Source organism: Zingiber officinale, chromosome 4B (genome assembly GCF_018446385.1).
Source record: "Zingiber officinale cultivar Zhangliang chromosome 4B, Zo_v1.1, whole genome shotgun sequence".
Taxonomy (NCBI): domain Eukaryota; kingdom Viridiplantae; phylum Streptophyta; class Magnoliopsida; order Zingiberales; family Zingiberaceae; genus Zingiber; species Zingiber officinale.
This window is the reverse complement of record NC_055993.1, coordinates 68,900,561-68,972,649: the sequence shown is the minus strand read 5'-3', so window position 1 is coordinate 68,972,649 and position 72,089 is coordinate 68,900,561. Positions and strand designations below refer to the sequence as shown.

Genomic DNA, 72,089 nt, shown 5'->3' with positions numbered 1-72,089 from the left:
CAACTGGCCATGAACTTTGCTCTAGTATTGATCGATCAGATGTATGACCAGTTGATCTTGTACTAGGAGTTCATTTGGTGTGAAGGGTAGTTGAAGAAATGCTCAAGGCTTGTGGTGAAATTGGTTGAGTAGGTATAGGGGCCAACATTGTCTTGATGGGCCTGATATCTAGGGTGGTTGCACGAGACATAGGTATAAGAACACCTAGCCTCATCATAGCAATTGTAAAATCAGAGTGACTATGTTTTTGAGATCTAGGCTCTTTGCCTCAAGTAAAAGAGATCTCAGCCAAAGCAAAAGGATCCCATTTGGCGATGGGTTGCTCAGATATATCCAGGTTTGTAGCCTTTATTTGGGGCCTTTTTTGCTTAAATATGAGAGGGGAATCTAAATTTGTAGTGTTGGAGGAAGAACTATAGGAAAGTTTAGCTGGAGGGAGTAGGCCAACAAAGGTAGAGGTATGTCCAAGCTGACACTCCGGTAGTAGGTTCTCACCTATTCAGTTTAAAGCTTCTTTTGTTAGCCGCGTGTTTTTGAAGAGGAAGGTGGGAGTAATGGCCTCCGCTATAAAAATAAGTGAGAAAATAGAAATCTTTATAAAAGGTGACTAGGAGATAACAAATGACTAAGAAAAGATAGATTTTTTCTTACCACAGATGGCACTTAGCTCAAGATTATCCGGAGTGAGCCCAAAAACATATAATAAACCTTATATAGTCAATTCTGGCAAGCTAGACTTTAAACCTCTCAGTTGATCTAGAGCTTGGTCAAGGGTTGGGTCTATACAAAGGTTATTCAAGTTAGAAATAGGGGGAAGATTTGGCTGCCATGTTGTTGGGCAGGACAAAAAACTCGGAAGGTGTATGAAAAAATATTTTTCTTTTCATTCCTCCTGGGCTAGAATTCTATTGAACAAAATCACCTTAGGGTGAGCCTAAAAGCAAAATAGACCATCCTCTAATTGTCGAGGGAAGAAATAATAGTGGAACAAATGAGGAGAAAGAGGAACAATGAACAAGTGAAAAATAATAACAACACCACTTAAGATGCGAAGAGATTGAGGATAAGTTGATAAAGCAGAATGCTAAAATATTAGCTAACGTCAATGAAGAAAGGATGTAGGGGGAATCTAGCTATGACTTGTTCTCTAATGACAACAATACTCTCCGGTGGAGGAAGATGAGGGAGGTCTTGGCCAGTAGGAATAACCATGTAAGATGGAAGCCTGTAGTTCATGGTAAGGTCGAAGGCATCATCAATAATAAAGTTGGAGGAGCATTGAGTGTACCATGCATGTGCTTCAGCCATGGTAAATAAGAAGATGAGGAGAATGGAAAGTGTGAAAATATTGAGGAAGAAGAAGAAGAGGGAAAAACCTTAGGTTTTTCTCTTTTTCACAAAGTTTTTATACGGATTCTTTGAAAATTCTTTTTGAGTTAAATCATGGGATCATAATAGTGAAAAAGCGGGGGTCACCTGTGAACTATTGGATAGTTAGAAAAAGCAATGAGTAAATGAAAAATTGTATATCTAGGATGAAGTACGCGCACATGTCACCAATAAAAAACTTGCAACGGTAGCTAATTTGGCAGGTAGTCATCTCAAAGTGTCGGTGAAGTTTTTGAGGTGAGCATGGTTTTTTATGCAACTCTTTTAAAAGCATGGTCAGCCCCAAGCTTGAACAAGCCTTTATGACTTGACCGGGGGAATAATAAGTTAAATTGTACGAGATTGATTGTTTACCCAGACAAAGTTGTACCGAGCGAGTTCAATTTTGATTGGTTTGGAGTAAACAATATTTGCTGCAGTTCATCCTATCCTAAAGCTTAAGGTACGGACAAGTGTAAGCTGATGCAAAAATAAACTTGAACAAGTTTTAATTATGGTCTGTCATAAAGATTAGTATCCTTAGGTGAATAAGTGTTAGGCACTATAGTTCATCCTGCCTAGATGGTCGGCCCTAAGCATTGTTGTCTTGCCTCATTCGGATTATTCCCCAAATGGATTCAGATTATCCTTAATATAGTACACATGTGTTAAATAAAACCATTAATGGTTACACAATCAAATTTTAAAGAAAAGATATCTAATAGGTTCAACTAAAACTTACACTAGGACATACGACAGAAATTATTATCTAATTCATTGAAGAAGATAAACTAAGAAGAACAAGATGGATCACAATAGGTTTGGAAATAGATCGGGAGGAGCACTACGGGTTATCTTTTTATGATCCAAAAAACTGGTGGGAGGATTAGAGGTTAGATATCCACCGTCTTTTAATTACTCCATTGCTCCTACCACTCCAAGAAAGAGGGCTTTAATAATGGAGCCAACAATGGGGGTGTTAAAGTCCTATGTTCGAAATATAGCTTTTTTTCTTTGTTTCAAATTGCTCATCCTCTCCCGCTTGCTAGGCTATCCACTATGGCCGAACTGTTATTGATTCAATTTGAGCAATCATCAGATCTGATAGCAGGGAATCCCACTCCACATTTTGAGCCATTAGTTTAGATTCTTTGGTAGCTAGTTTAGCAGCGTATGAATCCTTCAATTCTTGTAATTGGGCAAACAGTTGTACATTCTTTGTCATTTATTTGACGAGCTTCATCTTTATTTCTACTCGGAGACTCATTTTTATTAAAGTTGAGCTTCAAAAGTATCCAAGGTATCTTTCCACTGGGTTTCCTTCTCAAGCTCAGTTTTAGCCAGCTTTTGAGCTTTATGTAGTTGGGTATCTAGCTCCTTTATCTTCTCAGAGGTAAGCATGGGAACTACCTCGGTAGCTCGTTACTTTAGCGACTTGTTTTCCCGAGATAGGTAGTATAATTGTTGAGCAACACTCATACTAATTGCCTAACACTGAAAATGGGTGAAACATAGTTATGAACATCCAAAATGAGTGAAAGATAGACAATTAAAATTATATTACCTTACTTTGCTCATACAAGAACTTGTCTACTAACTCTATAGGAGTAAGCTCTCTGAGCTGATTTTCTGTATCCTCCTAGGCACTTATTAAATGATCTTCTAATAATATCGGTGTTAGTTAGAGCCCTAGAGCCAATCATTTGATGATTGTATGGACTCATGTATATCATATTCTTGTATATTAATAAAGGCATTTGTTTGGTTATTATACTTATTTATATTAGTGCCAAATAGACTAAGTATAATAGCGTCCTTGAGTAGAAGGTTCATACCTATATCAATCGATTAGTTGAATCGATAGTGAGATGATATAGGGAACACTACTCTAAATCATTCCTAGTCGAGTATTAGCATTCAGGGACAATGTTAATACAATAAGACTAGCATGTAGGTCAGCTCGATGACTTGATCTCACAAGTCATGGATATAGAGATATCAAGTTGACACATGGATATGCATTAGAGAATGTATACTGAATGACCCGCCATGAGAAAGTATCATGGATCGTTATATGAGTGTCATATACTTTCTCATGTGGCTATTAGTATGACTATTAGTCATTAGACCTGAAGTCACCATGGATCCCTACATAAGGAGTTATGTACTTTAGTTTCGTCAAACGTCACTCGTAACTGGGTGGACTATAAAGGCGATTACTGGGTATATAACGAATTATGTAGAGGGATGTGAGTGATGTAGATGGAATCTATCCCTCCCATATGACGGGAGCGACATCGGTATTCTTGATAGAGTGAGACCACTAAGTGCATGGCCATGCCCAAATGAGTCAACATTAGATGTTGAGCTCATTTGATCGAGTGAGTCTACTTGGAGTTCAAGATTTAGATTGATTAGAGGATGACACGGTCTATGCCTCATATTGATCAATCTAGATGTCTAGGATAGAAGGACACTTGTCATTATTTTGTGAGTAGTCACAATTGGTAGTCACAAGGTGATGTCGGATCTTGACATTCTTGTAACTTGGGTAGTAATGATGTGTTGCTAGATACCGCTCATTACTTATGCTCCTAAATGGGATTAGGGCATTGCCAACGTTACAAGAACCTATAGGGTCACACACTTAGGACAATTAGGTGGAGATTAGGTTCATATGATGAACCAAGAGAATTAGATTCATTTGATGAATCAAATTGGATTAAGAGTAATCCTAATTGGGCTAACTTGAGTTCGACTCAAGTTGATTCATGTGTTAAATGAGTCTAATTTAGATTTTGACTCATTGAATCAATTTAATTTAATGAATTAGATTCATTATATTAAGTTGGCTCGAATCAAATGGTTGGATTAGATCCACCATGGTAGAGATTGAGTCAAGTTTGACTTGACTTGAGAAGGAAGACCAAAGGTCAATTTTGACTTGACCTTTTGCCACCTCATTGGTGAGTTGGCATTAGGTGGACCAATAATGATGTTCCACATCATCATGGGTGCCACCTCATGGAAGTTACAAAGCCACTCTCTTAATGGTTTCATATTAATTGCAATTAATGCAATTAATGTGATTTTATGGTTTCATATTAATTGCAATTAATTCAATTCATGTCACTTGTGTGCATCTTCTTCCTTCTCCCTCTCAAGCTCTCCCTCTCCCTCTCCTCCCTTGGCCGAACCACATAGGTGCTAGCACACCTTGGTTTTTGGTCATCTCCATCTAGTGTGTCCGTGTGGATACTTCTAGAGGACCGGCGCTTGACGGTCTTGAGATCCGGCATCATTTGGACGAGAGGGAACGCGAAGGGCATCGCATCAAAGGTATAAAGTGTTTTCTTTTGTAGATCTACTGTAGATCGTAAAGTTTTTCAAACTCGTACTCGTATTTTCGTTCGGTTTTACCTTGCACGAGATCCGTGGCTTGGGCGATTCAGGGTTTCCGCGACGCGAAAAGCGGTTTTCGCGGCCCGAAGAACCCAACAGTGGTATCAGAGCCACGTGCAAGGCTTGTACGAGTTTGTTTTTATTTTTATGAAAAATAAAACCTTCTGTGATTTTCTGTAAAAATTAGTTTTTTTTTATGATTTTATGGGTAATTTTTCTGTAGAAGCGAAGCACAAGTGTCTCGGCACTTGTAGGCTTCGGCTACCGGAAAGATCTTTCAAAACCGGCTTCGTTTTGCCCCAAATCCATTTGGGACAGCGGGCTTGGGTGCCATTAGATCGCAAAGGAGAAACTCACGATGGTTAGATCGTGGGTAGGGGTACTCCCCCTAACCCCGCAAGGGGATTTGCTCCGCGATCGCACCCCAAATCGCTAAAAACGAACCCGCCAGGAAGATTTTTCCGAAACGGCAATGTCTCGACCCAAATCATTTTGGGACAGCGGGTTTAGGCGCTGTTGGATCGCAAAGGAACCCTCGCGATGGTTAGATCGCGGGTAGGGGCGATGCCCCTGGGCCCCGCAAGGGGATCCGTTCCGCGATTGCGCCCGAAACCGCTAAACGGGACCGCCGGGAAATTTTATTCGTAAAAATTGTAAAAATTAATTTTAAAATTATATAAAATTATGAAAAATATATAATTTTGAATTATATATTAATTTGTGATAGTCATGGCCCAAAGCCCAATATGATTGGTTGTGTTGTAATTCATAATACGGCCTGCGTGCCGTTGTGTGTTTGCTAGTGTTGTATTATATTCGCGACCTGCGCGTCGTGCCTTATCTTATTTTCTTGTTGTAAATTAGATCTAGACTCAAATGTAACTCGAGTTTCAAATTGTAATGTACAAATTGGAGCGGTGGAGGGTCCACACGAGACGGAGTTCCGAGGCGGGCACGAGCAACACAAGGTGGTCAAAGGGAGTAGCTTGAAGAAGTTGTTGACCCTAGGTTGACCAATTGATCTTCTCATTGGCTTGAGAAGATCGTAGTAGGGCCATGACTAAATCACAAATAGATTAATTAATTGCTTGTGTATGTGATGCATATTTAATAAGTAGTTAATTAATTAGTGCCTTATGATTAGATTAGATCTAAGTCGTGTACATGATGCACCCTTGCGATTAGATTAGATCTAAGTCGTGCACAAGATGCATCCCTTCTCGATTAAATTAGATATCAATCGACTCAACTCTAATGCCTAACGGTGCCGTGATACCTATCACTACCTCGATCATATGTATTGTTGAATCTGCCAAAGCAGAGCAATACATATTATCTTGGTAGGATATGGAGGGACAATCTTGGTCCCGTCTATCAACGCATGGGTGAATACAAACTCAATTAGATTGAGTATTCATAGTTACTCGGTTGGATCGAGTCAACTATAGGCATTCTTCCAATAGTTGGAAAGATAGATCAATATCACATCTATATTAACTCTCGGGCGTATTAGCCAAAGCTAACTCGAGTTTTAATATAAATGCGGATATTGATTCTATAAACAAGAGTTGCATAGAGATGTAATTGGTAATCGTTACCTACCGATCATACTAAGCCTTGGGCGTATTAGCCAAAGCTAACTCAAGGGTTAGTATGATGTGGATCTTGTCCCACAAGAATTATAGAATTCAGTGGGAGCATCATTTAATTAAAAGGCCTAATTAAATGATTTTTAAATAATATGATATTTATTTCTGCAAATTTTTCTTGTAGATAACCATGACGTCGAACACGAATTCCTTCTCCTTGCGATCCGTCCTTGAGAAGGACAAGCTCAACGGAGCGAATTTCCTGGAGTACAGGAACTTGAGAATAGTTCTCACCTAGGAGCGTAAGCTGGAGCAGCCCATTCCGAGGCTCCTCCTGCTAATGCCCCATGAGGCAAAGATGCTTACAAGAAGCATCAAGACGACGCATTAGATGTGTCCTGTCTAATGCTCACGACCATGAACTCGAGCTTGAAGCAACATGAGTTGATGGGCGCTTTGATATGGTTGAGCATCTTCGCCAACTATATCGGGGACAAGCGAGGCATTAGAGATTTGAGATCTCTAAGGCACTGTTTCAGTGCAAGATGTCAGACGGGGCTCCTGTAGGTCCTTATGTACTCAAGATGATTGGGTACATAGAGAACCTACAAAGACTGGGGTACCCAACCTGCAGTCCTTGCCAGATAGCTATAGTCAATTCGTTCTCAACTATAACATGAACGAGATTGACAAGCCACTGCCCGAGCTACTTAGTATGTTACGAACTGCTGAGATTAACCTTAAGAAGGTTAAGCCCATTCTGATGGTCCAGAAGCACAAGGGCAAGGGCAAGCCCAAAGGTAAGGGAAAGTCCCAAACCAAGGGCAAAGGCAAGGCACTGAAGCCTAAAGGAGGGGTCGCCAAGGATGCTACCTGCTTCCACTGCGGTCAGACCGGGCACTGGAAGAGGAACTACAAGGTATACTTGGAGGATCTTAAGAAGAAGCGAAGTGAGACTTCCACTTCAGGTATATATGTTATAGAAGTCAATCTATCTATTTCTACATCATGGGTATTAGATACTGGATGTGCTTCTCACATTTGTACTGATGTGCAGGCGATGAGAAATAGCAGAGCATTGGCAAAGGGCGAGGTGGACCTACGAGTAGGCAATGGAGCACTGCTGTTGCTGTAGGAACTTATCAGCTATCTCTGCCCTCTGGGCTTGTACTAGATTTAGATGATTGTTGTTATGTGCCTGCTCTTACTAAGAACATAGTTTCAGTTTCTTGTTTAGACAAGAAAGGATACTCTTTTATAATAAAAGACAAATGTTGTTCTGTTTATTTGAAAGATATGTTCTATTGTAGTGCACCACTAATAAACGGACTCTATATTCTAGATCTTGAGAGCCCTATCTATAACATTAGTACCAAGAGGTTCAAGTCAAATGACATGAACCAAACATACCTCTGGCACTGTCGCTTAGGTCATATAAATGACAAACGCTTATCCCAGCTCCATAAGGATGGTTTGCTGGACTCATTTGATTTAGAATCATATGAGATATGCGAGTCATGCCTACGAGGCAAGATGACCAAGATGCCCTTTAGTGGGCATAGTGAGAGAGCAACTGATTTGTTAGGACTCATACATAGTGATGTATGTGGCCCTTTCAATGTTGCTGCTAGAGGCGGTTATAGGTACTTCATCACATTTACTGATGATTTCAGTAGATACGGTTATGTGTACTTGATGACACATAAGTCTGAATCCTTTGAAAAGTTCAAAGAATTCAAGAATGAAGTGTAGAACCATCTTGGCAAGAGTATTAAGGTACTTCGATCAGATCGAGGTGGTGAATACTTAAGCCATGAGTTTCGTGACTACTTAGCTGAGTGTGGGATTTTATCTCAACTCACTCCTCCTGGAACACCACAGTGGAATGGTGTATCCGAAAGGAGGAATCGTACCTTATTAGATATGGTGCGATCTATGATGAGTCACATAGATCTTCCGACATATCTATGGGGATATGCTCTAGACACGGCAGCTTTCATACTCAACCGAGTTCCATCAAAGGCCGTGATAAAGACACCATATAGGATATGGACTGGGAGAGATGCCCAGGTGTCTTTCATGAGGATTTGGGGTTGTGAGGCTTACGTTCGACGTCAAGTCTCAGACAAGTTAGGACCCAAATCCGACAAGTGCTATTTCATCGGATATCCCAAGGAAACTAAGGGATATTACTTCTACATTCAGCACAAGGTAGTTGTGGCAAAGACTGGGGTCTTTCTAGAAAGGGACTTTGTTTCTAGAAAGACTAGTGGGAGCACGTTCGATCTTGAAGAAGTTCATGATGCGAACAATAGCACTGATGCCTCGATGGAAATTGAACTGGAACCACAAAGTGTTGTGGATGATGTTGTTCTACAAGGAGTTGAGGAACAACAACCAGTTCAAGTAGACATACCTCTTCGCAGGTCTGATAGGGTACGTCATCAGCCTGAGAGATACTCATTTCTCTTGTCTGACCATGATAATATTGTGCTCATAGAGGATGAGCCTACCACCTATCAGGAAGCTGTGATGAGACCAGATTTCGAGAAATGGCTAGAAGCCATGAGATCCGAAATGGAATCCATGTACACCAACCAAGTATGGACTTTGGTTGATCCACCTGAAGGGGTAAAACCCATTGGGTGCAAGTGGGTCTTTAAGAGAAAGACTGACATGGATGGACTTTTCTATAAGGGTCTCTTGGTAGCTAAAGGTTTCAAACAGATTCATGGTATTGACTATGATGAAACCTTTTCTCCAGTGGCGATGTTTAAGTCCATTCGGATCATGCTTGCTATTGCAGCCTACCATGACTATGAGATATGGCAGATGGATGTCAAAACCGCGTTTCTGAATGGAAACCTACTCGAGGATGTGTACATGACACAACCTGAGGGTTTTGTAGATCCACAGCATACTAGTAGAGTATGCAAGCTGCATAGGTCCATTTATGGACTAAAGCAAGCTTCTCGGAGCTGAAATCTTCGATTCAATGATGCGATCAAACAGTTTGGTTTCATCAAGAACGAAGATGAGCCTTGTGTCTACAAGAAGGTTGTAGGGGACATAGTTGTCTTCCTCATACTGTATGTGGATGACATACTACTCATTGGGAAGGACATCCCTATGCTTCAGTCTGTCAAGACATGGCTAGGGAGTTGCTTCTCAATGAAGGACTTAAGTGAGGCATCTCGCATTCTTGGGATACAGATCTATAGAGATAGATCTAAGAGATTGCTTGGCCTAAGTCAGAGTACATATATTGACAAGGTACTCCTTCGGTTTGCCATGCAGAACTCCAAGAAGGAATTTCTGCCGATGTCACATGGCGTGAGTCTTTCGAAGACTCAAGGTCCCTCTTCTAGAGAGGAGAGAGACCGCATGGATCAGATCCCTTATGCCTCAGCCATAGGATCGATCATGTACGCCATGCTGTGTACTCGACCTGATGTCTCGTATGCTTTGAGCATGACGAGCAGATACCAGTCAGATCCAGGTGAAAGTCACTGGATAGCGGTCAAGAATATTCTTAAGTACTTACGAAGGACTAAAGAATATTTCTTGATATATGGAGGCAATGATGAGCTAACTGTAAAGGGTTACAGTGATGCCAGCTTTCAGACCGATCAGGATGATTACCGATCGCAGTCAGGGTTCGTATTTTGCATTAATGGTGGTGTTGTCAGCTGGAAGAGTTCGAAGCAGGATACAGTAGCTGATTCGAGTATATTGCTGCATCAGAGGCAGCAAAGGAGGCAGTTTGGATCCGCAAGTTCATCACTGAACTTGGGGTGGTTCCTAACATCGCTGACCCAGTTGAGCTCTATTGTGACAACAATGGAGCTATAGCGCAGGCGAAGGAACCTCGCTCACACCAGCGGACCAAGCACATACTACGGCGCTTCCATCTCATTCGAGAGATTATCGATAGAGGAGATGTGAAGATTTGCAGAGTACCTACAGAGGCTAACATCGCAGATCCCTTGACCAAGGCTTTGGCACAGAGGAAGCATGATGGTCACACTAGGTCTTTAGGCCTTAGAGCCTATACTGATTGGCACTAGTGCTAGTGGGAGATTGTTAGTTAGAGCCCTAGAGCCAATCATTTGATGATTGTATGGACTCATGTATATCATATTCTTGTATATTAATAAAGGCATTTGTTTGGTTATTATACTTATTTATATTAGTGCCAAATAGACTAAGTATAATAGCGTCCTTGAGTAGAAGGTTCATACCTATATCAATCGATTAGTTGAATCGATAGTGAGATGATATAGGGAACACTACTCTAAATCATTCCTAGTCGAGTATTAGCATTCAGGGACAATGTTAATACAATAAGACTAGCATGTAGGTCAGCTCGATGACTTGATCTCACAAGTCATGGATATAGAGATATCAAGTTGACACATGGGTATGTATTAGAGAATGTATACTGAATGACCCGCCATGAGAAAGTATCATGGATCGTTATATGAGTGTCATATACTTTCTCATGTGGCTATTAGTATGACTATTAGTCCTTAGACCTGAAGTCACCATGGATCCCTACATAAGGAGTTATGTACTTTAGTTTCGTCAAACGTCACCCGTAATTGGGTGGACTATAAAGGCGATTACTGGGTATATAACGAATTATGTAGAGGGATGTGAGTGATGTAGATGGGATCTATCCCTCCTATATGACGGGAGCGACATCGGTATTCTTGATAGAGTGAGACCACTAAGTGCATGGCCATGCCCAAATGAGTCAACATTAGATGTTGAGCTCATTTGATCGAGTGAGTCTACTTGGAGTTCAAGATTTAGATTGATTAGAGGATGACACGGTCTATGCCTCATATTGATCAATCTAGATGTCTAGGATAGAAGGACACTTGTCATTATTTTGTGAGTAGTCACAATTGGTAGTCACAAGGTGATGTCGGATCTTGACATTCTTGTAACTTGGGTAGTAATGATGTGTTGCTAGATACCGCTCATTACTTATGCTCCTAAATGGGATTAGGGCATTGCCAACGTTACAAGAACCTATAGGGTCACACACTTAGGACAATTAGGTGGAGATTAGGTTCATATGATGAACCAAGAGGATTAGATTCATTTGATGAATCAAATTGGATTAAGAGTAATCCTAATTGGGCTAACTTGAGTTCGACTCAAGTTGATTCATGTGTTAAATGAGTCTAGTTTAGATTTTGACTCATTGAATCAATTTAATTTAATGAATTAGATTCATTATATTAAGTTGGCTCGAATCAAATGGTTGGATTAGATCCACCATGGTAGAGATTGAGTCAAGTTTGACTTGACTTGAGAAGGAAGACCAAAGATCAATTTTGACTTGACCTTTTGCCACCTCATTGGTGAGTTGGCATTAGGTGGACCAATAATGATGTTCCACATCATCATGGGTGCCACCTCATGGAAGTTACAAAGCCACTCTCTTAATGGTTTCATATTAATTGCAATTAATGCAATTAATGTGATTTTTGAAAGTGGCCGGCCACTTGGTTTTTGTGTGAAAAATTCATTTTTCATTCACTTGTGTGCATCTTCTTCCTTCTCCCTCTCAAGCTCTCCCTCTCCCTCTCCTCCCTTGGCCGAACCACATAGGTGCTAGCACACCTTGGTTTTTGGTCATCTCCATCTAGTGTGTCCGTGTGGATACTTCTAGAGGACCGGCGCTTGACGGTCTTGAGATCCGGCATCATTTGGACGAGCGGGAACGCGAAGGGCATCGCATCAAAGGTATAAAGTGTTTTCTTTTATAGATCTACTGTAGATCGTAAAGTTTTTCAAACTCGTACTCGTATTTTCGTTCGGTTTTACCTTGCACGAGATCCGTGGCTTGGGCGATTCGGGGTTTCCGCGACGCGAAAAGCGGTTTTCGCGGTCCGAAGAACCCAACAATCGGAAGGGTAGGAGAAGGGGTGGATGTTGAAGAGATCAGAGGTTGGGTAGAGGGTTAAGAAAAAATGATTGATGATTGATGAGGTCACTCTGGGGCATCAATGGTGGTCTTTGTATAAGGAGATGCAGAGAAACTGGGGTCTAAAGAACTACCCGATAAAGAAAGGTCCTTTCGAGTTCGAATGGAACCAGGGGTAGAGAGAACCGGATAAAGGGCGGAAAGGGTTTACTCAAGAGATTGCTCTTGTGTATCCTCTAGGCAAAATCTTCCTGGGCAGAAGATAAGGGTAGAGAAGTTGTCTCTGTGGGGACTGCTAGCCTCTTGGGAGGAGGGGCAAGGGTAATCTTTCTCCCTTTGCATTTTTTCTTTGGGGAGGCACCCTTCTCCACTGGATAATCCTCCAGCATTGGAAGCACATCAGGGGAAATTATCTCCAAAAGCGATAATCACGATGAGCTCAGTTGCATGACTTTCAAAAGCTTCATCAGAGGAGACGGTCAAAGGTAAGCCTCGTTCGGCTAATAATTCTTGCTCCTTGGCATGAATCTTTGCTATTTTCAGGTTGATTGCTTTATCAACTAGAGCCTTCAAAATAGCATCCACTACATGAAACAAAAAACACCTTAGTTAGTAATAATGTAAGAATTGAATTACCAAAACTTACCAAAGGAGCTAGATAGTTTCTTGGGGATAGGGCTTAATCCAAATAGATATAGGAGGTCTTCGTGTAGCCACCTATAAATTCTAAAATGTTGATTATTTACTTTAGGAAGATAAGAAACAAAAATGGGATTCTGTTTGAATTGGCCGAGGTAAGGAAGAGGAGGAAAAGAGGATTGTCAATCGATAGGCCAGGTAGACGGCTCTGGCATTTCCATGAAAAAGAAATGAGATTTCCATCTTTTGTTCGAAGATGGCATGCCCTCGAAAAAGATAGCCTTTGGTCAGGACTGGAAAAGAAAGGCACTGAGTTTTGATTTCTTGGGATAGGAGAAGAGAAAAAGCTTATGGGGTGTTGGGGGAATGTTGAATAGGTGAAACAACATGAACATCTTGTACATATACCAAAAGGCATTCGAGATGAACTATTGTAAGGTGATTTGGAAGTATCGACTTACTTCCGATAAAAAAGGATGGACAGGAAAGCGTAAAGCTTCCACTAACTAGTCAAAAAAGAAGGTGATATGATTAGGGGGAGGAAGGTGAGGCCGATCGTCGAGATAGGGCAGGATGATGGTATACCCTTTAGGGATTTCATACTTAGATCGGATGTAAGCCCCATTAGAATCATCAAAGGTGGAACAGGTAGAGGTATACCACGGGTGAATGATTCTTGAGCTATAAGAAGAATTTATGGGAGGAGAACAACTTACTAGATCACTTAAGGCGTAGGAGGAGAAGAAATGGCGGAGAAAGGTTCGCCGGAAAAAAACTAAAGAAGATGAAGTACAAGTGCTAAGAGTATCGACTGCTTAGGATTTTTTATAAAAATTAGTTTAACTGTGGTCACTTGATTAAAACGGCATGCACTTTGGAGGACCATTGTTCTACAAGGAAGGCGTATCATCAATTTGTGCAAATTAGCGTGCACTAGAACTTATTTCGAAAAACAGAAAGGGAAGAAACATGGCATCAACCCATGAATGGGCATTTATGATGGAAGTGGCAACCATATTATTTCTCTGACCATGAACCTCTCCATGCATCCTCAGTAATCTCATTTGAGAAAAACTGGTTGTGGAAGTCTCCAAGGTACAAAAGGAAGGAAGCGTGAAAAGGTTGAGCAGGCAAAATTAAGACTTGAGTCCAGTCAATCAGCACACCTCCTTCGACTAGACTTAAAGGGGAGGCTAGTGATACGGGTTATGATGGATGTACCAAGAAGGTGATGTGGAGATTAAAGTCAAGATGACATGGCAGTCCTACTCCCAAAGGAGTAACATCTCCTCCTTTGGCCAGGATCAGCTGCCTAGTGTTAAAGTTCTTAGGTTGACCATACCGAGGTTTAAGTTGATCAGGGAAAGAGGTTCATCCCTTAGACTGAGCAAATCAGGGAAGTTTTGTCCTAAGGGTGGCCAGACCTTGAGGCGGCCAAGATTAAGGTCAGCCAGTCTTACGCATTGGCCGGAATGACTGACTCGCTCTATAACAACCCGACTATAGTGGGTAGCACGCAAGTGTATCTGCCCAATCTTAAAGTTGGGCGAACATGTATGCTCTGATCGTATAAGTACCCAGCCGAGAAATGACACAGTGTGGATGCATCTCTCTTAGTAACCCCTTAAAGGCTTGGGCGGATAAAGGGACGACCGGATTTGCAACACTTATCCTCATATTATCACCTAGGCAGGATTTCAGCAAAACATATGGTATCAAAAGGAATTCTAGGAAGCATGAGGTACTGTATTATTCCTAGAGTGGATTTCCAACATGACTAAGACATTATATCATTCTTAAGCAAATGTCTTGAAGCTATGGAAAATATAACAGAGCAACTTAAGGAATGACTGTGATATATTCAACAGGTATTCCAATCAAGTGGTTGGCTTAAGGCGGCTGAGATATATTTAGCAAGTATTCCAATCAAGCGACCTGCTTAAGGATCGACCGAGATATATTCAGCAGGTATTCCAATCATGCGGTCGGCTTAAGGATCGACCAAGATATATTCAACAGATATTCTAATCAAGCAGCCAACTTAAGGACTGGCCGAGATATACTTATCAAATAACATCAGCCCAACAAGTTAGATGGCTTAAAGGCCATCCGAGACCTATTGAATCAACAACATCATCCTAAAAAGGTGGCCAGCTTAAGGACTAGTCAGGTTATATTCAATCGATAACAACATCTCAACAAGGCAGTCGGTTAAGGGCCATCCAAATCATGTTAGCAGATAATATCTCGATAACTTGTCACAATAACAACTCTGTGTCAAAGAATATTCTTCTAGAACCTTTTTTAGGGGGCATCGTGTCTCCTATTAGTAGACCAATAATAATAGCATATTTCTTCATCAACCTCAGCAATAACAGAATCTATAAATGACAAAAGAGGTATACATGTGGGTAAGAAAAAGATTCCTCAAATAATTATGGTGCATTGCCTAACAACCTCTGACACACTTCGCCATCTCATGATTATGGAGGTTATGTGAGGTGGGATACAGAAGGGGAGTCCTCTCCATGATGAAGGATTGAAGGAGAAGCTTCTTTCGAAGAGAAAGGTCTTCTGATGGTTAATCATTCGTCCACCGTGCCTAGCGCATCATCTCCGCAGGTCTCAGAAAAGATCATCGAGATTCATTAAGGTACGCTTTAAATACATTTCTGAGAACACCCGAGTAAACATCCATAGTCGACTCATTTTACATCTCTAAGGGCCTCGAGATTAGTACATTAAAAAATTTATTTTATGTTTTTGAACTTCACGAATCAAGAAGTGTAAGCTTAAGAAATAAAGAAGAAAAGATGGCTCATAACTTAGTATTGAAGGCTAGCCAGAAGGGCAAACCAAATTTAGACACATCACTCAATGAATATGAAGCTGCTTTTATGGTAAGAAAATTCAATAATTTTTTTTAAGTCCAACAAGTTCAACAAGAAATTTTCACAAAGAAAATGAAAGGTGTGATGCTATAACTACTAAGAAGAAGGGCACATCAAGGACAACTACCTAAAACTGAAGGATAAGGACAAGAACAAAAGACCAACCCAACAAAGGCACAAGAACCTAAAGGCAACATGGGATGAAACATCGTCATTAGAGTCAAAGATTGAAGCATACATCGGACTTGCGCTGATGATAAGTCACCAAGAAGAAGACGAAGAAAGCTCATCTGAAATGAGCATCAAGAGCATCAATGAAGGGGGAAAATGTTAGAGGGAAGTAGAAATGAAGGGGGAGTGTTGGATACCAAGATCGACAAGGTAAGTCAGGTATGAACTCTACCTCCTGACAAACTGTATAAATTTTTTAAATTGCTTTCAAAAAATTCTTGTCAATTAGAATTAGAAAATAAAAAATTAATAAAGAAAAACTTAGAGCTAAAAGTGAATTAGCAAAATTTTATCGATTAGAAGATTTCGATAAGTTAAAAATTGAAAATGAAAAGTTAAAAAACAAATAGAAATATTGAAAAGAAATGATGTATGCCTAAATCTTAGTTCTTTTCAAAATTCAAAGTTTAAAAGTTATGGTACGCTTATTTGGTACCTTAGACACCATAAGGGTCAAATTATAAAGATTTCATAAAAATTAATTTTCAGAAAGTATTTGGTTAATCCGGTAGGAAATAATTTATTTTGGATACCAAAATCATGCTTGGCTCAATAAATTAATTTCATATGCATGCTAGAAAATTAATTTGCTTGATTTATTCCTTTATGGTAAAATTAATTATTTCATTAGTTTTTATCATATTTTATGCTCAAAATTTTATCTAAGAAAAATGGAAACATTATCTACTAACAGAAAAAATTTTAAAATTTTTTGATCGCCAGATTATTGTTTATTAATTTTTTTAGCAAAAATCATATTTTTAAAATTAAAATTATTTTAGATATTTATTTCTTGAAAAAAATTATGATAAAATATTTATATCCTCTATCAAAAGTATTTTTTTTTCAAAATTTTCTGATCATTAATTTATTTTCTACGAATTTTTTTTGACAAAATGATAATTTTTAATATTAAAAATTCTTAAAAAGTCAATTTTTGAAAATTTTGATTTTCTATAGATAGACTCTTTGTTTTATATACTTAAGGTTACAAGATTTTTCGAGTTCAAAATCTATTTTTAAATATTTTTTGAAAAATTATATCTCTCTTGATAAAATAATTTATAATTTCTTATATTAATCTTGTTTGCTCTTGAAATTTTTATCACTATTCTAGATTATTATATTTAATATTGATAATAAATTTTCAAAAGTTAAAAATTATTTTTTCAAACAACTAGTTTTTAAATCATGAAAATTTATATTTTTAAAAATAATTCCCAAAATTTTTTCTTAGTGTTAGTCACTACTTATGTATCCCTTATATATATATATTTTTAATTTATTTTTGATATTTACTCTTGCTTTTAATATGATCAAAGGGGGAGAAATAGGAGGGGTAAAGTTAGGACTTATTTGTAAAATGTTAAGTTGAACTTAATTGATATATTCATGTCAATTTATTTCTATTAAACAAATTTTTTATATCTATTTTACCCTAACTTTAATTGGAGTTGATGCATATCAAAAAGGGAGAGATTGAAAGTACTCTGGATAAGTTTTGATGTGATCAACTGGGTTAAATTAGGTCCTGTGATGTTTTGATCATTATATCCAAGTGTGCAAGAACTTAGGAACAAAAGAAGTCGAGTGGAAGACGTAGTAAACAAGAAGGATGGCACGAAAATTAAGTCGACAAGCTCGATGCATCCAAGAGATGAGAAGCTGTGAAAGAGTACACCGGTGGAGCAAGAAGGATGCACATGGGGCTTCCAAGGAATGAGAAGCCGGAGCGGAAGACTGCTTGAGGGGAGAAGGCCGAAGTTGGGTTCTAATATATTCAACTCTGGAAGGCCAGAGGATCACCCAAGCGACTGGAGAAGAAGCCAACGACTGGAGAAGGCACCGGACGGTCAGCGCTGATTGGTCCAGGCGCCTGGACCACTTTGGTGCCAAAAGGGTGCCTAGTAGTAGTGGATCAACTTCAGGTCCACATCAGCAGCGGTTCGAGATCCAAGAGTGGGTCCGAGCGCCCAGGAGTAGATAAATACTTATCCCTTTACTATTACGAAGCGAATTGAGATGACCAGCTAGACGACCAACTGGGGGTACCTGGATCGAGTCTGGGCTCCCGGATCATGCCACATCATCAAACAGACACTTTGACCAGTGAGCCTATAAAAGGAGACCTGGTGCTCAAGATTTTAAACACTTGCATTCGAATCATTTCTTTCTGTTTTAATTGTTCTAAGATATAAATCACTGTACAAGTCTTCTTTACCTCCGAGAGTTTGCTCGAAGAAGAAGTTCTGCTAGTGCACTTCATTTGTCTTGGATTAGCAATCTTTCCGGTTGCAAACCAAGTAAATCTTATAGCTTCATTTCATTTAATGAAAATTAGTTTTATTTTTCTAACAAGTGTTTCTAACTTAAGTCCAAAGCTTTGAGAAGGGTGTATTTATTTTTTTTTTAGGCAATTGACCCCCTCTTGTCGGTCGTACGAGACCAACAAAAAAATGGTTAGAGGACTTATAAAGATCAAATTCTAGCCTATCCTCACCTATCTCTACTGACAGTTTATAATTCTTTACATTAATTAATGCTCCTGCTGTGGCAAGGAAGGGCCTTCCAAGAATTATAGGAATCTTGGGGTCCTCTTCCATATCAAATACCATAAAATCAGTAGGAATGATACAACCCCCTACCTTTCATCGACACATTCTCCATCATACCAAGTGGGTATCGACATGAACGATTAGTATGTTGAAGTGTTATGGTGGTCAATTTCAATTCACTAAGTTTCAGCTTATTACAAATTGATAACGGAATCAGGCTAACACTAGCCCCTAAATCACAAAAAACTTTACTAAAAAGTGTTGTTCCTATCTTGCAAGGAATTGAAAAGCTTTCTAAATCCTTGAGCTTTGGAGGCAATGAGTCCATTAGAAGGGCACCGTACTCCTCGATTAATGCCACAGTCTCGAATCCATCTTTCTTACATTTATTTGACATCAGCTCCTTCATGAATTTGGAAAATTTTGGCAATTGTTACAATGCATCCACCAAAGGGATCTCGATGCAAAGCGACTTGACTTTCACCAAAAACTTGTCAAATTCTTCATCTTTCTTTGCATTGATTAGTCTTTGAGGAATAAGGATTGGCTATGTTGTTGGTTGAGTAGGAGAATGACCTTCAACCTCAATGGTACTCTCCTCCTCCTCCTCCTAAGTGCCTCTACTTTGAGAGGAAGGTGGAGAGGGCTCTCCATTAATTTATAGTCCCTTCCTTGAAGCAGTCACTTGGGGTTCCCCTAAGGTTCATCAACTTCTGAGTTCAACTCTGTTGCAATGATTGACTAGGTTGACATCTGGTTTTCCTAGAAATGACCCGGGTGCTCTAGAGGATGATGTAACTATCTGGGCTACTTGGCTATCTAGCATCTTCATATGTTTCTCAGAATTCTCCATCATTTGGCTTAATTGCTTGATATCATTCTTCATTTTAAGTTGATTTGCTAAGATCTCCTCAAGCAGCTTTTCAATCCTTGATGGTTGGTAACTCTATTGTTGTTGAGGTTGAAAGTTATATTGTTGCTCCGATTGATAGCTCTTTTATTAACCTAATAGATAGTTTTTCTCTTGATTATTCTTGTAAGAGAAGTTAAGATGATTTCTCCACCCGAGATTATAAGTGTTGGAATACATATTGTTTTCTCTTGAATTAAAGTTGTCAAATGTGTCACATTGTTCAATTTGAGCTAGTTGTACTGTAATAGCTCCAAGTGGCCAAACTTCTTGAATATGATCCAAACCTCCACAAGAATCACAAACTCCCAAAATTATGTTCACCGGGTGGGAATCCATTAATTTAAACTTCTTTAACAAAGCATCAACCTTTGCAGATATCAAACTCAAAGTATCAAGGTCATATTTACCAGACATTTTGATCATATTTCTAGGAAAAATCGTTCCACTTCTTTCTGATGTCCATTGGTAATGATTAAGCGCCACACTCTCTATGATCTCTTCAACTTCATTTAGACTTTTGTTCATGAGTGCTCCACCAGATGTAGAGTCAAGATACACTTTAGTCTGATACTTGATTCCATAGTAGAAAGTTTGGATCATCAACCATTTTTCTAATCTGTGATGTGGACACAATCTAAGCATACTTTTGAATCTATCTCATGCTTCATAAAGAGATTCTGTATCAATCTATTTAAAGCTAGCAATCTGATTTCTCATATGTGTTATTTTGCTTAGTGGATAAAATTTTTCTAAGAATGATTGCTCATACTGTGCCCAAGATGTAATATTGTTTGCTCATAAAGAAGTGAGCCAGAGTTTTAATCTATCTCTCAAAGAAAAACCAAATAGGAGTAGTTTGATTACTCCATTTATGTTTGTTGTACCACAAATTTCATAGAAAACCTCCAAGTGTTGGTTTGGGTCCTCATGTACGCCTCCACCAAACTGATATTGTTGGACCATTGTGATCATTGTAAGCTTAATCTCAAAATTGTTACTTTGACGGTCGGTATGGTGATACTAGACTGGTGACCTCGAGCATCCAATGCTGCATAATCTTTGAGAGGTTTGTTTACCATGTTTTGTCTTTCTCGGTCTTATTGTTGCTTTTGTAAAATTTTCTTTCTTCTGAAGGTCCTTTCAATCTTAGGGTCTATTGGTAGTAATTCTCCTATAGAATTAGACCTTCGCATAAAAGAGCAAGACAAGTTAAAAATAGTTTGTTTGTATTTTCTGAATATAAAAGAATGTAAGTGCAGAAATTAAAATTGCAAGAATTAAACGTGTAAAAATTAAAGGAAATAAAAGTACAGTCTGTATAAATATTTACAACATCAGTCTAACTTAAGTGTTAAGTCACTAATGTCAAAAAAATCTTTGACAATGGAGCTAAAAACTTGTTACAAAGCCGTAAGTGCACAGTTACGTCATCAGTAATAAAATATCGATCCCATAGGGATTGATGAGCACCAGTGAACTGAAGTTGAGAAAGTAAAAGAGAGAAAGAGAGCTTTGAGGAGAACTGATCAAGGGAAGTGTTCTAGGGGTTCGGTTTCAATGTAATGTTGTTCAATGTGTTATGGATTATTCAAATCCTCTATCCTTATGCAATGCAGAAAGTCTAACTAAATCCCGACATTTCCCCTCGATTGTCATGTCAGAGTGTTGCTCCCTTGATTACCCGATGCCTCTAGTTAGTCAAGATAACTTAAGATGTCCAATTAAAGGATGACCCTTTGTCACATAGGGATCCCCGATCATATAATCCTAGATTATACAATAAACCTATTAACATAGAATAAGGAATAACATATTAAACCTAATTAGGTCTTTTCGTGTAAGAGACTACCCTCCCTTTCAAGGGCATGCCCCTAAAAGTTCGGTTAACCCCTATCATGAGGTCTCCGAGCATACAATCTAGAGCATCCCCTCTACAAGATGAACGATCTATATATCCAATCAATTAAACATATAAATTAAGCACAAACACATCACACACATATTTAATCAAATGGATACAAGGCATAAACATGTCATTAGAAGGGAAATTAGAAAATCCATAGAGTTCACATCAATCTCACATTAAAATTATTCTCTTAATCTTAGAACTAAGGAATATACTCCATGACTAGGACAATTGAACCCAAAGGCATAAAGATTATAAGCTTCCTAAACAATTCAAAAGAGAAGAGAGAAGGAAAGCTTATCCAAGTGCGATATTAGGTCTTTGGATCCAATCCTTGCGTCCGAAGAAGATGGAAATGTTGGAAGTGGCCTTGGATCGTCGAAGGCGGCAGAGATTGAGAATGGATCTTGACCTAGAGTCTCCCCAAGGGGGAAGCTCTCCTTCCCTTCAAAGGGGGCAGAACTCCCCTATTTATAAGCAAGGCACGACCTCGTGAGACATGAGTTGTGTCACAGTCATGCCAACTTGGCATGGACGGATCTTGAGAACTCAGATATGAGGGGGCACGACAATGTCTTCTGGACACAGTTGTGCCTTGAAGTCCTAAACTAGAGGAGGCACGATCGTGTAGATCCACACGGCCACCTCCCTAGTAGCTTCTACAGTGGCCTCTCCTAGGCCTCTAGAAAGACATGATCATATCTTGAGGCACGGTCATGTCTTATCTCTTTTACAGCATGGGAAGCATGATCATGTAGATCCACACGGTTATGCTCCTTTTGGGCTCTGACACACAACTCCGGATATTAGAGACACGGCTGTGCCCGACTTCGAATATTAGAGACATGGTTGTGCCAAGGGGCACGACCGTGTCATGGCTTTTTCTTGATATTGTTCCAAAGTGTGTTTTGTCTCCATTTATTCTCCAAATCGCAACTTGTCAATTAGAAAATTATAAAAGAGAAAATCTCCGATAAAAAAGCAATACTACTAAAATAATGATACAATATAGTGTAATAGCATAGATTTAATCAAGAAATACAAATAGATATGTGTTAAAATAAGGATAAAAATATATATAAATTACGTACATCAAATATTTATTTATTTATTTATTTGTTTATTTGGGAAAAGTAGACGTCCTTTTGATGATTAATAAAATTTAGAGCGCCCTTTTATTTTTATGCAAAAAAGAAAAATGGGGTCCTTTTGATTTTTATCCAAAAAAAATTAGACTACCTAAGACTTTATTATTTAAGACTACAATGTTACGGTATTCCCAAGTTATGTTTGTTGACCAACTCAAATCTCAAAGATTACAATAAATTATAAGCTTAGTAAGGGGACTGCTCCAATAGAGTTAGTTGACTGGATAATGCTTGAGCAAACTAGTCAACTAGGTTGATAGTTGACTAGATGTAGGAGTTTGAACAAATAGAATATTTCTATTTGAGCCACCAATCAATTGGAAGGACGATTAGACGATTGGAATTTTGTTTCAATGAACTAGAAATGTAATTGCTACATCCAACATTCATCTTTGGAGTTGTATATATATATAGACTTGTAACTAAACATTGAAAGGTAAGCTTCTACAAGCTCTTAGAGAGCTTTTGGACACAACGTTGTACTTCATCAAGATCAAATGTCATAACAATATCCAAAGCTTGGACAACTTTGGAAGGCTTCAACTCCATCAAACTTTTGGTAATGTCTCTTCTACCTTAGGATTTTCACTTTTATCTTTTAGGGAGAGAAGAGAATTATTTTTATTGAAAGAATTTTTTATTAAGGTCAAGCTTGTGATGCATGCGGAAATAATATCGTTGTTGGTCAAGATGTTTACCTTTGATGTGTTATTCTCGATTTATAAAAGTTTTCATTATTATCTCTTGTAAAGTAGTTGATTAGTTGAATTTTTTGAGAAGTGATGCATCAGACACATCTTAGAATATAGAGTAGGAGAGGTCCCTAATTCTCATTAAATTTGTTTATGTTAGCATTTTTTAAATTCTTTTCATGTTCCCTGCACAAATTATTTTTTTCTTCTTTTGTTATTACAATCATATTATCACACAAACATAGGATTATTCATTCAATTAAAGTGTGATGTTTAGCAATATTTTTAGCTGTCAGGCCATTTGATCATACATAATAAAATTTTAGTGAGCATGCTTAACCACTCTTAACGTAACTATATTCCCCTTTTTGCACTCACTTCTACCATCCTTGAGATTTCCACATCTCAAATTCAAGACCTATAATGACTTTTCAAGTGGACAAGGGTAGAACATACTATAGAAATCATTCTTTATCAAAACTATCAGTAATCGGCTTCCACTTAAAGTTAAGAAATTCCTAAGAAATTCCTAAAAGGTGCTCATATCTTTCGGATGTTTTAAAAGACACTTGTTTTCTATTTTACCCCTCTCATTAATTATTGTGGTACTGCATTCAAAGAACAACACTACTATGATACTGAATTTTAAAGAAAAACACCATTGTGGTGCTGATTTCAGAGTTTATGTAGTACCAAAGTGGTGCTGATTTTTTAAAATCAGTATCACAGTGATGTTGATCTTTGAAATACGACACTACAGTGGTATTGCTCTTTGATGCAGAAATAATAAAAAAAATAGTATTTTTTTTATTATTTTGCTGAGTTAGGTTTTTTGGGGTGTTTTAGTCTTTTGTATATTTAGGGTTTGAGTATTTAAAAACATGTTTAATTGTTTTGGAACAGTTTGGTTTAATTCTATTTTGAGTCATTGTCTCCTTATTGGAATGAGGTATTTTTTTTCCTTTTTCTTGGTATTCTCTTTCGAATCAACAGATTGTAGAAGTATCGATTCTGGTATTTGTGTGCGAATCAACTCGATAGTATCTACTGCGTCAATTGGTATCAGAACGAAGACGTTCTTATGGAGTCATGCCGCCAAGAAGACAACAATGCATTGATAACGTCCACAACATATATGAACGCGATTTTGAATAATTGTATCAAGAGATGTTGGATGAATGGGTGGGGCGGATTGAAGAGGTCATGGATTGACTTGCTGACAAGATGGTGACGATGTTCGAGAACCAAACTAGCAAAAATCTAGTCCATCATCATTGCCGAGCGAACTTGGGTTTGGGAACGGGTGACGAGGAGGTTCCTTGTAGGCGTCACAGAACATCTGATGAATTTGTTCATGACTTAGGGTTCGGACAACGAGATTAACCTGCCCACATGTCCGCCTCCAAAATCGAGCTAGTAGAACTACGAGGAGGATCCTACTTTGCGAGATCCTACTCTGTGGGGTCCTCCATGAGAATGACAAGATCTAGATAAAATCCAACCTTCATCAGAGACCCCGAAGCTGGCAATGCAGATCTTCTTTGCCATCCCCATCTGGAGATATGAGTATTCTCTGAGGAGGCCGAGAAAGAAATAATGGTACGAAGATTGGATCCAAGAGTCTCTTATCTTGATGTTGAAAAATCTTTCTATAAGAACAAAGGTAAAATGTGTGATTACGCAGTGAGTATCCCATCAAATGTGATAGTGAAGGAACCGCGGCCACCAAAGAAGCTTGATACATACCAGAAGAATCCACAAAGTGTAAAGGATAGTAATGTAAATGTGTCACGTCCAACTATGAGCAGAAGACTTAAAGCCATGAAATCCTCTGAGGGTTCCATACAGGTGCAGACATAGCCAAACCAAAGTAGAGAAAATAATGTTGACATGACTGAACCTCCCAACATTTCTTTGCGGAGCCCACTGTCACCCAGGATGATGACTTTGAATTAACTCAAAGTGAACCAAATGAAGTCTTGAAAATGAGAAAAACATCAAGTGAAGATGTAAGTAATATATCTCTTTTAAGGAAGTCGGAGGTTGTCAAACCAAATTTTGATTCCGCACAACAGAACGTTTCTGCAGGAGATTCTTTTCGAGCTGGTCTTGATGATGTGAGGGGCTCTGATAGTGATACAGAGATCTCAAACAAGGGAGAGGTGTCATCAGAGGATTTCAATGCAATTAACACTGTGATAAGCTCAGTTGAACTTCAGTAAATTTAGTCGGGACCACTTGTGGAAAATAATAAGGATCAAGAGCACTTATATGGCAACCATGATGCTAAATCTATTTTGCCTAAGCTTGATGATGATGGTGTGTTTACAAGATCACAGCCACCTAACCGATTGTTAGCAAAAACAATATGTTATCAGAGATTTTCGAAGACTTAGTTGAATTTAAATTACACAAAATAAATTCAACTTATCTGTTGAAATGACCTGAGCTGATAATCTCAGGCTGCTAGTAGGGGTTGATGTCTGCCAAGTGTTGAAAGCAAGCTTCACAGTGGCCGACCGGACGAAATAGGCTAAGGCCGACTAAAAGTAGAGGCTTAGGCCGATCGAGCGAAGAGGCTAAGGCCGACTGAAAGAAGAGGCTTAGGTCGATCGAGCAAAGCTTAAAGCCGACCGAAAGTAGAAGTTTAGGCTGGCCGAGTGAAGATTAAGGCCGACCAAGCGAAGAGGCCAACCGAGCAAAGCGAATGCTTCTGCCAAGCGAGTTGCAAGCTTCTGCCAAGCGGGCTGCTGCCAAGCAAATTGTAGGCTTCTGCCGAGCGAATTGCAGGCTTCTGCCGAGTGAGTTACAGGCTTTTGCCGAGCGAGTTGCAGTCGAGTGACGCCTAGAAAGCGGTCGGACGAGTGAACTGAGTAAACCGAGGCCTGCGACGAACACAGTTTCCTTGAAACAGATTCGCCCCACCTCCGATTGTGCTTTGAGACTTGTTTAGGTCATCTGTTTCCCAGAATACAACGATGAACCGTGATTCCCACCAAACATTGATGGTCATGGGCACTCCACCGAGCAAGAAATGCACGATAGAGGAGATGGGGAACGTAGGTGGAGATTCAGCCTTTCATGTGTGTAACCTTTTACCTGTGGTCGTACACTCCTTATATAAGAGCTAAGACTAATGGCAACGTTAATGATCATTATTTGTCAGCTGTGAACATCAACGTTTTACTCACTGCATTAATCGTTCTTTAATGCATCCGTTTTACTCGGCTGCATTAATCTTTCTTTAATGCATCCATTATACAAGCAGCAAAAAGATTTAATACATTTGCACAAGTCGTGCCCACACACGAATCAATATGATTCAATACAATTTGGGCCCTGAATTTGCACCACCCCCCTCTTGCGCACTTACACATGAAAGAGAGTCTCTCCTCATACATTTGTTCACATTCTCAATGCATGTGAATTAATATAAACTAACCAACATGTCTTGAAGCTCCCAATGTAGAACTAAAGTCCCATTCACAATAGAACTTCATACCTCTTCCTCCTCTTCTCCATTCACATATATCCAACACCAAAGTACTTCCAAAGTATTTGTCACCTCAAGAACCTCTAAGCAAGCTTCCTTGTTAGGGAAGCCTCAGAGGCCGGACATATCCACAAAAGGGATGCTACCACCATATAGAGGGGAGAAAGTTGCTTTGCAGCTTTGATGAACATGTCTTCACTGCTGGAACTAAGACTGTTGTGTCAGCAGATCAGGAGGAAAATGACCCGAAAAGGGCAGAATACTTACTGCATAGTAGAGAAAAAACTGAAGTTGAATTGATTAGTTGTAACAGCAAGGGTTTTGTTGTATCATTTGGATCTTTACTTGGTTTCTTACCTTACAGACATCTTGGTGTGAAGTGGAAATTCTTATTATACAGGCAGAATCTGCGCATTGTGAGCAGTTTTGATGTTAGCAATAAAATCCTTGAATTGGAGCCTACATCTCAGGAATATTATAAAAAAAACTGAAGTGTCACCATCACAAGAAAATTTTGTAGAACTTCTTGAAGCATACAACCTTAAAAAAACCAAGTTCCTATCATCTTTTACTTGTCAGAGACTTAGAGGTTCAGTAATTCTAGTTGATAGCAAATCCAGAAATATAGCGTTCTTCATATGAGGCCAAAAGAATTGGTAGAGGAAAAGAGAAGTCTTATGGTTAGACTCAGTATTGGTGATGTGAAATGTCATATCAAGAAAATTGCATACTTTGGCATATTTGTGGAGGTTGAAGGTACCTGCCCTTTTCACCAATCAAAAATTTCATGGGATGTAAGTTTAGATCTATCCTCATACTATAAAGTTGGGCAAATGATGGAAGCAAAAGTTCATCAACTAGATTATACTCTTGAACGAATCCTTTAATCTTTGAAGGACATAATGTCAGATCCATTAATGGAGGCTTTGGAATTTATTATAGGTGATGGTACTTCTTTGGGAGGAAAACTTGAAGCCACACAAGCTGATGTCGGATGGGCTGATGTGGAATTACTCATAGAAGTGTTACAGAAAATTGAGGGAGCATCTAGCCTTTCTAAAGGCCATTTTTTCAAAAGCCGGGGTTTAACTTCAGTTGTTTGCATTGAGGCTGCTGCTAGATTTTATCAGGGAGTGACAAGATTGGGTGCCTATATTACTTCTGGTTCCTTTGGTCCTTGGTCTAATAAAATTCAATCTTAGCACGATGTGACATCTGCCTTTGGACATGATCGACCCATCATTGACCATTGAGTTCAACTGTAGAGATAAGGATGAGTTCGAAGGTTTTTGTTTGCATTTCGCCCAACTAGCTGACAAATCAAGTGGAACACCATTGTTTACCATTATTATTGTCATATTGCACCTCCCTAGTCAGCAAATCACCTTTCCATGGTGATTCGTTTAACGATGATATGGCCAGCAATTTGAGGATGAATTTTCTCACCCTGGGAAGATGATGCAAAATGGAAAAAATAGTTTTTTTTATTATTTTCCTTAGTTAGGTTATTTTAGGATATTTTAGTCTTTTGCATATTTAAAGTTTGCGTATTTAAATACTTGTTTAATTATTTTAGGACTGTTTTGGTTTAATTTTATTTTGAGTCATTGTCTCCTTAGAATGAGGTTTTTTTTCCTATTTCCTAATATTCTCTTTCAAATTAATAAATTATAGAAGTATCAATTTTAATATTAATCAACTGAGTCGATAATATCCGCTATATCACTCTTTGAAATGTAGCATCACAATGGTGCTAATCTTTCAATATCGTGGTGCTAATCTTTCAATGCAATACAAGAGTGGTGGTTAGCGGGAGGGATAAAAAAAAAATATAAGTATACCACTTGGAAAATAAAGTTATGCGCGCCTTTTACGAAATTCATAGTTTTTAAGTGCCTCTTTGCGTTAATTGCCGCAAACCTGTTGGTTCTTACTAACACCATCATTTTTCCAACCCTTTAACAGAGACAATGCATCACACACAAGTGGGGCCAAATTTCCCCAAATAGTTTTCGAATCATTAGTGCACTAGCTCGGTCGCACTCCTCTTCTTCCTCAATGGCAAAGATGAAACCATGTGGTTGAGTGGCTCATAAGAAAATACATTCGACATGGGGCTATGGACCCTTACTAAGGTGGTGGCGCACACGATTCTCAATGGAGTAGAAGAGTCATACGGAAGGTGCATAGAAGTGGCCTCGTTTGGCTGAACCGTAGGCATGGAGCTCAAGTCGCAAATGGTCTCCAACGCCATCTATAACGGTGCTCATCGTTGCATAATAATCATCTTCTAAAATACAGTGGCCAAACCTTGAAAGAGTAACAATGCAAATTGTGGGAACTTAGAAACCGTCAATATTTTGAAACTCCTTTAACTACACTTGAAATTGAGATTTGAAACTCTAAATGTGTACCCCAGTAAAATCCTTAGGGAAGAAAAGAGCTTTGATTTCCTTCATTTGCTCAGATGAATTATTCACACTAAGGGTTAAAATCCCTCGCAATGGAACAAATTTTTTCCAAATTTCATCCTCGCAATACTTGGCAAGCAGAATATTATAGCCACTGCATCCGAGAAAAAAAAAATAATAATCCACATTTTCTGTTTCATGTTCATCGTCCGGAGTGAGCGAGACAAGCTCGGGTCATTAGTAAGAGCAATTCTAAGGCCTTGCAGGCCCTCGTGAGGTGGAGGAGAACACAACAAACATCCTGAGACAAGAGGACTAGAGTGTGGTGATGGAGCGCATGATCCCTGCACCGTTAGCAAGGTGAATAGCCAAGAGCCCTCCTACGGCATTGGTAGAGCAAGTGGCATCAGCTAGGCCTTTGAACACAAGTAGTAACATTAACTAGTCCAACCCCACCGTGTCACCAGGAGACGGTAAATTCATCTCCTGTCAACTAATCTATGTTAATCAGGTCGAATAAATATTCTTCTTCTAGTTGCTCCCTCTCTTCTCTCCTCTCAACAGGTTAAACACAGCCTAAATGAGAAAAAAGAAGCTTACTTATTAACGAAAATGCTTGTTTGGTGAAGAGACGTGTCAAAGCCACCCTCTGTCTCTTTGTTTGACAAAGGATGAACCATGGAAAAATATATCTTGGTATGAAACCTTCAAGAAATTTACATTTGTTGTTGGTCTCCAAAGAGATTACCTAGAATCCAGAATCCAGTCATTGTGGAAGAGAATGAAAAGAGTGCATGCGGATTTACGAGAGTTTTAATATAGTCGAGTTGCAAGATCCTGCCTTTATCACTTGGCTGGTTGAAATGAGATGAAAAACAAGGCGATGAAAGTGGTGCATCATTTTGTTATTTGTTTTGAATCAGGTACATATTCACAGTTGCCACAACCAAATTCACCTGTGCGTTAAGTCGATCACTATTGGAAAGTATAAAGTGTGTTTTCATGGTCGCTATGGGAAAGTATAGTGCTTTCTCATGGCCCCGTATTGAAGTGGGCATCAAATAAACCATGCCTTTGTAGGCAAAAGAACTTGAAACCATCACTATTGGTTGAACTAAGGTGGCGGCTACAAGGTTTTGAGTGATTACTGAGCACATCAAACTATCAAAGATGGTGGAAGACCTGCATTATTTGGTACAATTTTAGTAAATATGTACAACTTTCATCTCATCCAGAAAAAGCCATTTTCCATTCACCGACTGAAATAGAGGAAGAAGAGCCACTCAACCACTATATTCCAGCATTTAGTATATATACCAGCATTTATAATTTCTATTAAGATTTTGATTCTAGACTGAAAGGATACGATTTAAATATAATACTATATTTATTTATTTATTTATTTATTTGTTTATTTATATAGTAATTATTAGATAAATATATTTAATATTATTTTTATATATAATAATTATATAAATTAACTATTTATTTATTTAATTAATTATTAATTTAAATAATATATATTTAAAATAGTAAAAATATATATTAAAATATCAATTAAATAGTAAAAAAATAATAAAAAATTTATCAAAATATAAATTTAATTTATTAGACTTCTTTAAATTTTTAAATAAAATTTAAAATAGTAAAAAAGAATTTTTAGAATATAAATTTAAAAAAATTATTGAAAAAAATTAATTTTAAATATATATTTTATTAAGATAATTTAATTATCATTTATAAAAATCCTTTCAATTCATTGAATTAATTAAATTTCGCCCTAATTTATGATCATGAACTGTGGGATATCATATATGTCCAGCGATGCCAGAGGGGTCACAGGATGCTTCTGGCGACGCCAGAGTCATCTCGCAACGCTTTTGACCGCGTTGAAGACATCACACGACGCTTCCGATAGTGTCACACGACGCTTCTGGCGACACCTGAACTTTTGCGAAGAGGAGTCAAAGGTGCTTCTAGGATGTCTTAGTCCCGCAACGCTTCCGGCAATGCCCAAGGCATCCTGCAACACCTATAGGCTACCTCCACCTCGTTTCCCTTGCTGTAGCCTCGTTGATGCCTCATCGTTGCCTCTCCGCTGCCTCCCCGTCGATTGCCTTTGCCGCTGCCTCCCAAGTACTATTGCGTGACGCACAATGACGTACGCAAAATCGTTGCACATATTCTGCCGATTTCGCTCCCTTGGTGAACGTGCTGCCCCCACACAGAACAATATTTCAATCCGTAATATACACACACTCTAAGATCACCACCAAAGCATGTTATGAGCCGCTGCCTCCCACATACTATTGCGTGACGCACACAATGACGGACGCAAAATCGTTGCGCATATTCTGCCGATTTCGCTCCCTTGGTGAACGTGCTGCCCCACACAGAACAATATTTCAATCCGTAATATACACACACTCTAAGATCACCACAAAAGCATGTTATGAGCTGAGAGTATTTTGTTGATCGTTGATACTTGCTGGTGTGCTTTGGGCAAAACAACATAAAAACCTGAAGCCCAAATATTTGGCAAAAAGTACTGAAAATTTGACTTATCGAGGGAGGTGGATGTATTTGAGCAGTTTATAAAATTAAGAATCGTCCTGGAGTAGTCTCCATAAAATTACAGAATACACAAGATCGAAGTTTATTAGCCAAACCTTCTGCAGTATCCGCCAACTGCAAGGGCTTGTCATTCCTGAAATAGAGTGGTGGTTGGCCATATGGTACAAGTGATCAGTCAGAACTTCAACGATTCAAACTATCTGCTGTACAGCAATCACAAGTGAAGGTCCCTTATTCTTTAATGAAGCAGTGCTGAAAAACATTCATCAGGATGATAGTGAAGAACTTATATGGTAAGATTCTCTTGAATGGCAACAAATGATCCACAGATGTTTCCCCCAATATCGGGAAATTTTTCATATCCTGGAATGGGCTTCACCTTGCCATTCCTATCAACATCAACTGGATACTTTAATAGGTGGCCCCTCATTTCTGTTACGTCATCAGCCACATACTGCATCCAATTCATATGACCAATATTACGAACACGTCTCATACACTCAAGGCTCTCTGGATGGGTAAAGCATTCCTCAATGGTTCCAGTGTGCTCAGCCCAAAGTGACATTCTGTACCCAAAAATCTGTGTGTAGGCCATATAACAATCAGAAAGACAATCATAGAATCATAAATACATATCTACTGAAGCATAGAGAAAGATGAGAGAGCTTCACCTAGGTTCTCTCAGATGTAGTTCATAATTTTTTGTTTCAAGTGTTGTCCTGTTTTACATACCTTGAGAAAGCGACATTTAGATAGTTGGTAAGTATGTTTATACCTTATTCAATTAAACTAAATATTCTTGCTGCCTGCTATTTATGAAGACGGTTCATCCACTTAGCTCATTGTTTCAACACAAGTGGTTTGCCCACAACATGGATAGCAAAAAGACATACTATCGTAATAGTATTTGTTTCTAACATAGTTGTTTCTAAGTGAAAAGGATAATAAGATGGAGTCGGCGGGCCTGGAAGATGTATAGATCTCTATTTTTTAACTATAACCGGTCTGGTATGGTTTAGTCTACAATAATTTACCAAAGGGCACACTTAAAGTTGTGAAATTCTCAAAAGACACACCTAACTTTTAGATTTCCCAAAAGGGACACTTGTTTCTCATTTTATCTCTCTCGTCAACCGCTATGGTGCTGCATTCAAAGAATAGCACCACTGTGGGTACTCGATTTCAAAGAACAGCACCACTGTGGTAAGAACAGCTAGATTTCAAAATACAACACTATAATGGTACTGATTTTAGGATTTATGCAGCACGAAAAGTGGTGCTGATTTTCAGCACCATAGTGGTATTAGTCTTTGAATGCAGCACCAGAGTGGTTGGCAGCAGGGATAAAATGGGAAACAAGTGTGCCCTTTGGGAAATCTAAAACTTAGGTGTGCCTTTTGGAAATTTTGCAACTTTAAGTGTGCCCTTTGGTAAATTGTCAATTAGTCTATCAGTAAAGATTGAACAAAATTGATCAAACAAGGTTTAAAGTAACCTTTTAATTTTCTTTTATGTATAATTCTAATTCAAATAATAACATCGTGATGCCATTTCAGCTGTTTGATTGAATTGCTTAAATTACCAGGGCCCGATAGAAATTGACAACTTAGTCTGACAATCAAATTTAAGAAAATTGTGTAGGCATACCCAAAGATAATGCAATTCAAACCAGATGCAGATTTAGAATTATCACCTGTCCACGAGGACCAGAAGGCCACCTTGCCCATGTATGCTGGGGCTGGTATGCTCCCATTGCAATCTCAGTGTCCCTGGTACCTTCTAGTGATCTCTGATTGATATTTGCTGATCCCAAGATCAAGTATTCATCATCCACTATCATACCCTTTGAGTGCACGTAGATCATGAAGCGTCTATTCTTCTTAGCAAGAGCCTGAATAAGGCAGAATCATGAATTTTGAAGGAATAGTACAATTTGTTTCAACAATAAACTAGGGCATATTTAGTCTTTTTTATGAGGCATCCTGCATCCTGTATTCTATAGAATACAAACCAAGACAACTGCTAGCTGTTAGCAAAATATTCAACTGCATCACTAAATCAAAATATTAGATTTTCTGGAGTTCTTGCAATCTATCATATGAAAGTAAGAGCATGTAATTTTCTGATGCTGTCTAGGTGCAATACTTTGTTTCAAGTAATTTATTGCATGATACAGACTATCAGATAAACATGTATGAATTATCTTACACAACTAGTCTGTCTAAGGGCACAAATGTTTCTTACTGTTACTAGGCTGGAAACGTAGTTCACTGGGACTTTGAGCAAGAATTTTTTTTGATTGAATAGCACTAAATAGTAATGGCAGAGTGAAATAAACAAAAATGCTAGCAGCTCTTTAATAATAAAATAATATGAGAAAATAAAATTGTCAAAATATGGGAGGTTACTTGAGGAGAAGCTTCTGCTTTGGGATTTGAGTTGCTAAGATCTATAGCTTCACGATTACCAAGGCAGAAGAAGTTCAAATAATCTTGCGGCTCATAAGTATTCTCCAGCCCAACTTCTTTTAAGGCTGTGTAGATGGTTTCATACATCATTTGCATAGTCTTGTTCTGCAGTTCCATATCAACAGTAGAGAATTTATGTCAAGTTAGTGAGAAATTTTGCACCAGTAATTCTTGATAGATGAAAATAGCATAACAGGTAATAGAACAAATACCAAAAGAACAATAATGTACACAACAGAAAGAGAATATTAATCTATATAGATACGGGTGTTTCAAAGTTCAAGAGAAAATCATGAAATCCGTATGAGAGGGGAAGCCTTATTGCAGCAAAATAATTGCTTATAGCAGCTAGTGAGCTAGTTAAATGAGTTTACATTGGAGAACATCCAAAATTTGATAATGCTATGCATATAGGATTCCTTGCTCATAGTGGAAGGCATGTCTTTCACTCAGCCATTCACAGTATCATGATTTGAAATCTCATATAGTGCTAAGCAAAATGATCAAAATGTATCATTCCGATAAATCACCAAAACTCAATCTAGTCAATATTGTCAATATATTCTTTCCTTATTCTTCTTTCCTTATTTAGTTTTTATACCTATAAATCCCTAGCTGTAAATCCCTTGATTGCCTCTCATTATTGTTATATTCTTACTATAATTTTGGCTATATTTCTTCCTATTAGACCCAGGATTAAGGGATTTGATAATCTTTGATATCTATATATTATAATTCTCTTAGTAAATAAGACAGGAAATATTTTTCACAAATTCTCTTTTATTTCTTTGTCATTTTCTTTGTCATGGTATCAAAGCCAAAACTCTAAGATCATTTAATCTTGTGTCTTGATTTCTTGTCTAACTCAAAGATCTTAGTGTTTTGTTTTATTCTCATGTTCTTCTAAGTCTGTTTTCTTTGACCTAATCTTGTAGTACTGGTTTCGAGTTGAATCATGTTTGTGGAACGATCTGAACATTTTCTCGTTCCATTTAATAGAAAGAACTATTCTTCCTAGGCATTATAATTTCATATCTTTATCAAGGGAAAGGAATTATGGGATCATATTGATGAGACAAATCCTGCACCTAACAGCGAGAAGGAGAAGGAGAAATATGTGAAATGGGAGGTAAAGGATGCTCAGTTTATGTCTTGGATCCTTAGAAGTGTGGAACACCCCATACTTCTCAATCTCCAGCCAAGAGTTTAAATGGGAACTAGAGTTGAGTTAGCTCAGTCAAAGGAGTATGCCAATCCAACAGTTTTATTCTTCCTTTGGAAACTTTTGGGTTGAGTACACCGATATCGTGTATGCAAGTGTATCTAAAGGGCTCATTGCTATCCAAAGTATGCATGAGACTGGCAAGCGTGACCAATTTTTAATGAAGTTAAGCAGGAAGTTTGAAGCAATTAGGTCCAACCTGATGAACAAAGAACCAATTCCTTAATTGGATATTTGTGTAGGAGAGTTTCTTAGGGAAGAACAATGGCTCATTACACAGGTTGTCCTAGAGCAAAAATCTCAACATTCTACTCCAATTTCTGTTGCCTATGCTGCTCAAAGGAAGTTTAAAGGAGGCAAAGATATGACTAATGTTCAATGCTATAGTTGCAAAGGATTTGAACACATTGCTACTAATTGTACTAAAAAATTCTGCAATTATTATAAGAAACCTGGGCATATCATCAAAGATTGTTCCATTCGGCCTCCAAAGAAATTTGAGATTGCCTACAATGTCTCAGTTGGTTCATCAATGCTCTTAGTCCTGGCCAGTCTTCTATTACTCTTGAAATGGTCCAACAAATGATAGTTTTTGCCCTTTCTGCTTTAGGCCTTTAGGTAATAAAATTTCTAACCCTAAGCCTTGGTATTTTGATTCTGGTGCTTCCAATCACATGACTAACACTACCTTACCTTTAAATAATATTAAAAAATATAAAGGAGATCTCCATATTCATATTGCCAATGGTAATTCCTTACCCATCACAGCTGTTGGTGATATTTTAATCTCTTTAAATACTATTTTTGTGTCTCCTAAGTTGTTCACTAATCTTATATCTGTCGGTCAATTAGTTGACAACAATTGTAACATTCAATTTTCAAATTCCTAGTTGTCTTGTGCAGGATCAAGTGTTTGGGAAGATAATCGCGAAGGGACCTAAAGTGGGACGTCTCTTTCCTTTGTTTCTATCTCCCTCTCTGGTGTCAAATTATGTTGCTTGTAATGCTCTTCAATATGATAATCAGGTGTGGCATAGACGTTTAGGTCACCCTAATTCTCACGTACTTCGAGTCTTGCTTAAATCTGGTTTACTTGGAAATAAAATTTTGACTTCTAATAATGATATTGTTGATTGTGCATCTTGTAAATTTGGTAAAAGCAAAACACTTCCTTTTCCGATGGATAAAAGAAGCACCACCGAACCTTTTGAACTCATACATAGGGTATTACCCCTATAATCTCTCATGAACATTACCGATACTTTGTTACATGTAGTCATGATTTCACTTGCTTTACTTGAGTATATTTTCTTCAGTCTAAAAGTGAGGTATTTTCTATGTTTCAAGTCTTTCATGCTTTACTTGAAACACAAATTTTTGCCAATATGATTCAGGTGGTGAATATATGTCGAATGAATTTTAATTTTTTTTCTTCAAAGTCATGGGATCATTTCATAACGTTCTTGTCCTTTCACTCCACAACAAAACAGTGTGGTTGAATGAAAAAAAATCTTCTTCTTGATGTTGTTCGCACTCTTCTAATTGAGTCTTGTGTTCTTTCTCATTTTGATGTGAAGCTTTGTTTATTACTATTTATTGATTAATAGATTAGCATCTCCTAACTTGAACAGTGATTCTCCCTACTTTCGTTTGCTTGGGCATGCACCACAAAGTATTCCAATCTTCATATTTTTAGATGTATTTGTTTTGTTCATCTTCCTGCACATGAAAGAAATAAACTTACTGTCTGTCAAGTATGCTTTCTAAGGATATGCTAGAACCCAAAAAGGATTTCTTTGCTATAATCCTCATGCCCATCGAACTCGTGTCTCTAGGAATGTCATTTTATTTTTGAAAATTGGCTCTTCTTTTGCACACAACATACCTCGGAATTCCCTTCTCTATATGCTTTACCACATTTTTTGTGTCACCAACACCAGTTCCAAGGTTTAAACCTGGTTATGTTTATCGTAGATGCACTCCTACATCTGATCCTCCTATATGTTTCACTGAGGTTCTTCCACATCTTGTTGCAACTTCGGATCCTATTTCTAATGATCCACCTCCTCTTCGAAGAAGCTCTAGACCTTACAAACTTCCTGAAATGTATGGTTTTTCAAGCCCTGCGGCTATGTCTACTTCTTTGTCTTCTATTTCCATTCCCACTTGTTAAAAAGGCTATGGAACATGTGTATTGGCAACAAGTAATGGAAGCAGAACTTCAAGCACTTGGGGAAAACCATACTTGAGACATTATTTCTTGTCCTCCAAATGTGCCCATTGGTAGTAAGTGGGTCTATACTATGAAACTCAAGTTTGATGGGTCTTTAGATAGATACAAAGCTCGATTGGTTGCTCTTGGCAATAAACAAGAATATGGCCTCAACTACAAAGAAACATTCGCATTGGTTGCTAAGATGACCATGGTGAGAACCATTCTTGCTATTGCATCCTCTGAATCTTGGCCTTTACATTAGTTGGATGTAAAAAATATCTTCCTGAATGGGGATCTTAAGGAAGAGGTTTACGTGAAACTTCCACCTATAAGTCAATGACAACTTCTCATGAAGTTTGCAAGCTAAGACACTCTTTGTATGGGTTGAAGTAGGCACCTAGAGCATGGTTTGAGAAGTTTCGCAGCACCCTTCTCACCTACTCTTTACACAAAGTTATGATTCATCATTTTTCTTTCACAAGATAACCACTGGTATAGTCTTTCTCTTAATCTATGTTGATGATATTATCATCACTTGTAATGACAATGGGCTAATAACTAAGCTTCAAAATATATTGCATAGTACATTTAAAATGACAGATCTTGGGCATCTTACATATTTTTTGGGGCTAGAAGTTCACTCTCGAGATCATGATTTGTTCTTAAATCAATATAAATATATCCAAGATTTCATTGAGCAAGCTAGTTTAAAGGATGCTACTGATATTAATACACCAATGGAGGTGAATGTGAAACACTGAAAAGATGAAGGCGCGCTTTTGCCCGACCCTTTTTTATATAGGCAAACTTGTTGGTAGTCTTATCTACCTAACAATCACAAGGTCTGATATCTCATATGTCCATATAGTTATCAAATTTATGCAATCACCTCGATATCTTCATCTTGTTCGTCGTATTATTCGATACTTAATTGGGTCATCTACTCGTGGGTTGTATTTTCCTACAAAATCTACTCTTCATTTGACTGTGTACAGTGATGTAGATTGGACTAGTTGCCTGGATACTAAGAAGTCTACAACAGACTGGTGTATTTTTCTTGGAGATGCCTTGATTTCCTAGAAGTAAGAAGCAAAATTGTATCTCTAAATCTTTCATGGAAGCTGAATATAGTCATTTCTGTAGCTTGTTTTGAAATTGTATCATTACGTGATCTTTTTTCCGAACTCAGATTTCTTCCACCGAATCCTATGCCACTTCATAGTGAACTATTGTCATTCAAATAGCTGCAAACCCAATATATCATGAACACACAAAGCACATTGAAGTGGACTGTTATTACATTAAGGAGGCCTTTATTCAAGGTGTTATCACCCTTCCTCATAATTTTCAAATAGCTGATGTCTTTACGAAAGTTTTGAAAAACCAACAATACAAGTTTCTCAGTCGCAAATTGATGCTGATAGACTTACATCAATTTGAGGGGGGTTGTCAATACTGTTCCTCGTGATCTTCAAATAGTTGATATCTTTACGAAAGCTTTGAAAAACCGACACAAGTTTGTCAATAGCAAATTGATGCTTATAGACTTACCCGCATCAATTTGAGGGGGAATGTCAATATTGTTCCTCATGATCTTCAAATAGCTGATGTCTTTACAAAAGCTTTAAAAAATTGACACAAGTTTCCCAGTAACAAATTAATGTTGATAGACTTACCCGCATCAATTTGAGAGAGCTTGTCAATATTGTCAATATATTCTTTCCTTATTTAGTTTTGATAGCTATAAATCTCTTGATTGCCTCTCTCATTATTCTTAATGTAATTATTGTTGTATTTCTTCCTATATTAGACCTATGATTAAGGATTTGATAATCCTTAATATCTATATATTATAATTCTCTTAGTGAATGAGATAGAAAACATTTTTCAAAATTTTTTTCTTTTATTTCTTCATTTTCTTTTTCAGATACCCCTCGGCACTAAGGTTTCAAAATCTCAACTCATGCCTTAGTTTCGATCTTTAATGGAAAAATACTATTCTGGTATCGTGTTAATGCTCCAATGCATGATGTCAATGAAAGATTGGAGGTTGAAGAAGGGGATGAAGCAAAAGAAGATGTTATCTATGCTAAATGGTACTGAGTTTCGATAATTTATCAAAATGATATGTTTCAATTGTTTCCTTGGCATAATTCAAGATTTAAAACCATGTTTAATACAAACAATGTCTCCTTCAACTTCAATCCATTATCGGTATTATACATTGAAACATCGACATGATATCAAAATAGTATCATTCCAATCAAAGACCAAAACTTTGGTATGACTCGAGATTTTGAACTTTGCACAATACCAAAGTACATACTTCATTGACCAAGTGAGAAATCAAAGACAAGATATGTGATCTAGATAATATAATTCTCAACTAAAAAAACAATTAAGAAAATGCAGATACAACAACAACCAAGTTTTATCCCATTAAATGCTTATAGAAATCAAAATATAGTAACATTTTATATATATATATATATATGAGAGAAAATACAGAGCACAACAGAAGTGGAATTGAATGACTAAATTTTATAATCAAAACTCATTTTGAAGCATGGGCAGTGGGTATGAAAAAAAAACATTTTTGGAATAATAGTGAATAGCCCATTACAACTTATCCTACAAGGCCTAGCCAAAACAAGTGCAGTCTTCGTGCATAGCTCAATGGTTTGGTGCTAAAAACATTAAATTATAACATTGCTGACAAGATGCAATCATTGGTTCTATGGAGCTAAGAATTAAGACTATGCCATATAGTAATGCTCATTGCATCATGTATTCAAGGGATAACCACATACTACCATTTTACAGGTTGATTTTCAATAGCCCAAATATTTGTTTTTATGTTTAAAAGGTTTGATCTGACTTAATCAATTTATTATTTATAATAAATAACCAAAATTAACATGAAAGATTGGAGGTTGAAGAAGGGGATGAAGCAAAAGGAGATGTTATCTATGCTAAATGGTACTGAGTTTCGATAATTTACCAAAATAATATGTTTCAATTGTTTCCTTGGCATAATTCAAGATTTAAAACCATGTTTGATACAAACAATGTCTCCTTCAACTTCAATCCATTATCGGTATTATACATTGAAACATCGACATGATATCAAAATAGTATCATTCCAATCAAAGACCAAAACTTTGGTATGACTCGAGATTTTGAACTTTGCACAATACCAAAGTACATACTTCATTGACCAAGTGAGAAATCAAAGACAAGATAATATAATTCTCAACTAAAAAAACAATTAAGAAAATGCAGATACAACAACAACCAAGTTTTATCCCATTAAATGTAGACGCTTAAAGAAATCAAAATATAGTAACATTATATATATATATATATATATATATATATATATATATAAATGAGAGAAAATACAGAGCACAACAGAAGTGGAATTGAATGACTAAATTTTATAATCAAAACTCATTTTGAAGCATGGGGAGTGGGTATGAAAAAAAACATTTCTGGAATAGTAGTGAATAGCCCATTACAACTTATCCTACAAGGCCTAGCCAAAACAAGTGCAGTCTTCGTGCATAGCTCAATGGTTTGGTGCTAAAAACATTAAAATATAACATTGCTGACAAGATGCAATCATTGGTTCTATGGAGCTAAGAATTAAGACTATGCCATATAGTAATGCTCATTGCATCATGTATTCAAGGGATAACCACATACTACCATTTTACAGGTTGATTTTCAATAGCCCAAATATTTGTTTTTATGTTTAAAAGGTTTGATCTGACTTAATCAATTTATTATTTATAATAAATAACCAAAATTACAACATGATCCCCTCCTAAATATTTGCTTTTTTTTGGTCAAATGGGTGATCCGACTTTATCAATTTATTATTGATAATAAATAACCAAGATTACAACATGATCCCCTTGTGTATCTCTGCATTGATTATTGTGCACAACCACTGGGATGGTTCTTCAAAGAAAGCCATTCCTCTTCCATTTCCCAGTGCCTCCTTAGCAATTCTGTTTGTGCAGAGATTCCTCTCTATAGTTCCATAACTAATCTTTATTTCCCAATCCTTGTACCAAGAATTTTTTATGCACTCCACCTCACTAACATAGATGGTTGAGCATGGGGCTTTTCCATTGATAATTATGCACACCTCCTAGGAGATTGTTTCAATTATGAGTTTCTTAGATCTCAGACTCCAAGTCCATTCCATCCCATTTTTAATGCTACCTATCTATCCATCCAGTATGGAGGTTGGATTGAGTAAGTGCATGCAACCACCCACATATCTACCAGAGTGATCTCTTAGTATCAATCCAATCCTAGCTCCACTATGAGGTATTAAAGTGGCACGTTTGTATTCAATTTGATAATCCCCTAACAAGGAGCCTTCTAAATTCCATCATAGATTAGAATGGTTTGGGGCATCATCCGTTTCCATAATTCAGACCTGAATTAAATATATTGGCCTAGGTATGTTCTTCTTTACATTTTGCCAACTGAGGTCCTTGCCAATTATTCCTCTTACTTGCGTTAATCTTTGAGTCTGTTAATTTTCCACTCTAATAATTTCTTCCTTAATGGAGGATAATATTTGTATAGCTGACCCCTCAAAGAAACACAAATGATGACCGATTATTTTCTTCCTCCCATTAGTCCCAATTTGAATGTTTCACTTTGTTGACTTCATTGATAACAGCAGCTTCAGGAGTTTCTTTATCGGCCAAGTTAACTTTTGTTTAAAAATGAATCTTTTCTTAAACATCTCTCTCACTTTTCTTGTTCTATATGACATAGAACAAGATAGGGACATAGAACAAGATAGGGAGGAAAATTCTATTTCATACTTGAGCAAGAGAAACATACTGTATAAAAGTTATATGTACTAATTTTTTGTTCTATTTTGTCATCTTTTAGAACTCATATTATGTATTAGCCTTGGAGATGCGAAACATATGGATAAGTTTTCCCTAGTGATACTGAAGGACATGCAGGAAGAACACTAAGCTTGGATTATTTCTTGACCAAGAAAACCATTGAGATATTTCTTCTATGGAATTCTTCATAATTATTTACCAGAAAAATTAATTAGATTGCAGGACTCAATTTGCTCAACCATTAAATGCAACATAGACTGACCTATATTGAGAAAAATACTAAAATAAACTGCAAATACCAACATGGTCCACAGAAGAAAGTAAATAGGGGATATTACAGAAGATACAGCAAAAGGAAAAATGGACTGAACAATTTAGAATTCAAGAGCACATTTCTTATCGGAACAACAGAAGATGAACAAAAACCATTATAGCATGGTAATTTGCAAAATCACCATATATTGATACTGTATATGCCAAGTTAAAGTGCATGGATACTAACCTGCCAAAAAAGAATCCTTTGTGTAGCAGCACCAGTTGGATTACCCTCAGGCCACATAGGAATGACAATATATACAGAGAACCTCTGATTTGCTTTGATTTTGTCTGCTATCTTAAGGGCAATTTCAATAGGTATCAAATTATTAGCACCTGCAAGAAATGAGTAGTAAAAGAATAAATATAATAAACAAATAATTTAATAAATAAGTAGAATTTAAACCACAAAAATAGCATTGGTGTTTAATACAAAAATATTGGTAAATCAAAAAGTCAACTCCCTTGAAAAATATAAATGCACAACATGAATATTAAGGAAAGGAAGTATGCATGGTAAAAGGCTTAAACGGATGCAGAGCTTAGAAATAGAATGGTAATAGTTTTTAAATCAGTATTAATCAGATATTTTCACTGAAAAATATGGAGATTTCAGCTTAATATTTGATAGAACCTCATGCCACCATCTACAACTGCAAGTAAACGTTCATAAAATAATGTCATCATAATTCATTTGAACTTTTTCTCCAGCCAGTAATTGCTTATTTAAGCTTCACATAAATCTTAAGGCACAAAAGTTCCATGGAGAGTTAATTAATAGTTAATGTAAAGGTCATGCAGTCATAGAGGGATACCATTTTTCTTTCATTTAGTTACACCTATATCGGAAGGAACACAATATAAATTGGCACCTTCCAACACAGTTCATCCGATCCATTTCTCACAAAGTCAAAACCCTATCATGGAGTATTGTATTGTAGAGCCCCCATGCATAGATTTTCTTTATTTTTTCCATGATTTTTGTTTTTGTTCAAAGAAACCTATGTGTCTTCCCTTCTCTCCCATGTTGTCTCTTCAAACAGACTAATCAGTCTTGATTAATCTGATGATCTCTGTAGTTAGACAATCCTATTTCAAATGGTTCAAACTTCATTGAGGTACTGGCCATCACAGACGTACTTTTTTCTTTGAACTACATCATACAGGCAGAACAATAGATTGTTTAAAATATGCCAAAAATTTGTAGTTACCAGAAATGTTAAAGTGTATCATATCTAGGAACCATGATGACTTGCTACGAATGAAATTCTTACGATTCTGAAACTAATAAAAAATCCAATAGCAACCAAATTTAACTCTAATTGAAATATAGCCCTTAAATAAACTTAATCTACTGAAATTTGACCTCTATCCATTTTAAACTAAGCCTCACTCATTTAAAAGAAAACAAAGAAAGAAAGATGAATCTTTTGTTACTTAAAAGGAGTAATTTTTTTGCATAGAAATGCATCATCAACGTAGAAAGAGAGCCAGAGGTTTAGGAGGGTGGAATCTAAAGTGTGAAATTGTGAAGTGGAGAGACAGCATCAACAATGAGATGGAGTCAAAACCCAATAACCCAAAAGAACAAATTTCCACAGAAATTAGGAGCCAATTGTGTGGGGTATTTGACAGGGATTGAGAAGAAGGATTATCACAATGAAATCATGTTCCTTCTACTCTTTTCATATGGCATTATTATCTTCCTCTCAATTTCTTCTGTCACATTTATGCCACTGAGGCTCCCAGTTGACAGAAGATGGAATAAATAGTGATTCTTTTATCTCAAACAGTTAAAGGTGAAATATCATGGCAACTATTTCATTTCAATTCTACATGAAATCAAATAAGACAATATTTTGTTAAGGTGAGATATGAAATTGTGTATGTATTATGAATCATTTTATCATGCTTCATTATCAATATTATAATACCTAATCAGATGATTTGATAGCATTCATGATTTGTAAAGCTACGAAATTCAAACCAAATAAGAATTGTAATTTTACAACCTTATCTTCTTTCTAATCTTTCTCTTGTTTTGTCTACCAATATACATAAATATATAAGGCTCCTTGCTCAACTTTTCTAACATTATTACACACACTCCCCATCTTCACAACAGAGAGAGAGTGATGGTTGTTATAGATCTCAAGAGGCATTAAACAATGCCTATTAATAAAATAAGAAAGACTAAATGATAGGTTAGTGAGACAGCAAAAGTAATATGAGATCATAAGACACTAGCACAATTTAGAGGTAGTGGAAAAAGATGACAAAATGGAGGATGAAACATTAACCTAAACTACAAACATAATCCTTTTTCCAGTCTTCCCCCCATTCAAAAAAGAGTAAATCGCTAATGCATGCCAGAAGAAAGGTTGCATCTCATGAAAGAGGTGTAACCTAAAGATTTTAATGAAGTAGGGAAGGGCAGTGCCTCTAATATCTCTTAGGAAAAAGGTGTTACAAAGTATCCAGATAATAAAGTAGGAAGGGCACAAGTGTATGGAGGTAAATCTTCTATTGAAGATTATTCATTTAAGGGCCTTGTGTCTCTTTATATAGACACAAGCAAGCACTCAAGGTGTTACATAATTTAGGTGTCGATATGAACCCAATTCCGGTGGCGAACACAATCATTTCATCTCAGATTAATTGTGTTGGGTTCATATCAACACAATTTTAGTATCAATATAAACCCAATTGATTAATGTTTAATTAATAACAATATATTAACACTAATCTATTCAATTTAAATAATTTATGACATATATCAACATAAGTGTTAATAAAAACATGCAAATATTAATTAACAATGTAAAAATAATACTAATATTAATTTGTATTAAAATATAATAATTGATAGCAATATTAATTTGTTTAATTGCTATGTGATTAGAATTTATAACAACATACCAGTAATTAACAGTAACTAAAATTGAAAAAACTAACATACATTAGTAGTAATTAATATTTGATATAACATAAATAAAACCAGCGAATGAAATATCGTTCTGTGCCGCCCGGCACAGACGGTTTTTACCCTTCCACCGGGAGGGCGAAACCGGCAGTGCTGCCAGAGGCGTCGTAGAGCGCATGAAGCGTCACGGGCGCAGGAGGCGTCGTGACGCAACGTTTTTGGAGCCGCCAGAAGCGTCGCAGGATGCTTCCAGCACCACCGGAAGCGTCGTCGGACGCCTCCGGTGGCGTCCGACGACGCCGAAGGTGTCCGCGGGGAGTCGAAGGAGTTGCGGGCACGCACAAGTGGGCGTCGGACGTTTAGGTTTAGGTTTCGATACAAGATTAATATTCTAATTTAAATAAATCAAACAATTTCTCCTTTTAAGTGTGATATTTGAATGAAACTTTCATTAACCCTAATTAAAATATCCCAATAAAATATAAAAGTATATTTTAAATTTAAAAATAATAAATTTTATAAAATAATATTCTAAAAATTGTTTTTTATGTTTTAAATTTTATTTAAAAATTCTAAAAAATTAAAAAATTCTAATTTTTTTAAAAAAAAAATTAAAAACTTAAACAATTTTATAAAAATTCTAATAAATCAAATTTATATTCTATTTTTTTAATTATTTTGTATTTTTTTTACTATTTTAATGTTTAATTGATATTCTAATTTTTTACTATTTTAAATATATATTATTTAAATTATTAAATAAATAGTTAATTTATATAATTATTATATATAAAATAGTATTTTGTATTAAATTATATAATTATGATTATCTAGACATTGGAGAACTATAAAGAATCAATGTTTCCATCTGATTCAGACCACTTCTTTTAGTATTAGTAAGTTAACATACTATAATGTATCAATTTTAATTCGAGTTATGGATAGATCAATTTTCTTTAAAAATACTATATTTAATTATTTTTCTAACAATATTAAGTTGTTTAATAATGGAGAACTTATATAAATCAATATACAACTTATTTTTAAATTATACACAATAAATATATTTATCTAATAATTACTATATATATATATATATATATATATATATATATTGAAATCATATCGGCACAGCACGATACGATACCGAAATCGTATCATTCCGATCTGGGACTGAAACATCGATATGTGTCGAGATTTTAAACCTTGAATAAAACTAATATCTTAGCTTGATATAAATATTAGTATCAAAGTTAATTGGCATTAAAATATAAATAATTATTTAATAAATAATTGTTAGTTTATTTAATTAATAAAATCATATAAGTTAATAGAAATCATATTTCACCCCCTCGAGTTTATCCTCTCTTTAACATACATCAAAGTTTCGATCACCAACATATCATTCAGTATTTTCAAAATCTTGTCATTTTCATTCTTAACCATTGATAATTTTTTAATAAAGAATGTAGCGTTGCACGTGTGGTGAAGTGTGTGTTTCGTATATAGTCTTGGTATTGTTTTGCATGCATTTTGTTTCATCACATAAGCATATTTTGTATACTTTCATCTATTTTGTATTGTTTTCACTCTTTTAGTTCGAAGAACTACTCTTTACGCTTTTTGATTGATTGGATGCGAAATTGGAGCTTAATTGGAGTAAAAAGGCCTTGGAAAGAGAGTTCATAGCAAGGAACATGCTCTACCCGTATCCCATGACACAGGCGTGTTCACAGCAAGGAACACGCTCTAGCCATATCCCATGACACAAGCGTGTTCCTTCGGCCGAATTTTGACGTGAAATGGAGCAACCACGGAGACCACGCATGGGTTGTTCATGCCCCTCGGCAATGTTGTGCCCCTTATGCTGAAAATTATCTTTGCTAAAAGTACAACACGCCCTGGCCTGAAAATTAGCTTTGCTAAAAGTACAACACGCCCTGGCCGTGCTGTATGGCACAGACGTGTTCATCAACCTAGTGCCCGACACGATCAAGTCATGCCACTAAGCACGGCTGTGTCGGGCATCCTCTTCTGCCGACTTGGAGCAACATGGCCATAGTTCGTGGGCGATGCCCCGACAAATTAGAAAACAAACAACGATTTTGGCTGGTTTTAAGGGCTATAAAAAGCCCTAAGAGGCTCGTGTTTGAGGGGGGAGGTGTTTCCGCATGATAGGGAACCTAGGGGAGTTGTTTCCAAAGAGCCGTCGAAGTTTCCGTCCATCGTAAAGCTGGGAGTTCTTCCGAAGACATCGACGCATACATAACTAAGCATTCTCTTCTCCATTTCTCTTGATTTAGAGTTGTAGAATGTCTTCCTTCTCATCTTTTGGTTGTAACTCCATCTCCATGGAATAGTAGTCTTAATTCAAGGATGAGGGAGTAGCCCGATTAACTTGTTGATGCTAATTTTATATATCTATTCATCTTTCTTTACTATATAATACGTTTATCCATAATCCGACTTTATTATGCATACATGATTATGATACTAACCATACATTTTCATATGCTACAGAACGTGGGGAAGGACCAAAAGGTGAACCCAACTCTCATACCCATAAAGACCGTGGCATGAGGGGTTGTTCACGAAAGTAGTCCAAAGCCTCATGAGGGCACCATTACTATCACAGAACCTAATGGGTTTACGTCGATTTGGCATCACGAAATAAGAGATAGCACCTAGAGGACCATGGGGTCACGTGATAGGGAAACAGTCGCTTTATGAAGACTACCTTGAAAGTAGGCGTTGCGTTTAGGTAAGCACGTCAGTATAATTTCAAAAGTCTATACCAGTTACTCAAGGATAGACCACCTTCATACGTATAAACATTGAGGTAAGAGAGTGAATGATATTTAGGGTGTCAACAGTCATCGTGGCAAAATCAAAATCCTAGAATTGTGTCGAATTTCTCCTAAGACTCCTCATGTTTTCTAGATTCGTTTTCTTTCTTTCACAATGCTCGCGATGTTGATCGTCTAGATAACCTGCTTTGTGATTCTAATTAGTCTCGATTTGTAATCCTCGTAGAATCAATATTTTATTACTTAACAACAACCATGCACTTACGATTTTCGCCCATCATGTGACATTCTTGCACCATCATTATATTATTAGGTGAATTAATAGAGCTAATAATTGTCAGTGAAATAACAATTTCAAATTTTGAAGGTGTATTTTGCTCACTTGCTCATTCTAAAATTTCAGAGTAGTTTTTAAAGGAGGCAAGTTAATTAAACCATCATACCTTCCTTAATCTTGAAACCTCTTAACTTCATCTACGAAACATGTAGGCAAAGGAGAAAGAGATACATTACGGCCTTCGTTGATATGCCCTATGACCTCTTCACCTACCTCTTCTCTCTTAATCCTGTGTGATGCTCTTTCTCTCCGCGAGAGCAAGCACGTCTATGTCTATTCGAGTGGAGAAAGAGAGGCAAGAAAGGAACAATGGCAATGAAGGAAAACAAAAAAGAGAGGACTAAAATGGTGGACACAAGATTAGTGTGTGCGGGGGTGGCATGGAAAATTATCAAAGCAAAGTTTTTTTGAAAAAATTGTGGGGAAATATTATAGACCTTTGATTTTGTCATCTCAAGAGATAAAAAAAATTAAACAAGGTTTTTCGCCACTTTTTCCTTCTTCCTCTCATCAAGAATGGGGAAAGAAGCTCCAAATTGCATTTTTTTGCCCCCCTTGCCATTTCTTCTTCTATCCAAGTGGACAAGAGCATAAAACTATATTTCTCCTCATCGCCTCTATTTAGGCGTAAGGCTCGACTAAGAAAATAGTGTGTTTCAAGCTTGCAATTGATACTTTAGTTGACTAGAAGTTAATTCTAATCAACTGATGCGCTAAATCGATTAGGGAGTCAACTAAGGCAAAATTAGTTGTGAACAGAATGTTTAAATGTTTCTATTCGAGTTTAGTCAGTTGGTCAAACGCCTAATGTAGTTTCAGTCAATGGTCAGTTAACTAATTTACTATTCAAATGAAAATAAGAAGAACATTTGAAGATTTATTGAAAGGAGTCAATTGATGAGTCTTTAATTCAACTGAAATGAATTTGAATCAACTGGATGGATGAACAATTGATTGGAGCTAGCAACTGGCAACAAATAACAGTAATCTAAGTTTCGACTAGCATTAAGCAAAAAAACTAGAAAAAGTTATCCCAACATGGATTGAAGATTATAAATAAAGGCGCAAGAAAAGATCAAAATAATAGAATGTCATATTTCTCAGGTCATTCTACAACTCCACAAAACCTTGCTTGTTTTATTTTATAGTCTTTCATATTTAGAACTTAAGCTTTATACCTTTAGTCCTTAATCATTTATTAATAGCTATTGGCTATTCTTCTTTAATCTTTAATATAAATTGTTTCTCCACCTTTGATAGACAGAAAATTAATGGACTTTTCAGGTGATGATTCACCTTAAGAATCCATAAGCCATAGAATAGGTACAAGTTCAAAACCATATAAATTATTTGTTAGCGCTTGTATTTATCTCTTATAGTGTTTATCTTCTCTATATCCACTACATTTATGTATTTGGATTTGCAAGAGAGACAATTTTCCGATCAAAGTGTTATTCACCCCTCCCCCCACTCCTAGTGATCCTCATATTGATCCTAACAAGTTCCACTTCAAGACTTCAAGTACACTACCTATACTCCTACTCCTCTTCTTCCTCTTCCGCCCACACCAGACTTCTTTCTCCTCTTCCTCCTCTTTGGCCGATCCAATATTGGCATCGACAGAGGCAACATCATATCAAGCTAGCCAAGGACTAAAAGCCTAACTCAACTTGAGATTTTAAATCCTATCATGTAGTTAAAGTTGTTACAAATAAACATAACATAGAGGACCACTCTTTGATATTTTGACAAGGCACACTAGTTTAGCATGAAGCTTGTAAAAATAGTATCAAATTTTTAGGATTAAACATTTTTGTCAACAAATTTGTACATTTAAGATGCATGCATGAGACATTAGACCAAAAAAAAAACCATTGTTTGTTTACTAGAATGCAATTTCGTAGGTTGAATTTTAATTGGCATTTCATTAAAAAAAATCTTTGAGACACATCCATTCACAAGTAACGAATGTAGTTATTTATGTTTTGTCTCCCAACTTAGCATGCCCACCAAAATTTTTTTCTTATTCTTCTATGATATTATGTTGCTGGCCAAAAAGGAAAATCATTTAAATATAGATTTTATCAAACGGTGACCCAACCATATTTAATTTGAGAAACCTATATCCTATGCATGTGGACTTCATTAGGATACATTAGGATATGCAAATCTTCTAACTTGATGAAAAAGAAAAATATTTAGTCCCTAGTTCGATGTTGGCTAATATAACGGTTCAAGAGTTCATATATATCATTTTGAAAGTCTTATAATAAGATCATAGTTTAAAAATCCATTTTGTGTCGACGAAACGAACAAAATTTACTTTTGCCCCCCCCCCTCCCCCAGGCATCGACACTGCGGAGGGGACCTCCATGAGTCGTGGCGAGGCCGCAGTGACCTTCCCAACCTCCGCAGGTCACGGCGGGGGACGCACGTGACTGCGAGGTGAAAAACATACAAAAATAAATAAAATTTAGGTTAATAATTTCAATCAATTCCTAACTAGGATAATCTAAATAGGTTTAATCAAAGTCTAATAAAACTATATATATATATATTATTTATTTATTTACCACACGGCAATGTTCTAAAATTCACTAGGCGTTAGTCGGGCGCCAGACCAGCGCTTAGGCCGCTTAGGAAGGGATTAGATGCCGATAGGCGGATTCCATAGTATCAACATAAATTACATAATAAACCACATTCTACAATTCCAACACAAAAAAAATCAAATTTAAAATGAGTTCAAAATTACATAACTAATAAAATATCACAAATTTATTCTACTTCTTTTTCATAATTTTCAACAACTTGTTCTTCATCGGACACACACTCAATATCATCATTAACCTCCTCTTCTTCTTCGGATGCAAAATCATCCTTGTGAAGTTCTCTCACCTAGATCTTCTTCGGGATTCTATGATGAAATGACGTTTTCAAAAGATAAGGTTTTATCCAACCTTCAATTCAATCGTTTCCAAGTCGATCAGTTAAGGAAAGATCAAACAACAAATCTTCCTTCAAATCAATTTCTCTAGTGTTTTAACTCTCTGATTTCTCATAAATGTGGGCTTCTTCATTTGCTCCGATTTCTCTAACTCTGGTTCCTAGTACGATGAAGATGAAGTTTGGTGCTAATCGCTAGGGCAAGCCAACAAATTGATTTTCTAGTTGGACCAAAGTTTAGGGCTTATAAAACTTAAGCCCAATATAAAAAAAATGTTACATTTCTGTTTTTTTTTAATTGTGCCTTAAATTTAAAAGCTCAAACTAAAAAAAAAAAATCATTAAAACCCTACACTATTTCCGTCAAACCTAGACGATTCAACCGATTAGTCGATGCCTAGGGCTGCCTAATCCCGCCTAGGCTGGACGACTAGCATCTTTTCGATGTGGTTGGCTGGTGCCTAGGCGACTGCTTAGGCCGATTTTTAGAACACTACCACATGGAGGTGCCCTGATCCCGTATTCTTTTTTTTAAAAAAAAAAAAAAAATTTTGGCATTTGTGTATTTTTTTAATATTTAGATTAAATTTTTTATTTTCAATTAATATATTTTATATTTAAAAAATATCAAAAGCATATTAGCACGATAAACTACATCGTTGAGTTATAAACTGAAATTCTGATGGCTCGAAATTTTAAACTATGGTAAAGATAACATAAACTAATATTTTAAAAATTAAGTAAAAATTAATTTAGGATTAACTAAAATATAGATGTAATGATTAGGATCGAGTAGGTTTAATTTAAATTTATTTTATTTTAATCAATTTAAAGAGGAAATTTTGCCTATATATTTAAGAAAAAATAATAATAAAATTCAATGTTAATCATTAAAAAATATAAAAAATCAGTTAAAAACATAAAATTGAAAGAAAAATAACTACAAGAAAACAAAATTGAAAATAAAAAAAAACTCAACCTCGCGCAAGCCCTGTGGCTGGTGCAAGTCTTCCGCAGGGCTCGTAAAGGCCTTTGCGATTGGCCGCGAGACTCATGCGATGCCTCTGTAATGGTCGTGGGACCTCAGGCAGGTCGTGCTGATGTCACCACTGTGCCAGTCAGGGTTACAAATGTCGTTTCGTGCCGCCCGGCACGGGCGGTTTTTACCGTTCCGTAGGGCGGCCGAAACCGGCACGGGGGGCGTCCCCGTCTCGGCGTCGCCGGAGGAGACGCGGGACGCCTCCGTCGGCGCCGGAGGAGACGCAGGACGCCTCCGGCGGCATCCCGCGACGCCTTCGGCACCGAAGGCGTCGTGCGCGACGCCTTCTGCAGCGTCGCGCACGACGACGTCTGCGGCGCCGCCGGACGCCCCTCGCGGGATCGCCCGCGATGGTCGCGGCGCGCGATCTCGCGATCGCGTACTGCGCGTTTTTTTTTTTAAATTTTTTTTTCTGTTTTTAATAAATATTTATTTTATTTAATTAATTTAAAGAATTCCCAAGGAGGATATGTGGAGGATGTGTGATATTTCGAAGAGGCTTTTATAAGCCCTAATTAAATTATCCTAATAAAATAAATAAAAAATATATTTAAAATTAAAATAAATTTTATTAATTAATATTCTGAAAAAATAATATTTTAAATTTCATTTAAAAATTTTAAAAAATATATAATAATTTTTATTTATATTCTAATATATTTTTTATTATTTTAAATTTCATTTAAATTTTTAAAAAAAATTTAAAAAATTCTAAACTTTTTTTTTAAAAAATCTAATAAATTATATTTATATTCTGATATTTTTTTTATTTTTTAAAATTTTTTTACTTGATAGTTTTTATTATTTAAAATATATATTATTTAATTAATAATTAATTAAATAAATAAATAGTTAATTTATATAATTATTATTAATATAAAGTAATATCTTGTATTAATTTATTATTATTATAGATACTTCCATTTTAATTTGAATTATTAATATATCAATTCTATTTAAATAAAATTATTTTTAATTATTTTTTCTAACAATATTAAATTATTCAATAATTGAGAACTTATAATAAATCAATATACAACTTATTTTTATATACACAATAAACATATTTATCTTATAATTACTATAGATAAATAAAAAATACCGAAACTGTATTAGCACGGCACGATACGATACCGAAACCGTACCGTTCCGGTCTGAGACCGAAACCTCGGCACGGGTCGAAATTTTAAACCTTGGTGCCAGTTAGCGAGCAAAATGAGATGTTTAGCTCATGCCACTCGGTACGGCATGGGAATTTAAACCATGCATCATATCAAGCATATTGTTAATGTTGAATGTTTACAAAGTAATAATATGGTGAAATATAATTGATAACAGTCAAAGGAGGGTGGAAATAAAGAGATTATGCATGATGCTATCTTTTATGAATAAGATATAATGATATGCAAGAGTTTTACTAGAAAAACCGATTAAATTCAGAAACTCTTTTGATTTTCTAAAAGAGAGGAATAAATTTACCGTGGTGATGTGAGTTTATCCATTGTTGAGTTGTCACCAGATTCAAGTTTTAACTAACTAATAAATTCATTGTACTTGATATCCCTCCTTGTAACTTTGCAACCAATTGTACAGTGGATCTGTTAGCTAGTATTGGATCCTAAAACTTGCAATTTGTTTTGGAGAGGATAAAAAATTCTTAGACAAATTTCAGTACAAGTATTGGGACCAAATGTCTGAGAGGAAATTAGAACAATTGCAATTTGGTGGCAGATGGTGCTCATCCTCCATGAATGAGGCCTCCAGTCAAAAAGAGCCAACCACGGGAGGGACAATATTATTGCGTACAATGACAGATCTAGGTCATCTTTTCTGGAGGAACTTCACAGGTCCCTGTTGCAGTGGTGGTGTGGGAGGACTCACCAATGTCGAGGTTGCGAGAAGAAGGAAGAGGTTATCATGTGATTTACAATGATCATCACACAGCTTATGCAGATCTATGTAAACAGAAGCCAATAGGATCAATTCTGATTTGGAGTCAGATGACACATGAATTTCAAGATAGATGGCATGGGAAGGTAAATTCCTTGAGGAGACTTCTAGTGTGGGAGGTCATAGTTATGTTCACAATAGAAAATTTGAAGAGGAAAAGATTTTCCTAAGGATGTTGGCGTGGGTCCAAGCAGATTTGGAGGTAAGGTGAGCAGGATAAAAAAATCGAACTCACAGAAGGCTTCAGTAAGAGTAGCTGCTATTGTAGGTCCTGCAAGGGGGATGCCACGAGTTATTGTTGAAAACTAATTAAAACTCTAGCGGCACATAACTAAGCCCAGTGTCAAAAGGCAATGCTACTGTATTTAGGAGGAAGCCTCAGTCCTGCCTCTGGTTGGTGCACAATTAGGGAAAATACACAAGAGGGCAGCTAGGTGGCAGCAAGTGGGACAGCTGCAGGGTGAAGAATTGGTATGTTGATACTGAAGCAACAATACAGAGATGTCAACAAAAGTTCTCTGCTGTCAGAGGGGGATTTTGATGTTGATATCGTACGCTAAAAGTGGAAAAGGAAGGATATGTGGGGGGTTTGTTAGAGTCACAAAGGTGAAGCTCTTGGTGGCTGGGTTCTTGGGAAGCGGCTCAAGCAACCTCTAGGGAGGTGGTGGAAGGGGAGGAAGATTCACTTCCTTGAGGCAAGAAGTGGAACAAGACTGGAATTGATAGATGGACTCTATTTGCGTGAGATAGATGGAAAACTTGGTTCCTTGCAATCAAATGTTGGTGTTTTAGTGGGCACCAATCAAGCAAAATCAAGAACTGATAGATGGACTCAAGGTGTAGCTAGTCGAGTTGCAAGAGGGCGTAGGATGAAACAGTGTAAGATAAAATAAGATATTGAACATTGAATCAGGAACCAGGCTCTAATAATAAATTAATACATCAAGGAAAAGTAATCTTACACTGCAAAAAATAAGCACTCTCACACAAGCAACGTAATTCACAAAAAGAAATTTTATTAATAAAATGATATTCTAACACGGGATTGGTTCCTTTTAGGAACTAATTCAAACAAAATTGAAAACAAATATTCTACAACAAAATGAACTCAATCAAACTAAGAAAGTAAACTAAATTAGGAACAATTCATTATACAGCAAAATGAACTCAATCAAACTAAGTAAGTAAACTAAATTAGGAAAATTTCAAATTAAATTAAACATCTACTAGAATTATGCTACATCCTTAAATAAGATAATTATAAATTTTTAAAACTCCCTAAATTATCCTATCCTCCTGAACAAGAAGATCTACAAACTAAACCTCTACAAAGTCTAAACTTTCAAAAAGAAAATCCTAATTTAATTATAAAATCTTGTATTTGGCCTTATACAATAAGGCTCGATCAAGTAGAGGAAAATCAAAGTAAATTTGCTAAACTTGTGGCATAGTGTTTAGGGAGAGGATGCTGATCATGGGCAATGCCATGCAGTGGTTATAAAGACAAAGGTATAGGAAATGGAAGCAATGGGGATGAGAGAACAATGCATAATACTGGAATTCTTAGGGCAAAGTGCAAAGGATGGGCAAGGGTGACAGTTGCAAAATTATAAGGTTCAATAATTATTATACTCTTCTTAATTCCAACATCAGTTGAAAGAGTTGGAAAAGTCAATATTGCTCTATACAATTATTGTGCAAGATCCTGTAAGATAACTGACTTTTTTTCCCAAAGATTTGGGCCAGTGTTAGACCATAGTATCCAGTTTGGGAACATTAAGGGCCAAATTGAGATACATATGCTATCTTCAGGGGTAAATTAGGCATTTAAATTTTAAGGGGCCAAATTGGAATTTCTACAATAATTCAAATACTGCAATTTCTGCCACTCACCTAGACTTTTGTTTGAATCCCAATTAAAAGATGAACCAAGGAAGTACTGATTCTCGATGTAAATGAAGTGTTGTGCAGATCGAATTGCATGTACATAAGCTGTATGTATGCTCATATCAATCAGTACATTCTTCCCACAAATGAGGTTCTGTTAGAGAAATTTGATAAAATTTATTAACAGATAGGACTGATGACTATCCTGATTCCAAATCAAGAGTTCAAAGATATACCTTAATAGTAGCTTCTCTTGGATCTTTTGGAAAATCTTTCACAGAATTAGAATCTACTGATCGGAAAATCTGAAATTTTGAACAAGAACAATGTATAGCTGTCATTAAATAAAATAAGAACTCTGCGAAATAAACAAAATTCACCTGAACATGCCAAGTCTCTGGATCATTATCATTCATGTATAATGAATCAGCAATCCCTACAATTTCTGGTATTCTTTCAATCTTAAGCAATTTATCATCTTGTGATTTCAATTTTTTAATCCCACGGTGTTTAGAAGCTTTTAACCAACGCTCCTCAAAGTTTCTGAGAACATCGTAAGCTGCTGGACCATCAATTCTAGAGTGCAAATCATGCCATGGTTCTCTTGGGCCACTCTCATCAGCATTCTATAAGGAATTGAGATTCAAACAAAAAGGGTGTTCAGAGTTGTCACAAACAATTTTCAATTATAAAGAGCACAAATGGATATAACAGTTTAGTAATTAGTTTAAAAAACTTAAAATTTGGTGAAATCATTAAGTTTAATGTATGAAATGACAAGGTATTTAAGAAAAGAAAAAAGTTAACTCTACGCACAATGTTAACCATACAATAGGAAAAAAAAAGGTCGTCAAAATAACAGCTTCCAAACAAAGAGATGAATACCACCATTATGAACATGAAAGCATTGAAATTTACCACAAAATTAGGATTGTGATAGTCATCCTTATGCAGTGTTTGTAATGTCCTGAATAGAGGATGTATAGGAGTGTCATATCGTCCACCGCATAAATCAAGACCTCCAACAAAAGCTATTATTTTCCTTTTTCCATAACCAGCATCAACATCTACAACCACCTGTTTCTGATGATGCGTGTAGATAGTTCCGGTTTCCTGGCATCATGGCACTATATCAATATCCAATTAGTCAAAAAAGTATTGCTTCTATGATACACCAACATTTAACCAGGTTAACTGTTAACTACAAGCACAGTACAGGTTCATGATAAGAATTGTCAGCAAAACAACATGAACTGAAAGAACAATGCATGAGTCTGAACATTATCAAAGCAAGCATTTTCCACATCCTTGCTTCAGCTTACATACAATTGATTTTGTGGTTAGAAAGTTTTGATTTCTGAAGAATGTTTGAACTTTGAAGCCAACCTGAAAACTTGATTATGTGGATGTACTAAAAAGTTCAGTTGGTAGAGTAACCTGTTGCTTGACAAAGCTATGTTTTTTGCCAGCTGAACGGGGACAAAGTATCACTTCCACTGAAGAATGTTTGAAAAACCGACGAGTCTCTTCATCACGGGTTCCCATTATGCCAGTCTGCATAAGCTAAGATCGTCAGAATGTTCTTATACAAAAGAAACCATCCACTGAAGCAATCTCTATGGAAGCTTTTTGGAAAAATGACATGGAATTATGCAATTAAAAAGATATATACAGAAATCTGAATATCTGACTCATGAACCACAATGCAGAGAATTTCTCAGTGACGATGCAAGTATCAAAGACCCAAAGTGGTTCGTGTAAAAATTATTTTTATTCATAATTATATGCTGAAAAGATTTATTCCCGAATTTAGTTCTTAGTTATATTTTGTACTTACACAATGTAAGACTAAACCTATTCAACATACAATTATGACTCTAATAATTCCAATTTAGTAATTCTAGAACTGTTCGTAATTCTAGTGAAGGATCATATTGTAATACAACAACAACAACAACAACAACCAAGCTTTTTCCCACTAAGTGGGATCATATGGTTATTATAATATTGAATCAAATTGTATAAAATTGTAATTTGGAGCACAAAATAAGTGCACCTTTTGCAGTAAAGTCTCACAAGAACACAATTCAAATACCCAAGAAATGAACTCTCAAGAATCTAAACTCTTTGGACGAATAAGAATTGAAATTTCAGTTATCAAAACATTTTACTGAATTGTCCTTGCATATTTCTTCTGAATATCTGAAGTACTAAATTAGAGTTTTGGCATATAAATAATGTAGTAAATGAACTGGATGGTGGATTTCGAATTCCGCCATTTTCATGATGATTGGTATTTTCATATTTTCAATTAATAGACTACTAAATTGCTTAGTTATATCATTGCAAGCAAAGATATTCATTAAAAGTATGAAATTGGATTCAATTCATTATTTTAACTGTTCCAACGAATTGTGAGTTCTTAGTGATTCAAATTAGGAAGCAAAGGAATTTAATTTTTTAAAAGTTTCAAACTTTGTAGAAGTTTCAAACTTTGTAAAAGTTTATTTTGGTAAATTGATTTTATTTAGGAGGATAAGTTATTTTAGTAATTTTTTATTTGCTAACTGTCATGACAAGTTCTTTAGGTATAGGGTTTTTTGTCTATATTTTTTAATTTATTTTCAATTTTGTGAGGGCTGGGATTTTTAAAAGGGGCTCCAATCCCCCATGCTAACCATTTTCCCCAATTTAATAATATTGCTCTTTGCAAGTTTTTTTTCTTGTTCCTCGTATTGCATCATGTTATTAGAGCCAAATTCTTGATTTTCAGTAGAACCCAATCCCAGGCGCTCCTCCTCCACTGATTTGTTTAGACCAAGGCCCGACCCTATGCTTCTTCCTCTTAACCTGAAATCATTCCTCACTGATCTACAAACTCAGCTCCTAACTTCTCCCTCCCTCACAATCCATGACACTAGTGTCTCCTTAAAAAAACATTGCAAACTTCATCCCAAACATTGGCATCTCTGTTTAGACCTGAAGCAAATCCGACATCAGAGTCTTGTAAATCGATGCACTATGACATCTGCTGAAACCTTCAGAGAACCCTTCGCCTGCTATCGTCCCTCGCCGAACTACAACCCAGCTCCTAACTTCTCTCTCCCTCACTCCTTACAAAAACACTGCAAACTTCATCCTAAACATTGACATCTTTGTTTAGACCTGCAGCAAATCCGACATAAGCCTTGCAACCCAATGCACTCTGACATCTACTGAAACCTTCACAGAACCCCCCCTCCTATCCCTTGCAGCCTCAGTCTGCATGTGTTAATCTTTCCTAAGCATTGCTTCTTCCATTGAGTTTCCAAATCTGCACCATAGTGAGCCTCATCAAAAGCTCCCTCTTCCTCCAACCCACTCCCATCCATCAAGTTATGGGCTGCAACCTTCAGCCACTAAAGTAGGCTGTACCCACTTCAACATGCAGTGAAGCCAGCAAGGCTTCTGCTATTCCTTTGTGGGCCTCTCTCGTGCATCCTTAGTCACCACCATGATCTGCTTTTAGATCAATGCCACCTTTGCATGGCTTCAACTCACAAGCCATGAGTCTAAGTTATTCTTCAGCGACATGTATTAGCAAAAGAGAAAAAAAAATGGTTCAGCAATGAAACAGCTGTACCTTTTTTTGAAATTATTTTTGTTTAATCTGTTGGTTAATTAATATTCATACATTTGATTAGTTTTATTGACAAAATCCTAGCATTTCATGTATACCTTATTAATTGAATAAAACATGGACTGTTTTTGCTAATTAACCATCATTTATATGCTACAACAACAACAACAACAACCAAGCCTTATCCCACTAGGTGGGGTCGGCTACATGGATTCTTTTACGCCATTGAGCTCTATCTCCAACTATATCACCATCTATATTTAAATAAATTTTATCTTATTTTATAGTTGAAGTCTTTTTTTGTCTTTCTCTTCCTCATTTGATATGCATGTTTGTCATATTTTCACATCGCCTAACTGAAACATTTATTGGTCATCTAAATACATGCTCGTACCATCTTAAACATGTTTCTCAAAGTTTTCCCTCAATAGATGCAACTCCAACTTTCTCTCTAATACTCTCATTTCTTATTCTGTCCATTCTCGTATGTCCACACATCCACTTTAACATTCTCATCTCTGCAACTCTCATCTTCTACTCATGTACTCGAGTCATAGCCAACATTCAGCTCCATATAACATATCAAGTCTAACTACGGTTTTGTAAAATTTTCCTTTAAATTTTAGAAGTACTTTACGGTCACATAAAACATCCAACGATTTCCTCCATTTCAACCAACCTGCTTGTATTCTATGTAAGGCATATATCTCAATCCTCTGTCATTTTGCAAAAAAGATCCTAAATATCTAAAGCTCTCGGTTCTAGGCAACTCGTCATCTCCTATCTTAACAATTGTGTATTATATCTAATATTGCTAAACTTAAATTCCATATATTTTATCTTTATTCTACTAAACCTAAAACCTTTCCCTTCTAGTGTTTCCCGCCCAGATTCTAATTTAGCATTTACTCATTCACATGTTTCATCTACCAAAACAATATCATTTGCAAATAACATGTATCACGATACTGTCTTGAATATATGCAATAAGTTCATCCATAATTAGTGTAAAAAAATAGGGACTTATAGTTGCTCCTTGATGTAACCCTATATTTATTGAAAATGCTTCAGTTACTTCGCCTGAAATTTTTACTCTAGTCATTACATCCTCATACATATCCTTAATTAGTTTAATATATGTTACGCTAACGCCTCTCTTTTCTAGAATTCTACATATAATTTCTTTTTGGACTCTATCATAAGCTTTTTCTAAGTTAATGAATACCATATGTAGATCTTATTTTTGCTCCGATATTTTTTAATTAATTGTCTAAGAAGATGTATAGCTTCTATAGTCGACCTTCCAGACATGAACCAAAATTGATTTTCGGTTACCATGGTCTCCTTAATTTTTTTTATTACTTTTTCACAAAGTTTCATGGTACTCATTAATTTAATATCCTTATAGTTTGCACAAGTTTATGTCTTCCTTGTTCTTATATAAGAGAACTAGACTACTTATTCTCCATTGATCAGGCATTTTTTTATTTTTAATATCATGTTAAAAAATTTTATAAGTCATTCAATACTTTGTTTCCTTATATACTTCCATATCTCTATCGAAATATCATCTGGTCCAACGGCATTTCCATTGTGCATCCCATTTAAAGCTTGTTCTACTTTTGAAGTTTGAATTCTACGATAAAAATTTAAATTTCTATGCTCATTTAAGCTACTTAAATTACCTAAGTTAAGTTGGTCACCTAAACGTTCATTAAAAAGTTGATGAAAATCCTCTTTTATTTCTCCATCGTTTACTAGAAACATATTACATTCATCTTTTATATATTTTATTTGGATAAGATCTCTTGTCTTCCTTTTTCTCTCTTTAGCTAGTCTATAAATGTCTCTTTCCCCTTCTTTTATATCTATTTTTTTATATAATCGTTCAAAAGTTTCATTCTTTGCTTCATTCACTACTCTCTTAGCTTTTTTCTTAGCTATTGTATATTTGTTTTAAGTTTTTTCTCATTCTTACAAATATATAATTCCTTATAAGCTATTTATTTTTCCTTTACTTTCTCTTATACTTTCTCATTCCACCACCAAGATTCCTTATTTAGTGGTGTGTCCCTTTGACTCACTGAGTACACTTTTAACTACTATTTTCAAACTTTAATACCATCTTATCCCATATCGTATTAGAATCACCGTATATTTCATCTAATACTTATACTCCTACCTTCTCCTTAAATATATTTTGTTTCCCATCCTTTAACTTCCACCACTTAATTTTATGAGTCGTATACATTTTCTTTCTATTGATATTATGCTTGAGGCGTATATCCAACACTACTAACATATGTTAGGTAGTTAAGATTTCTCCATAGATGACCTTGCAATCTTTACAAATCTTTTTATTTTTCTTCCTAACCATAATAAAGTTAATTTGTGATTTATTATTTTCACTTTTGAACGTGACTAAATGTTCTTCTCTTTTCCTTAAAAAAACGTAATCTAATATAGTTTTTCCTTCCTCATTTCGTTCTAAACCCATAACCTCATGTAACTCTCTCATATTCCTCATTTTTCACTCCGACATGCCCATTTAGATTACCACCTATTAAAATCATTTCATTTGGCAGAATATTTTATAATATTTCATATAAGTCACCCCAAAACATTGATTTAGTAGTTTCATCTAATCCTACTTACGGTGCATATACGCTAATTATGTTCATAGTTTATTTCGCCACTATTATCTTGAGGGTTATAATTCTATCTCCTTTTCTAGTTACTCCTACAACTTCATCCTTTAACAAACTATCTATAACAATACCCACTTCATTTCTTGCTTTACTCTTTCCTGTGTATCATAACTTAAAACTCAAGTTCTCTATCAGTTTTACCTTCTCACCTACCCATTTTGTCCCTTATACACACAAAATACTACTTCTGCTCCTAATCATTATATTTATTACATTCATTGATTTACTAGTGAGGGTTCCTATATTTCATGTTCCAAATCTTAGGTGGCATTTGGTTTAGAGGTTTGGGAATAAGGGAATGGATTCATTCCCAAACATTGTGTTTGGTTGATGGGAATGAAACTAAAATTTTGGAATGAAACCAAAAAACTTGGGTATTGATGAAACTCACCTCCTCCCTTGGGTTTTAATGGGAATGAGAATGAGAATTAAGTTTTTGATGAAAATACTCTTAATATATTTGTTTAATTTTTCTTTTATATCATTTTCTCGCTTTGTTCTCTCTCATCATATTTTTTTTCTATTTTCTCTTTTCTCTCTCATCATACTTTGTCTTTCATCATACTTTCTCTCTCCTCAATCTCTCTCCATCATACACTCTCTTTCCTCATTTTCTCTCATCACGCTTTCTCTCTCTTCATTCTCTCCTATCATACTTTCTCTCACATCACACTTTCTCTCTCCTCATCCTCTCTGACTGTGCTTTCTCTCCCATCACACTTTCTTTCCTTATTTTTTTCTCATCACATTTTTCTCTCATCATACTCTCTCCTCAATCTCTCCCATCACACACACTCTCCTCATTTTCTCTCATCACACTTTCACTCTCATCATATTTTCTCTCTCATCACACTTTCTCTCACATCATATTTTCTCTCTCCTCATCTTCTCTCATCACACTTTTTTTCTCACCATATTTTTCTCGCACATCCAACTTTCTCTCATATCTAATTTTTTCTCTTATTTTCCTCTAAGGGAAAAAAAAGAATATTTTAGTTTATTCCAATAGAAAATATTTAACTAACTAAACATTATTTTTAAGAGTGATATTCATGCTCATATCCATTCTCATTCCATAATACTATGATTCTCATTCCCAATCTGATTCCTAGGAAAAAACCAAATCTACTATTATTAGTTTTCATATATTTGTTCTTATACAACTTATGGTGTGAGAACTTTTGCCTAGTTAACATTACACCTAAGGTCTCATGGAAATATAGCGGTCCTTGTCGATACGTTACAATCGAATCTTGCAACGCGAACTCTTGCATATTTAGCACTTAGATTGGCACAATCCACCTCTACCAACACGCCTCCTCCATACCACACACGTTTGTCACCCTCTACATTGCAGTGCCCAAAAGCATCCTTTATTGCTCGCATAAATCCACCTGCACGACCACGCCTTTGCCTCTAACCATGTTTTTCCCTCTGGTGTTTCCTTCGCATGTGATCTTCTTCATACACTCTTATCCTCACTACAATCCTCTGTGTTCCTCTTCTCAGCACGTCATTATTGTGTTGCACGTTCCTCCCTATATGCCCTTCTACTCAACATGTTCCTCTGATTGTTCTTCTCAGCACCTCACTATCACTTCATGTCATCCCTTGCCTTGTCGTCGCATTACCCTCCTCATCCATAACACATTGCCCTGTTACTCATTGCCTGCCTATGCATCTCTTTGTACAACAATCTTCACTAACATTCCTCTTGCTTGTGACCTTCGTGGGATCCAAAGTCCTAAATTTGTCCAAATCAAGTAGTGTTACTAAGAAGACATTAGCTTGTCTTTTCACGTCTACATGAGTTCATTCCACAAAACATTGTTGTTAGCTTAGCACTTGCACATGTGTCATTCATGTATCTTCATCACTAGCTCAGCCCTTACGTAAGGGTCATTTTGTGCATATCAAGCCAATTTGTCTTCTCTCTTTGCATGTGTGATTCCATGAATCTCAAGATATTATGCCCTGCTTCTCATTGTGTTATCTCATCTCTCCTCTCCACATGTGTTATTTCATGGATATGATCTCTTTTGGGAAAAAAAATCAAAAGGGCGCTCATCATTTGCAAAATCGTCAAATGGGCGCCTTATTTCCAATTAAAGTCAAATGGACGCCCCATTTAACTTGAATTGTCCAAAATACCCTTGCATTATCTAATCACTCGGTCATGTAGAAACTAGTTGCCAGCTTCTACATAGTGTAGAAGTTATATGTTAGCTTTTACACGACAGATCGTGATCAGATAATATTCATTTGAAATGTAATGAGTGTGAATCCCTATAGATTGAAATGTTGTTTTAATCAAGTTAAGCAAAATCAAAATGATATAAAGTCACTATTGTAGAAGCTAGCAACCAACTTCTACAGGGTGTGAAGCTACATGCTAGCTTCTACAACGTGTCGAAATTACATGCTACCTTCTACACGGTTGATCGCAATCAAATAATAAATGTAATGAGTGTCATGGAGTCTCCGTCAGTTGTTTTGCTCATTGAAATTTTATTTTAAACAGGTTATCACTTAGAGAAGCAAAATCAAAATGATATAAAATCACTATTATAAAAGCTAGTTGCTCGCTTTTACATGTTGTAAAAGCTAGCAACTAGCTTCTATACGTTGTAGAAGATAGCATGTAGCTTCTAATAGTGTAAAAGCTAGAATGTAGCTTCTACACCGTGTAGAAGCTAGCAACCAGCTTCTACATATTGTAGAAGCTACATGCTAACTTTTACATGGTCGAGTGATCAGATAATACAAGTATATTTTGGGAGTCCAATAGGTCACCCATTTGACTTTAATTGAAAATGGGGCGCCCATATGATGAAAATGCAAATGATAGGCGCCCTTTTGATTTTTGCTCATCTCTTTTCTCTGTGTCCTTCTATAGGCATTTTAAGTTAGATCTATCTTCTCTCCACATGTGTCATTTTACAAACATATAAATCCAATAATCTTTGCATTAGTCTCTACAATATATTCAACCCAACTTAAGGCAAAGTGTTAGAGAGTTACTAATAAATATATAAAGATCATACTTAATATTTTTTTAGTTACCAATAATATATAAAAAGATAAAGAGGGTTATCTAAGGTTCATAAGAAGGAGGAAACCTTGTTTTTATCTCAATAAATAACTAATAATTCAATTTAAGACTTTCATTGCCATGTGTTCTTTTATATTTGATTATGACTCTAAAGCCCATCAACCTAGATAGTCAATTTTCCTATATACTAGTTGTCGCAAAGCTAAATTTTTACTAAGTTGATATAAGAGGCATGTCGATGCCAAGAAAAAAGTTGTGATGATGATTATTGTAAAATATTTAATGATATGGTAGATTGTCATTTTGCATTTATACATTTGAATTGTTCCAAATTTCTTGTCCAATTTATTTAATCATGTGTGGAAAAAATTAATTTAACTTATTTATTTAAACATTAGTTCAATTCCAAATTAAAGAATGCAAAAGACATTCTAGTCTTTGCCAGCAATCTCATCCTTCGCATTATCATACATGCCATAGCTACTATCAAGATGTAGATGCATTTCTCACCTGATGATCGGTCGTTGATTTTATTCATTGGAAGGGGCAACCGAAAAGAAAGAAAATGTCAATAAAGTCAAAGTTTTGTTCTTAAAGAATAATAAAGATGTATATATTAATCACTCAATGGAAGAGATGTCAAAAGAAGAAGATATTAAAGGCATTATATTTCTCAAAGGTCAAGACTTATCAAATTGGTGTCAATACTATTCTTTACCCTTGGAAATGGCATCAAATTGAAAATGCTAACAATTCAAAGTAGAGTTTTCTTTGGTCTGGAAGAATGATGCGAATTAGGAAGAAAATTTAAAAGCTTTATACTTTGTAAAATTTTATTTTGGTAGAGCCTTTTATTTAAGAGAAAAAGTTGTTTTGGCAATTTTGGGGGTAATTATCATGCATAGATAATATAAGATTTATTCTGTTTGATCAATTCCTTTCCCTATAGAGTTTTCTATTTCATAGAATATTTTAAATTTATTTCTGACTTTGTTTGGGTTGGAGTCGTTAAAGTGGCTGCAATCTCCCTATACAGTCATCTTTCAGTTTAGTAAGATTCATTGAGTTCTATTCTCTAAATGAGATTGTTGAAACACGTAGGTATTAAGATAATCAACCAAATTAATCAGAGTGAACAAAACAGGTGCATGGATTAGCAATATTATTCATCATGTAGTAATAAGTATAGAAAATTGAGTGGATATTTACTGTTCGATAGCCCAGGACGTTCCTTGATGTTGGATCATCCCATATGAGAAGCAAGACTCGAACTCCTTCTTGTGACTTTGACTTAAGTAGATCTCCTAGCGTTGGAATTGATGAATAATCAGCATCCCTTACCAGACGGACTGTGTGGAAAACTGACCAACCAACAATGTATATCAAGCGGCGTGCCTGGGTTATTGCATCAAATATATCATGCCAGCACCTTCCATGCACGTAATTTGCACCATTTCCCAGCATCACGTTCGGGAGGCAACCATCGGGAACATGAGCATCCTGATAAAGTGTGACCTTCCCACCTTTCCTGAGGGGAAAATAGGTACAAGGCACACCGCCATGGTCAGGACTCGCACCAACTCCGCCATGATAAATGCTGAGACTGTCCATTGGGAAATACTGTATTGATAATCGCAAGACAGCACCAGGCTTGCATGGCTTCCCATTCGGACCAAGAATTGGGTAAGTTCCTTCCACCTTCTGGCCGGAGTAAATCTCCTCTGCTGGAACACAAACCGTGCCAATGAGCTGCGCCCCAACGACATCACTGTCTTTGACGATGAACTTCACATCGGCCGCGTGGTGCGCTACTGGGACATTAAAATGCTGCGTCCAAACAGGATTCTCGCTGTTACTCAACACATATGTCCTGGCGACTGCTGCACCACACACTGCTATGGTCACATAGGGGTCGCTGGTTATCGAGGTCATGTGCTCCACCTTCCCGCTTACGACGCTCGTTATCCGCGGCCCGAGCATGTCGGTCACAGTCTTAGAGAACAAGTCCATGTTGGGAAGGTTCCTCGCCTCGTACACCCAGATATCCAGGTTCCCATGGAGCAGCAGCACCTTCAGCGACGCACCACCCTGCGAAGATCCTGAGAAAGGAACGATCGCCCCATGCTGTGACCCACCGGCCTGAGTGGAATCGTACGACAACCTCCCCGAGGAGGACTGGTGCTGATATCCATAGGTTCCCGGCTGAGGAAGCGGCGAAGCCGAATCGAGAGGCGCGCTAGGCGGCTGATCATGGAGCCGTACGTTGGCGAGGAGGTCATCGATGGGGTAGATCGACGAAGACGAGGAGGAGAAGGAGGATTGAGCGGAGGGGGAAGCGAAAGGGCGGTGATTGGAGGCTGAGGGAGAGGCATCAGGGTAATGGAAGCTGGAGGAGTTGGGGTAGAAGGAATCAGAGTGAGGGAATACATAAGGCGGGGCATCTGGTCGCGAGCTGAGCAGGGGATCATAAGAATTATTCGGCGGCAGCGGTGGCGGAGGGTAGGAGGGCGGTGGAGGCGGAGGATAGGAGCGCGGCGGAGGCGCCTGGTAGTAGGAGGATCCGGAGTGGTTGAGTTGGGGAATAGGGTACGGCGGTGGAGGTGATGAGAAGGAGGAGAAATGGTAGAGATAGGGATCCGCCGGCGGCGGTGATGCGAAATTGTCATAGGGAGGAGGAGGAGGATAAGGATTTGGATATCCGTACAGCGGCGGAGGAGGAGGGTATTGGTTGCCGTCCATGGTGGCAGAGAAGGTTGTTCCTCCGCCCGCTCGGTTGTCGGGAACAGGTTGTGGGAATCAATTCGAAACCAGGGAGGAAGTACGGAAAGTGGTGGTTGCGTGAGAGCGAGTAGGTTGGACTTTTTTTAAGGAAAACAAGAATCGGTCGTTGTGTTTTCTCCGTCTGGTAAAAGAACAAGGGCGGAAGAAGCGTGCCGGCGGAGTCGTCCATGGAGCCGAAGCGTTTTTACTCGGTTTGGTCCAATGAAGTAATGAACCGAATCGACCATCCACCAGCTATTTATTAATTGTCCTTCTTCAATATTCATATATACTATGGTTTTTAGCGAAGCCGTCGTATTTTTTTTATTTATTAAAATAAGCATTCTAATTCTAAAATTATTAAAAAATATTAAAAATAGTATTATTTTCTTTCTACTCCTCCCATCAATCTTTTAAATCCTCTTCCTCCATATGTCATTTTTTGATACATTCGAGTCACAATTTAAGATTTATAAATCAAAAGCTATTTATATAGTTTGGATGCACGTCATCTCATGATGACAAAAGGTGAATACATTCACCCCCAGTACCTTCGCTAATCTGTCCCAGAGCCAACACGGAAAAAGTAAATCACGGACGACTACTAGTCTTGCGAATAGTGACTAGCACATAAGGGAGACATTTACCTCGACTATGTCGAGATTCGAACCTCATACCTCATGATGACAACACCTGATGTGTTAGTTACTAGACCATCCCGAGAAGACAAATGCACGTCGCCTCATCATAGATCTCATCTTATCTCTCTCCTTCCTCTTCATGTTCTTATATTGGCAAGTTCAATACGAACTTTTTCCTGCTTTACTATATCTCTTCTTGTATTTATACGGTGGATTGCAATAGAGTAGGGAGAGAGCTTAGGCTTTGTCGTAAGACATTAAAGAGGTATTAAAGAGTGCTACTTTGAAGGATTACGACTTTGAAAAAAATCGGCATGGAAGGATAAATTTCAAGCAAGATTATATTTGATATAAAAAAAAGGCAGACCCGGCTTAAGATTAAGACCTATGCCTAGTGCCTCAATAAAATTAGGACCTATTATTATTAAGAAAATTTTAAATATATTTAATAATTAAAATTTAATTATGCACAAATGATAAAACGGTTGGCAATTCCATTTTAATTTTTAAACGTGACCCTTCGATTTCCACACCAACAATTCCATTTTAATTTTTATACGTGACCCTCGATTTCCACACAAACAGTCAAATTCATTTATCAATTCCAATGGAAATTTTAATTAATGATATATTAATTATAATTATTATATTCATATACAAATCTATCTAAAATTATCAGTCTACCACCACATAATTTCATTTTATTTTCCTCATATTCTTCTTCTCATATTCTCGCTCATTCGCTCCAGTCTTATTCTTTTATTTTTTTTCTCCCTCGTCGTCTCATCGGTGATTCTCATAATCTCAAAAGACATCCTTCACCTCCCTCGACCATCCGGTAATATTTTTTTATTCTTTATTGTTTTGTATAAATAATAAATTATAGATGGAATAAATCATATTGTTAGAAAAATAGATTATTAACAATTGTATGAAATTTTTCCCCCATTTTTTATTTTTCGATGCAAGCAAATTACTAACATTACAAACCTGATTTATGTAATTAAAAAATCATAAAATATGATTCATAGATTTTTAATACTTTTTAACTACAATAATCTGATTTATTATATATGTAGTTTATCGATTCAAATTAAATTTAATATTTTTTATTTTCTTATTATATTTATGCAGGTAATAGCTTAAGTTTGAAATATCATCAAATTAAAATTACAGCGTAAATCAGGTTTTATTGTTAATTCAATTCTAAGTAATTTTATTTTGATAAAATAGTAGGGACTTATATTTTCTTTGTAATTATTATTTTAATATAAATATGTCTATAAAAAAATATGATTCTGGATATATAAAATGTATATAAAAAAGAAAGATAGAAGAATTTATTCAATCCCAAAAAAGTGCACTTGATAGATTTATTATTAATTGATCATGTCTGAAAGTCGAAAGGACGGATGTTGGGGACGTGGCGCTCTAGCTGACCTCCAGTGGACTTTGCTCCCGCCTGCAACACAAGAAGCGTCAGTGTCGAGCCAGGGAAGGGGTCCCCGATGATGACCCTCCAACGCTCAAGTCAATCTCCGGCGAATCAAGAAGCAAAGAGAACTGTAGCGCAACAATAGAAATCGCGAGAAAAGTATACCTCCGCCGCTACCTGGACCTCCTTTTATATAGGACTCCTGTAGCGTGTGTGCATGCTTCTTAAAGCGGGCACGTTATCCCAAGTTTTCCCTAAAGAGACATGCCAGTAAAGTGTCCCTGATATAATTACCTTAACGGGTTGAGCATATGTCTGAAGTGACAGTGGAAGCTTCCTGTGAAATACGGTACCCAAATAATATTTAAATAATAAAGTTATTTGACAAATAATTTTAATGAAATTTTTAGGAATTTTCTGGAATTTAATTGAAACTCGTATGACGTATTTTAAGGGGATAAAATTATAGGTTTTGGAAAAGGTCCGTTTGGAATACCCAACTATGGCAATTGATTAAGAAATAAACTTAGGTTTTAATTTATCTAAACCTAAGTTTATATTATAAAAACCTAAATTGCCATGCCCTAGCATCCTCACGCGCACGCCTCTCCTCTTCCCATGCCGATCTCACCCCTTCTCTTCTTCCTCGCGTCGCCCTCCCCCACCTCCACTGTCGCCGACAACGAGATTCACCGGAGAGCAGTTGAAGGCCATCTCGTTGGTGCCCTCTCCCATCCCTCTTCTCCTTGACCGTCGCATCTTCCCCGAACCACCTCGGACGCCGCCGGCCTCTCCTCACGCCAGCACCAGAGATGTCACACCATTGCCGGTTGCGACAAGCCCCAGCTGCCAGGCTCTCCTTCATTGCGCTACTCCCCTTCCTCGCGATTCCCCTCACCAAGCCGAAGAGCCACAGCCTTCAGCCTCTTCCCTCCGTGTTGTGCCCCAACGTATCCGGCAAGTATTCTCCCTTATGTTGATACGATATCCATGAGGTATGGGTTAGGAATTTAGGTGAGGTTGATTGCTCGTCTAAGATGTGCGTTCACTAGACGGATCTTGATGTCCTGCTTCCTCTTGAGATGCCTTCTGGGTTTCACGAACGGATTTGGGCTTCTGGGCTTTTGATTGAATTCGA

General features: G+C 36.7%; 1 protein-coding gene and 1 non-coding gene across 2 annotated transcripts; one reads left to right on the top strand and one right to left on the bottom strand.

Annotated features, from left to right (window-relative positions):
• The first annotated feature begins 20,139 nt into the window (after window positions 1-20,139).
• LOC121978823 lies at window positions 20,140-20,246 on the top strand. The gene has a single exon (XR_006111165.1). It is a non-coding gene; the product is annotated as a small nucleolar RNA R71 (small nucleolar RNA).
• Window positions 20,247-31,692: 11,446 nt separating this feature from the next.
• LOC121975129 (phospholipase D gamma 1-like) lies at window positions 31,693-69,093 on the bottom strand. Its single transcript, XM_042526552.1, has 10 exons — window positions 67,325-69,093; window positions 58,174-58,290; window positions 57,655-57,849; window positions 57,117-57,362; window positions 56,973-57,041; window positions 56,743-56,890; window positions 43,035-43,183; window positions 34,159-34,323; window positions 33,444-33,641; window positions 31,693-32,330 (listed from the first exon to the last, which is right to left on the bottom strand). The coding sequence occupies exons 1-10, from the start codon at window positions 68,852-68,854 to the stop codon at window positions 32,037-32,039; spliced, it is 3,111 nt and encodes a 1,036-aa protein (XP_042382486.1). The 5' UTR covers window positions 68,855-69,093; the 3' UTR covers window positions 31,693-32,036.
• Window positions 69,094-72,089: the final 2,996 nt, after the last annotated feature.

Excerpts from the sequence above, each read along its gene's own strand:
- LOC121975129 (XM_042526552.1), bottom strand. The coding sequence starts at position 68,854 with ATGGACGGCAACCAATACCCTCCTCCTCCGCCGCTGTACGGATATCCA. Across the intron at positions 57,850-58,173 it reads ATAGCTTTGTCAAGCAACAG|GAAACCGGAACTATCTACAC; the intron begins GTTACTCTACCA and ends CCATGATGCCAG. Across the intron at positions 33,642-34,158 it reads AAGCAGAAGCTTCTCCTCAA|GCTCTTGCTAAGAAGAATAG; the intron begins GTAACCTCCCAT and ends TGCCTTATTCAG.